Source organism: Camellia sinensis, chromosome 11, assembly GCF_055761805.1.
Source record: "Camellia sinensis isolate YWXY chromosome 11, ASM5576180v1, whole genome shotgun sequence".
Lineage (NCBI taxonomy): Eukaryota > Viridiplantae > Streptophyta > Magnoliopsida > Ericales > Theaceae > Camellia > Camellia sinensis.
The window spans coordinates 165735053-165807141 of NC_138971.1; the positions used below are offsets into that span (position 1 = coordinate 165735053).

The 72089-nt window shown below is 39.2% G+C and overlaps 3 protein-coding genes and 1 long non-coding RNA gene across 4 annotated transcripts; 1 reads left to right on the top strand and 3 right to left on the bottom strand.

The window, feature by feature from the left end:
- Positions 1–5071: 5071 nt before the first annotated feature.
- On the bottom strand, positions 5072–9013 carry LOC145802845 (uncharacterized). Its single transcript, XM_082895634.1, has 4 exons — positions 6984–9013; positions 6095–6901; positions 5182–5521; positions 5072–5078 (listed from the first exon to the last, which is right to left on the bottom strand). Exons 1-4 carry the CDS (start codon positions 7516–7518, stop codon positions 5072–5074), a joined length of 1689 nt encoding a protein of 562 aa, XP_082751760.1. The 5' UTR covers positions 7519–9013.
- A 20934-nt stretch (positions 9014–29947) lies between these two features.
- On the bottom strand, positions 29948–31727 carry LOC145802991 (formin-like protein 20). The gene is made up of 3 exons (XM_082896029.1): positions 31419–31727; positions 31117–31338; positions 29948–31037 (listed from the first exon to the last, which is right to left on the bottom strand). The coding sequence occupies exons 1-3, from the start codon at positions 31725–31727 to the stop codon at positions 30324–30326; spliced, it is 1245 nt and encodes a 414-aa protein (XP_082752155.1). The 3' UTR covers positions 29948–30323.
- Positions 31728–32054: 327 nt separating this feature from the next.
- LOC145802992 (uncharacterized) lies at positions 32055–34840 on the top strand. Its single transcript, XR_014344918.1, has 2 exons — positions 32055–32557; positions 34537–34840. It is a non-coding gene; the product is annotated as an uncharacterized LOC145802992 (long non-coding RNA).
- Positions 34841–65523: 30683 nt separating this feature from the next.
- LOC114273375 (ACT domain-containing protein ACR8) lies at positions 65524–68664 on the bottom strand. Its single transcript, XM_028215141.2, has 7 exons — positions 68225–68664; positions 67717–67762; positions 67510–67624; positions 67336–67403; positions 66677–67243; positions 66480–66584; positions 65524–66394 (listed from the first exon to the last, which is right to left on the bottom strand). Exons 1-7 carry the CDS (start codon positions 68290–68292, stop codon positions 66026–66028), a joined length of 1338 nt encoding a protein of 445 aa, XP_028070942.2. The 5' UTR covers positions 68293–68664; the 3' UTR covers positions 65524–66025.
- Between the last annotated feature and the right edge of the window lie 3425 nt (positions 68665–72089).

The following is a 72089-nucleotide window of genomic DNA, read 5'->3' on the forward strand; positions in this document are numbered from 1 at the left end:
GCAGCACCCCCTCCCCCAGCACAGCGACCACAGGCAGGAGAACCAAGGGTGGTCAATGTGATCCACTCAAGGGTCAACGAAAACGAGGTCAGAGGAGAAACCCAGAGGGTAAGACATTTACAGCATATCCACCAAATTGGGGACAAGAGACATCGGCCAGAAGAATGCCAAGGGCCAATGATAGCCTTTACCGAAGCCGACCTAGAACTGGTCCAACATCCGCATAATGATGCCTTGGTAGTATCCCTCCAGGTTGGGGAATGCCAAGTAAAACGCATCCTAATAGACCAAGGCAGCTCCTGTGACATCATGTACGTCAGATGTTACAGAGAGCTAGGCCTTCACCCCGATGACCTAGAGCAATCCAGCGGCCCGATGGTCGGCTTTAATGGAACGCCAACATGGCCATTGGGTGCAACAAGCTTAGAGGTACAAGCCGGCACTAAGAAGATCAGGACAGAATTCCTGGTCATTGACACACCCTCACCATACAACATCATCCTTGGAAGACCGTGGTTGCATGCAATGGGGGCAGTTCCCTCGACGTTGCATCAACTACTCCGGTTCCCAACGGAGCATGGGATTGAAGAAGTCAGAGGGGATCAACTACAAGCCAAAAATTGCTCCATGGCAGCAATAAAGTCCACCTGTAGTATACAGGAGCCAAAGAAAGCAGAAGTTGAAGATGGAGACATGGAAGTCCTGGAAGACGTCGGGAAAGAACCGACCGAGAAAAGCGAAGAAGCACTAAAGAAAATCTTCGTCCAGGAGGGCGACGAAGAACGATTTTTTCTTCTCGGCTCCGGCCTAGCCAAAGAAGAAGAAAAAGAACTAGAAGATTTTTTAAGGGCAAACATAGAGGCATTTGCCTGGACACCCTATGAAATGCCTGGCATTGACCCCGAGGTCACTTGCCACAGTTTGAATGTCGACAGATCGGCAAAACCAGTGATTCAACGAGCCAGAAGGCCGACGTTATTACACGTCGAAGCAGTGGAGGAAGAGGTAGACAAACTCCTTGAAGCCAGGGCAATCCGAGAAGTCCAGTACCCAACGTGGCTGTCCAACACAGTAGTAGTAAAAAAGAAAAATGGCAAGTTGAGGGTTTGTGTGGATTTTACCAGCCTCAACAAAGCTTGCCCCAAGGACAGTTTCCCTCTGCCCAAAATCGACCAACTGGTTGACGCCACTTCGGGACACGAAAGGATGAGTTTTTTAGACGCATACAGAGGGTACCACCAGATTGCTATGTACCCTCCAGATGAGGAGAAGACCGCGTTCATCACCCCGAAAGGCCTGTACTGTTATAAGGTAATGCCTTTTGGGCTGAAAAACGCAGGAGCAACCTATCAGAGGTTAGTAACAAAGATGTTTAAACATCTGATCGGCAAAACAGTAGAAGTTTACATTGATGACATGGTCGTAAAGACCAAGGAGTCAAAAGGTCATCTTGCCGACCTAAAAAAGGTCTTTGACATACTCAAAAGATATCGGCTCCGACTCAACGCCGCAAAGTGTGCCTTCGGAGTTGGGTCAGGTAAATTTCTAGGCTATCTGGTAACAAGAAAGGGCATAGAGGCCAGCCCAGACCAAATCAAAGCCATCCTGGAGCTACAGAGCCCAACATCGGCAAAGCAAGTCCAAATGCTCACTGGAAGGGCCGCAGCCCTGAACCGATTCATCAGCAGAAGCTCGGACAAGTGCAGACCCTTCTTTAACCTGGTAAAAAAAGCCACAGACTTCCTGTGGACCGAAGAATGTGAAGCAGCCTTAGCCGATCTGAAAAAGTACCTAACCACAACCCCGGTCCTTTCTAACCCTGTTCCAGGAGAAGAATTATTTTTGTACTTAGCAGTCTCTGAACACGCAGTCAGTGCAGTGCTAATCCGCGAGGAAAAAGGGGAGCAGAAAGCTGTCTATTATGTAAGCAAGACTTTGGCTAACGCAGAAACAAGGTACCTACCACTGGAAAAATTAATGCTAGCCTTGGTAATGGCCTCAAAGAAACTAAGCCATTACTTCCAGGCACACAAGATTGTGGTTCTAACAGAGCACCCATTGAAGTCCTTATTACATCAAGGAGACTTAACAGGAAGGATAGCAAAATGGGCAGTAACACTGGGACAGTTTGACCTAGAATTCAGGCCAAGAACAGCAATAAAGGGCCAAGTTTTGGCCGACTTCGTCGCAGAACTCACACCTGAAGCCATCGCACCTCAGGCTCCGTCGAGCCGAGATGAGCATCACCCCGACAAACAAAAAGAAACCCAGTCAAAGACAAAACAGCAAGAGAAAGAAAGGCTCAGACCATGCAGCATCTACATCGGCGATTCGTTCAGACTATATGTCGATGGAAGTTCAAACCGCCAGGGAGCAGGAGCAGGAGTACTGCTGATATCTCCAGATGGAGAGATTGTAGAACAATCCATCCGACTGGGGTTCAAAGCCTCCAATAACGAAGCAGAATACGAGGCATTAATTGCAGGACTAAAGCTAGCAGCAGCAGCAGAGGCAGACGAGGTAATTGTTTTTTGTGATTCGCAATTAATTGTTAACCAGTCAACAGGAGAATTTGCAGCCAGAGACGAAAGAATGTCGGCATATGCAAAGGAAGTCATCCGACTGGCGGCCCTATTTCAGAACTGCAGATTACTCCAAGTCAGCCGAGATGACAACACCCATGCCGACGCATTAGCCAACCTGGCCAGTTCAATTCAAACTGGAAAAACAAGGACAATTATGATCGACTACATGTCGGCCCCGAGTATAGATAAACAGAGCACCGAACAAGAAACAATGTGCGTGGGCCTTGGACCAAGCTGGATGGATGCAATCATTGCGTTCCTAAAAGAAGGGAAGCTGCCAGAAGACCACAAAGAAGCACATAAAATTAGGCTGAAATCCGCCAGATTCAGCCTAACAGCGGAAGGCCATCTTTACAGGAGGTCCTTCACTGGACCACTTTTAAGGTGCGTACACCCTTTGCAGGTTGAAGATTTTCTTTATGAGATCCATGAAGGAATTTGTGGAAGCCATGCCGGGGGCAGATCGTTAGCCCATAGGGCCATTACCCAGGGGTATTGGTGGCCCTATATGCAAAAGGATGCCGAAGCCTATGTAAAGAGATGTGAGCAATGTCAAAGGTTTGCACCTTTGATACATCAGCCAGCTGCCGACCTAAACCCAGTGTCCAGCCCCTGGCCGTTTGCCCAATGGGGCATGGATCTGGTGGGACAACTTCCCCAGGCAACTGGGCAAAGAAAATATTTACTGGTAGCAACGGACTACTTCACAAAATGGATAGAGGCAGAACCTCTTGCCAAAATCCGAGATGTGGATGTCAAGAATTTTATTTGGCGAAACATAATCACCAGATTTGGGATTCCAAGAGCAATAGTTGCCGACAACGGAACACAGTTCGACAGCAAACTTATCAAAAACTTCTGTGCGAAATTCAAGATCAAAAACTATTTCTCAACTCCAAGTTTTCCTCAAAGTAATGGGCAAGCAGAGGCGTCCAACAAAGTAATTCTGGATGGGATAAAGAAGAGGCTCCAAGCAGCAAAGGGAAAGTGGGTAGACGAGCTGCCCAACGTACTTTGGGCATATCGGACCACGCCGAGAAGATCAACGGGAGAATCCCCTTTTGCCATGGCCTATGGCACAGAAGCAGTCATCCCATTGGAGATCGGCATCCCAGGGATCAGAACCCAGGGAGTAGAGAATGGCACCAATGACATACTCTTAGCCCGAGACCTGGATCTACTGGAAGAACGAAGAGAGAAGGCTGCAATTCAGCTTGCAGTATACCAGCAACAGCTTGCCAGAGCTTACAACAAGAAGGTTAATCCAAGGGATTTTCAAGTTGGCGACTTAGTCCTAAGAAAAGTCGTCGGAAACAAGAAGGATCCCAGGGAAGGCAAGCTTGGCCCGAACTGGGAAGGACCCTACAGAGTTACTTCAGTATTGGGCAATGGAGCATATCGGCTTGAAGACAATGAGGGCAAAGCACTACCCAGACCTTGGAATACTTGTAACTTGAAATTCTTCTATCATTAGATAAACATCATTGTTTGGCCGATATTATCAATAAAGTCTTTTCAGAATTCTCTCAACACGTATGATTAATGGTTATTGAAGACATATCAAACTCAGGCAAACTAAGCCGATGTTATCCCTTGATCCACTTGTTGAAATTTGTAGCAATTTACAAGTTGGAATCAAGCTGATTCCTTATCTTCACTTGTTGAAATTTGTAGCAATTTACAAGTTGAAGTTAAGCCGATATAATTCCTTGATCCACTTGTTGAAATTTGTAGCAATTTACAAGTTGGAATCAAGCTGATTCCTTATCTTCACTTGTTGAAATTTGTAGCAATTTACAAGTTGAATTTAAGCCGATGTTATTCCTTGATCCACTTGTTAAAATTTGTAGCAATTTACAAGTTGGAATCAAGCTGATTCCTTATCTTCACTTGTTGAAATTTGTAGCAATTTACAAGTTGAAGCTAAGCCGATGTTATTCCTTGATCCACTTGTTAAAATTTGTAGCAATTTACAAGTTGGAATCAAGCTGATTCCTTATCTTCACTTGTTGAAATTTGTAGCAATTTACAAGTTGAAGCTAAGCCGATGTTATTCCTTGATCCACTTGTTGAAATTTGTAGCAATTTACAAGTTGGAATCAAGCTGATTCCCTACCTTCACTTGTTGAAATTTGTAGCAATTTACAAGTCGAAGATAGGCCGAGGTTATTGCGTAAGTTCTCATAGCAATATATGGGTTGTCTGAACCCTAGAGAAGATGCTTAACACTTGTTGAAAGTTGTAGCCATTTACAAGGTTATGTTAAGCCGACGTATGATCACCCGCTGAGGTATACAGGAAATTAACGGGTCGATGCAAAGGTCAGTATCTCGCCGAAGTAAAAGCCTTGCAGTTATACCCAGGGTATGTAGCCCCGAGAAGATTGCACAAAGAAAGCATGCAAAAATTTCTAAGTATAGAACTATGCAAAAGCAAGCAACAGAACATCACAAGATCAAAAATATCCATTGCAAGAACAGTTGCAATTACATACTGAAAAAGGCACATTGGCCATAAGAAGGAATGTACATTGTTCAGGAATTAAAAGAAAAAACAAAGACCAAAATCCAGAAAAGAAAGAAGGGAAAATCAAGACTCTGGAACATCAGCAGCAGCAGAAACTGGAACCTCGGATGATTCAGCTGGAATATCCTCGGCCACCTTCTCCGCTCGTATTTCGGCATCTATCTCTGCTAAAGTTGTGTCAAGACTTCTGTCAGTCAAAAGAAGGTCAGATGATGGACACCCCTGAACAGGTTCCCTGGGCACTTCCTCAGCCTCATCACCCACTTCATCTTGAGTTAAGTCTAAAATTTGCTCAGCAGGAAAGGACTTGGCCTCAGTAGCGCCCCTGGGTTTTCTCACCAAGGCTTCACCTTCATCTTTCTCTTCGTCTTCACCCTCAGCTTCTACCTCGGTCTCTGATTCATCCTCAGCTTGACTTGGAGGAAGAAATGGTAGAAGATTAGCATCAACTTGGCGCAATGGCGAGTCAGCAGGGAGATCAAGCTTCTTTATCAGAGACATCCAACCAAGGGAAAATCCCCTGTTGCATGCCTGCCTGACTTGAAGTTTGTATTCTTCTGCAACGTCGGCCATGCCTTGAGCATAGGCCTTTTCATCGGCCTCCTTGACTTCGGCCTCCTTGGTGGCCAGAGCTTGTTGAAGTTCTTTTTGCGCTTGGACCTTCTGAGCCTCGGCCTCCCTTTTCTCGGCTTCAGCTACTTTTTTAACGGCCTCAGCAGCTTCGGCCTTTTCAAGAGCTAAGGTTTGGTTCTTCGTTGCAGCCTCGGCTTGATCTTCTAGTTTTTTTATTTTTACTTCAAGGGCCCTTAATTCTCTCTTCATTGAAGTTGCTTCCCTCTTCATATCAACCAATCTTTGACGATTCTCAAAGGATTGCATTGAAAATGAATGGGCATGTTGGATAGCCTGAATGAAAACAAGAGTATCGGAAAGTGTTCTCAGAAAGAAACAGAAGGAAAAAACACAAAAACAAATAGAAATACTTACTTGGGCAGAGTGTTGGAGCATCAGAGCGTAATTTTCATACTCACTAAACTTGGCATTTCGCTCCAAATCATTCGGTAGAAGAAGAGCGGTACTAAGGGCGACAGCAACGTTGATATCATCAGTACTTTCACTAGCCATGATAGGCCTGTCCTCTAGAGATAGATCAGGGGCCCATGGGACGTCGGGCTTCTTTGAAGCCGAGGTCGTCGCAGACGATGACCTTGGCCTCTTTGTTTGTGTAGATCCTGAGGGTTGGCCCTCAGCAGACCTTTTGGTTGAAGTAGAGGTCGATTTTTTGCTTTCAGCTAGCTTCAAAATCGGCAAAGCATCCTCAGCATCGGCATCTGTAACCTTGGCCTTAGGCTGAGCCTTTTTTACCCTCTTCGGTTTGGGTGGAAGCATTGATTGCGTTGCTGCGGCTTCGGCGTCAGCTGGAATGTCGGCAAGAAGATCTTGGACGACAGGCCTCGGACGAACCATTTCGGCAGTCTTTACTAGCCTTCGTCGGCGTTTACGTTCAGGAATTGGTATTAAGAAGGGGGCCGAAGTTGATGGAAGATCGGCTGGGTCAGATGTGGACTCTTGATCTGTCCGAGATGTAGAAGCAGTTAAGGTTGTGGCTGTTGGTGGAGAGAGACTCTTCTTCCTTTTTCGAGGGACGTCGGGTAAAATGGATCTGTGTGTGGGGACAAAGTTTAATAATACTGGGGCTTTTCGTTTAAGGATTGGAAGACCAAGAAGTGTTCTCAGATCTGGTCCTGGGAAGAAGGATTGACGAAAATTTTTCGGTGGTTGATGAAGATCTGCAAAGAGTCAGACGTCAGAAACAACAAAAGTATTTAAGTGTTGAATGAAAACAACTAAGTGTTGACTCAGGGCTCTTACTCTTGCCCTCTGTAAGTGTTCGAGGAAGAGGGTAAAGGTGGACATCTTCATCTGGGCCAAATTCCCAATTTCCAGAGGCAATAAGATAGTCATCTCCAGCCCCCTTGTTGGAGTCTGGAAGGTCGGCTATAATCTTGTACTGAGTGGATCTCGGCTTAAGGTAATATACAAAACCCCTATCCTTCAGATCAAGAGGGCACATGGTATAACAATATTGAAGGTCGGCGAGGGTGATTCTGAGGTTTTCTTGCCTAGCTAAGGCTATAATACCATTAATTATCCTATAGGAATTGATAGTAAGTTGCATGGGGTTTAGCTTATAGAAATAGAGAACTTGACGAAAAAGGGGATCGAGTGGAAGCCGAAGTCCACATTCGATAAAAGCAACTACTGGAAAAGGCATTGTATGGTCTGTAGGCACGATAGTGTCATTATCCCCAGCCAGCTTAAGATGAACGTCGGCTGGGATAGAGAATTCTTGCCTAAAGTATTCAAGACTTGTTGGGGTATTTACCCTGTGCCTCCACATACCCATTGTGTCGGCCTAAATTAAGAGGAATATGTTTCAGAAGACGGGCGTTTTTCAGGTTTCCCTAAAGATTAAGGGTTTTACAGACAAATCCCAAACCTACGAACTATTAAGATAAAGATCGAGGGCACAGATCTGGGGCAGATACAAAAAAGAGAAAACAAAAACGAGGTTTCAGATTCAAGAACAGAGGTATAATTTTCAGAAACAATAGAGGTACAGGAAAAAATCAAGAACAGCGGCGAAAAGAATGATGGAAAAGCATAGAGGTTCAAAATATAGCCACAAAATTCAAGATACAAATAGATCCCAGACCTCGAGTAAGATCAACAATGGCAACAGACTGGCAATAGCGCATAAAGAGAATGAAAGAAATTAAAGGAAGGGGACTTACCAGGAGAAGTGAAGCCAAGGCAATACTCGTTGAATCCAGAAACCAGTTGCGACAGCAAAAAAAGGCTTTGCAAGAAATACGGGACTAAGAACAGTTCCAGAGAAGAAATTGAAGCAATGGCAGATTTGAAGAGGAAGAACGAGCTTTCGGAAGAGAAAGAGTAAAGAAGATGAAAAGAAAAAGTGAAGAAAAGATAGAGGCAAAAGAAGTTTTGTCAAAAATTTGAAACGGCGGCAAAAATAGGGCAATTATTGCGCCTAGGGTAACGCACGCGTCAGACGGCGCAGACGAACGAACAGACAGCTTCCAGGCGCGTCACTAACACGCTCAAACAAAGACGAAACACGTGGAAGGAACAGTTAGACATGAATGACAGCTCATGTGCATAGGGGAGTACGACCGAAGCCACGTTCTCCGAAGAGAACACGTCGGCTGAAAGAAGATAATCTTGGCAAAAGCAGTCTTCTTGAGCCATTATTCAGAAAGGAAGTGACAAAAAATTCGGAATAGGTTCCATCACCTCAGAATGCCGAGGTAATAGAACCTAGGGGGCAGTTGTGGGGACATATTTTTTGAATACCAACACGTGGCATGGTGACGCCGACGTGTCAGCCGAGGTGCCACGTGCCCTGGTAGTTAAGCCGAGGTAATCTCGGAGAAGCCGAGGTAATCTCGGAGAAGCCGAGGTCATCTCCGAAGATGTCGGAGTCCGAAGATAAGGGACAAGAGTCCTAAGGCAAAGAGGGGACTTAGTTAAGATAAGGATAAAGCTCTTAGGGAGTTTATCTCTATCTCTTAAAGAGTCCAGAGTAAGCACTAAGATTGGAGTTCATAGAAGTCATACTTCTAGTTGGACTTGGATTGAGTACATTATAAAAGAAAGGCACCCCCGTGGGTCTAAGGTATGTAATTCATACTTTGAGTATTCAGTTTAATACTTGATTATCCTTGAGAATCATACTGACTTGATCGTCGGAGTACCCCCGGGTGGAAGAACCACCGCCGGAGCTTTTCTTTTCTGTTACAGGTTGCTGGAGCCATCTATTCTGCCGGTGCTTAGCTGCTGATCACTAAACGGGCAGTGTGGTCAGATTTTTACCCACACAGTTAGTTATAGTAATAGAATACAATAAACAAAATATTTCTATTATTATTTAACAAGATGATTGTTGGTTTGGTGGAAAGAGGCAAGCACATGAGGTCTTGAGTTTCAACCGTACAAGTTGCTTTTTTCAGCGCGCTCATCCAACTCGAGATTAAGATTTCGTTCATTAAGGGAGTTAGGACTAATTTAATTTATTAAAAAATAAAATAAATTAAAAAATCAATTAGATTGAGTGTCACATTTAAACCATAATTGAGAAGGTAATTTGCATGCTTAGAGTTGGGCCGAGCTAGGCCTATTTGTTTTAAGAATTGGGCTGAGCGAGGTAACCTCGGTTCGAAGGGACACGCTTCAGGCCGAGCTAAGAGCTTCAATAGCTCGGTTGTGTGGTGTACCCCGCGTTAGGCCGAGGTCTGGAACAGATGAGCAAGATGTTTTCAGTAGCTCGAATAGGGATATGTTAGTAACATACCGGGCTTAAGGCTATCTCGGTCGAATAGTATCTTTAGTCCGTCCGGCGTAAAGCAGGTCCAGTATAGCTTGGTTGAGTGTGCTACCGAGCTGAGGCAGGAGGTTTGGATCCTCTCACTTGGTGAGAAGTGAGTACAGTGTTATCAGGATAAACACTCTTCGCTAGGAGTGTGATTCCTAAAAGGACTCTAATAAGGAGAGTTAGAATCTTGCTAGGATTGTGTCAAGCAGAATCTATAAAAGCTCATGACAGAACCTATGTACAGGTATCACAATTCCTACTTTAGAATACACAGAGCTTTTGTGTCTATTGTCTATTCGCTGGCTTGGTCATCGGAGAGGTTTCCGGCACATACCCGTCGACTAGCTCAAGTTTGTGTTTTCAGATAGTAAAGCGATGACGTTTGGAGGAGTGTAAACTTAATCAACAGGATTATATGAGAAGATTATTTCGTGCTCGTACAATTGGCGCCGTCTGTGGGAAGACACAAAGAACAAAACCTTTTGATCAAGTTTTCTTCTCTAGTTGGAACCAATGGCACACAATGAAGATTTGTCGCAATCTGCTATCGATGGGCAAATCCCGGAGGACGGAGGAAGGCGCGAAGGTTTACCTTCTATCCCACCCATGGCAGAATTAGAACCCCAGTGACGGAACTCCCGATGGGACACACGGGAGAGGCGGGGCACCAATCCCCGTCGCTCTCAAAGTCCTGAAAGACAGAGGCAGAGGTTGGATCCTCAAGTTCTAAAAGATCGCGTGAGGGAGCAAGACGAATTAATAAAGAGGATGGCGGCAGACATGAAGACAATAAAGCGCCAGATAAAGGAAAAATTGGTGGCAATGGAAGAGGGGCGCAAAGGCAACACGCCCTCTTACCACTCGGAAGATCGTGGCAGACACATCACGCCATCACAAGCAAAAAGTAGGAACCTTAGAACAGGCGACACTTAATCAAGGACTTTCAGGACTCGTTACTCCAGGTCTGAGAGAATGAGGATTGAAATGTCGTATACAGAGGGAAGCAGCTATCGGCCCTCGCGCACGCACCAAACGATATCTAGGCACACGGTGTTACCTAGGTCAACGGACCTGTGAACAGTGCTTGAGGAAAAGGCCCGGTGGAATGAGGACACCAAGGCTCGCGACCCTCACAGAGTTTCAGCCTTACAACGATTGGCCCCAAGGACACATGGGAGTGTCAAGGTAGAGATGTCAATACCGCACCTTACTTATGAACTAGCGGATAAAGTATTGGCAAGGTTACAAAGTTCGCCGTTCGTTCCGTCAATTGAGAACGCACCACTACCCTCAGGCTTCCACCAGTCCAAATTCACTACTTATGAGGGGAAGTCAGACCCCTATATGCATTTAAGCCACTTTTGCCAGGTTATGGCAGTATACCGGCGAAACGAGGCTCTAATGTGTATCATGTTTCCATCCAGCCTTGGCGACCTAGGTCTAACCTGGTTCAAAAGGCTGCCAGAAGGCAGCATAGCTTCATGGGCACAGTTGGCAGAAGCGTTCGTGACCAGATTTAAAACGAATACCAAGACACCAGTGGAGATTGACCAGCTACTCTCCATTGACATAGACGAAAATGAGATATTGAGGTATTACAATAGTCGATATTATGAAACATTCAACCAGATTGGGGATTGCCCTACAAATCTCGCCATCGCACAATACAAACGGGGTTTACCAGTCGGTAACAAATTGAGGAACTCAATGACAATGATGCCACCCCTCACGATAGAGGCCTTAATGGAGAGCGTGCATCAACATATCCGAGTAGAGGAAGATAGCGCCCGTGCTAAAGCAAAATCTGGTACAACAGCGATGCTAGATAAAAAGAATACAGCAAAAATCAACACGGTAGAATAACCAAGCCAGAATGGGCGAGGCAGGCGAGCCAACAGAGAGGACCCAGAAAAAAAAGAAGTTAAAAGTCCGCACTACCATTACCACAGTATTCAATAAACCTATCTACTGGATTCTTAGTGAGATACGTGAAGAACCCTTCGCTCGGCGACCAGCCAAGTTGGGAGAAGCACAAAAGGGTTATGATGAGAGGTCTCGTTGCACCTTCCATGATGAGAAGAGGCACCGCACTGAAAATTGCACACCATTGAGGCAACATCTGGAGGAGTTAGTGGCTGCTGGACACCTGGACCAATATATAGAAGGGGGAACATAGCCAGCCTCCTAGGACCCCAACAAACCAAATGGAATGTCGGTCAACGGTCCACCCCAAGGCATAATTAACGTTACACATGGGATCGTCGAACCTGAGCGGGTATGTGAGCTCAGGGGGATGATCAAAAAGGCTGAGCACTTGAGAGAGGTATTAAGTACATAACCTACCGTCAAAAAAAGTAGAATAGAGGCCACAAACGTCATATCCTTTTTAGACAGGGATCTAGCAAGGCTACATTACCCTTACAATGACGCCCTGGTGGTCATTTTGCGTATCAAGAATTTCGACATCAAGCAAATTCAGATTGACCAAGAAAGCTCACACAAGATAATGTACTACAAGTCCTTCAAACAACTGAAATTGGAGGACAAAGACTTGGCACCTGCGACATCTCCCCTTATCGGTTTCAACTCAATGCCAGAGCGGCCAGTGGGCAAGATAATCCTCCCAGTCAAGGTAGGAACCATGACAAAATAGGTGGAATTAAGTATTGAAGGTCCCTTCCACTTACAACATAATCTTGAGAAGGGCATGGCTGCATGCCATGCGCTCAGTGGTGTCAACCTACTATTAGGCATTACGATTCCCTAACGAAATCGACGTGATTGAAGAAGTCTTAGGAGACCAAATCATGTCGAAGCAGTGTTTCGTTACAGTAAACGGCAGCCGTGCTGCAAAAGGGTTCGTTCAGATGGTGGAAGAGCCAGAAAGCAATAAACTGTTTGCAGATGTCGACAAAGCAGCAGAGGAGATGGCAGTGGAAGACTTGGTTGAGGTAAGGATAAATGAAAAGAACCCAAAAAAGTTCTTTTTGCTCGGTTCGTCTTTGTCCAGCACTGAGAGAATAGAGATTATGGAATTCTTAACCTCTAACATCGAAATGTTTGCTTGGACACCATACAACAAACCTGGCATTAACCCAAATTTCATCTGGCATCAACTTAATGTCCACCAAACTGCCAGACCAATTATTTAGTGAACTCGCCGATCGGCACTCCACCACACAGAAATAGTGGCAGAAGAAGTAAGAAACCTGCTGGAAGCAGGAGCCATCAGAGAAGTACAATATCCTAGATGGATCTCAAACACTGTAGTAGTACCAAAGAAGAACGGCAAGTGGCGCGTTTGTGTAGACTGCAAAACGGTCAACAAAGCATGCCCAAAAGACAATTTTTCCCTACCACGAATAGACCAACTGGTGGACCTAACAGCAGGGCATAATCGACTTAGCTTCCTTGATACGAATCGAGGTTACCATCAGATCGCTATGTATGAATCGGACCAGGAGGTCACATTATTTACAACGTCCAGAGGATTGTACTATTACAAGGTCATGCCCTTTGGCCTAAAGAACGCAGGGGCTACATTCCAACGGATGATCACCAAAATGTTTGAACCATTATTAGGCAGAACAATGGAGGCTTACATAGATGACATGGTCTTCAAGAGCAAGGATGAGAATGACCATCTCAGGGACCTACATGAAATGTTTCAGATTTTGAAGTCTCACAAGTTACGTCTAAACGCATCTAAGTGTGCATTCGGTGTAGGATCAGGCAAATTCCTAGACTTTCTAGTGACCAACTGGGGTATAAAAGCAGATCCCTCTCAGATCAAAGCAATCCAAGACCTTGAGAGGCCCAACACAGTCAAAGAGGTACAGCATCTCACTGGCTTAGCAGTCGCACTCAATCGATTCATAAGTAGGTCGTCAGACAGATGTCGACCATTCTTCCAAGCACTGAAGGCCAAATTTGAGTGGAATGAAGAATATGATTGCGCCCTAGAAAACTTGAAAGACTACATGACCTCTCATCCGTTGTTAGTAACCCCGGTACCAGGAGAAGAGCTCTTTTTGTACTTAGCAGTTTCACAGCATGCAGTCAGCGCAGTGTTGGTTAGAGTAGAAGGAATCCAACACCTGCCTATCTTTTATGTTAGCAAGACCTTGCTGGGTGCTGAAACAAGGTACCTACTATTGGAAAAACTGGCGCTAGCTTTGATGATGGCCTGAAGAAAGTTGTCACACTATTTCCATGCCCCCCACACCATGATCGTCCTAACGGCTTTTCTATTAAAGGCCTTGTTTGAGAGGGCGGATTTTTCTGGACGAATCTTAAAATGGGCAGTAGAGTTGGGGCAGTTCGATATCAAGTTTCAACCCAGAACCGTAATAAAAGCCCAAGCTTTAACAGACTTTGTGGCTAAGTTCATACCAGGAAGTCATCACATCTGCCCGGTTAATTTGACCGACGCAACTGAAGTAAAGGAGAAAGTGTCGCGGGAACTGCGCAGCCCCAAATGAAGGATACCCAACTACATTACAAGCCATACAGAACTAAGGACAGGAAAGGAAGAAGCAAACCATGCTACTCCCAATGAGAACTCATCAAAAAGTAAAGACTTGAGGCAGTCAGACAGTAAACATCAAACCCCAACAGCAGGCATGGACTTGGAAGAAAACACCAGCTACACCCATGATCCCAAGACGTCATTCGATCCCTCTACTTGCTGGAAGCTATTCGTCAGAGAGATGTAGAAACTCTTCGTGGACGGAGCATCCAACAGGCTTGGCGCAGGACTTGGCATAGTCCTCATCTCACTAGATGGCCTAACAATTGAACAGGCAATCAACCTGGGCTTTCCAGCATCCAACAACGAGGCGGAGTATGAAGCACTGTTAGCAGGCTTAAAGTCAGCACTTTACATGAAGGCCACTGAGCTGATAGTTTACAGTGACTCCCAACTGGTAGTAAACTAGATTTCAGGCGACTACGAGGCAAAAGATGAAAGGATGGCTAAGTACCAAGAGTTAGTCAGAAAGAAGATCATGAAGTTCGAAGTAGTTCGGATAGAGCTAATCAGCCGAGAAAAAAATAGTAGAGCAGACAAAAATAGTAGAGCAGACGAGCTGGCAGGTTTTGTTTCAATGGCAGATACATCTATCCCACACCCATTATTGATCGACTTCCTACCTAGACCAAGTATTGAGGAACCCGAAGTAGTCGAGGCATGTTGTGCCGAGCTAGGCCCATCATGGATATATCACATTATAGTATTTTTAAAAGATGGCATATTGCTTGAAGAAAAGAAAGAGGCCAAAAAAATTAGAGCAAAATCACAGCGATTTTGGCTCTCTCCATCATTGGCGTTGTACAAAAAATCCTTCACAGGACCTTACCTGAAATGTCCATCCCAGTAAGGTCGAGGCATTTTTGTTCAAGATACATGAAGGCGTATGCGGAAGCCATCAATGGGGAAGATCATTGACTTACAGAACAATTTCACAAGGATATTGGTGGCCATACATGCAAGCAGATTTAGATAAATATATCAAGAGGTGCGAGAAATGTCAGAAGTTCGCACACCAAATACATCAACCAGCCAGAGAGCTTCTACCATTAACTAGCCCATGGCCCTTCTCAATGTGGGGCCTAGACATAGTGGGACCACTTCCAACTGTACTCCGTAACAGAAAGTTCTTTCTCGCAGCAATAGACTACTTCACAAAGTGGGTGGAGGTAGAAGCACTCGCATTAATAAAGGAGAAGGATGTTAAGAAGTTCGTCGGGCAGAATATCATAACTCGATTCGGCATACCCAAGGCTCTAATATCCGATAACGGCACTCAGTTCGATGGAAAAAATTTCAGGGGCTTTTGCGAGGAATACAAGATTGAATTCTACAACTCTACACCAGCATACCCTCAAGCGAATGGCTAGGCAGAAGCTTCAAACAAAGTCGTCTTAGATGGTTTGAAGAAAATGTTAGAGAGAGTAAAAGGTAAGGGGGCTGAGGAGCTTCTTCATGTTTTATGGGCTTACCGTACCACACCTCGGTGGTCAACTAGAGAAACGCCTTTTTCCTTGGCCTATGGCATGGAGACAATAATCCCACTAGAAGTAGACCTCCCCACTATTAGAAATGAAATTTTTGACCCAAACTTGAATGAAGAAACCATAACCTTAGAACTCGACCTTGCAGAAGAGAGAAGGGAAAGAGCACTAGTTCACATTGCCTCATACCAGCAAGAGTTATCCAAAAAATATAACAAAACAGTACATCCGAGGCAGTTCAAGATTGGAGATTGGGTACTGCGCAAAGTAATGGGCAATACTTTGGTACCTGAAGATGGGGACCTAATTGGAAATGACCATACAAAGTGGTTGGATTAGCAGGAAAAGGGGCATATCACTTGGAAGATGGAGACAACAAAGCTATTCCCAGGCCATGGAACACTGTCAATCTCAAATTATTTTATTTTTAGTTTTTCCTTAAAATACTTGTAATTTTTCTTTTTCAAATAAAACAAGTAGTTTCTTTTTTAGCATAATTCTTTCTACTGTAAAAGTTGTTCTTAGTCAGTACTAGCTAGGGGCAATAGAAAGAAGTTGGTAGGTATGACCAACATTTAGCTCTCTTCAGTCGAGATAAGGATCAAGGCTAAAGAAGGTTGGCAAGTATGATCGACATTTAGCTCTCTTCAGCCGAGATAAGGATCTAGGCTGAGGAAGGTTGGCAGGTATGACCAACATTTAGCTCTTTTCAGTCGAGATAAGGATCAAGGCCGAAGAAGGTTGGCAGGTATGACCAACATTTAGCTCTCTTCAGTCGAGATAAGGATCTAGGCCGAAGAAGGTTGACAGGTATGATCAACATTTAGCTCTCTTCAGAAGGTTGGCATGTATGACAAACATTTAGCTCTCTTCAGCCGAGATAAGGATCTAGGCTGAAGAAGGTGGCATGTATGACCAACATTTAGTTTTCTTCAGCCGAGATAAGGATCTAGGCTGAAGAAGGTTAGCAGGTATGACCAATATTGAGTTCTCTTCAGCCGAGATAAGGATCTTAGCTGATGAAGGTTGACAGGTATGACCAACATTTTTCTCAGCCGAGATAAGGATCTAGGCTGAAGAAAGTTGGCAGTTATGACTAACATTTAGCTCTCTTCAGCAGAGATAAGGATCTAGGCTGAAGAAAGTTGGCAGGTATGACCAACATTTAGCTCTCTTCAGCCGAGATAAGGATCTAGGCTGAAGAAAGTTGGTAGGTATGACCAACATTTAGCTCTCTTCAGCCGAGATGAGAATCTAGGCTAAAGAAAGCTAGCAGGTATGACCAACATTTAGTTCTCTTTAGCTGAGATAAGGATCTAGGCTGAAGAAAGTTGGTAGATATGACCAACACATAGTAAAGTTAACAGATTACATAGCTCTTGGACTAAGATGGCTATCTCGGCCAGAAAATATTAAGACATCGTAATCAAGCAGAGAGTTTAAGACTGATGCAATTAAAAGTTGAAGAGTAATTACAAGAGTGGAACCAAACAAAAAGATTGGAAAATTCCATATTTCATTCTATTCCATTCCATTTGAAAAAATGTGCATCACAAGAGGGGCTTTAGCTTGGTTACAAATTCTTTCAAAAGTAAACATCAAAAAGAAGAAAAACAAGATCAAGCAAATAGATCGTCCAAGTTTGCATCCAAGTCAACTCGAGCTTCACCACTCGGTAAACCGGTTCCAGCAAGTAGGTCGGTCACGGGCACATCTTTAACCATATCTGACACCGGTGGCTCCACCTGAGCTGTCTGACTGGTCTGGAGACCGCGATAATTGTTAACAGATAGGGCATTGTTTGGATTAGGTGATCCTGCTTCCTCCTCCCCCTCTTGGAGAAGCTTTTGTTGGATGGCGTTGGCATAGTCCGCCATATAACTTGGGATGAAGTGAGGGAGAGGGTTCTGGAAGACCTCGATTTCTAGGCCCTGACCGAGCTTCGCAACAACTGCCTTCCAGCCACATTTGAAAAAGATGTCTTTTGCAACTTCGCACTGCAAGACATACGTGGCCTCTCATTCTTTGTAGCTACGATCTTCAGCGTCCTGCATGTTCTTTTTCAGCTTGGCTATCTCCGCATCTTTTTTCCTTTCAAGCTTGGCTAGTTCACGCAAATAACGGTCTTTTCTTTCGGCCAGTGCCTTCTGTTTGTCTGCTTCCGCCGTATTGACCAGCTTGGTAAGTCGGGCGTTTTCAGATTCGAGCTCGGTCATTTTTTGCTTGACCTGGTTCAGCTCGGCCGTCTTAGTGTTGGCACCTGCCATGGCCAGCCGTGCTGTCTTGCGAAGCTCCAGCGCGCGCTCATGTGCAATATGGTTCTTTTGCATGGCTTGCAGAAAGAGAAATAGCAATTATGACTAAAACCGATCAAACAGATGTGTAAATTGGAAAACAAACAAAGGGAGAACTTACCAGCACCATTGACTTAGTTGCCTAGCGGATTTCCTTGAGCTCGGTTAAATGGTCATGGTGCTCCATGTTAGATGGCAGACACATGCTCTTGGCAAGGTTGAAAGCAAGCATATAATCCTTATCAGCCACCACTGAGTCTATGGTGGTAATAGCCCAGTTCTTGTAAGTTATTTTTGGTGCCCATTCTGAAAGGGCTAGCTCGGTCAGTATGCATGGGTTCAGGGCTCAGGGCTCGGCAGTGTTGTTTAAGGATGCACATGATCCTCCTCATCAATCAATCGCTGCTGCTTGGCCGAAGAAGTGCATGCACGTTTGCTCGGCCGAGATGACGAGGCTCGGGTTGTTGGGAGGGCCACCACAGCCTCGTGTGTTTGACCGGCTTGTGGTGTCTCGGTTTGAACCCCGCCAGTTGGAGTTTATGTTTACTCGGTAATCAGGGCTCAAACAGCTCGGCGCTTGGCCATTTTTTGTTCTTCGGTTAGGGGAATGAGGTTGATTTGTGGCAAGTTTGGGTCCGGTTCTGGTGATGGTTCCAGAAGAAAGTCAGTTACCTTGACCTTCCTCCTTCCACTGCATCGATAGGTCAGTTCGAAGTTAAGCAGCTCAGCCCAACCTCAATGACAGTAACGAAGTGCGGTACGAAGAGCGTCTTGGTTGGCGTATTGGTATTGTGGTTTTAGCTGGTTTAGGTCTGCATAATAAAAAAGGTTAATGGTCAACACGGTGTAAAATTATAGCCTAGAATAGCAAAGCAAAAAGAAAATCGAGGTATCCTTACCAGCAGTTCCCTTATTCCAATTTATGTTATAGCCCGGTATTTGGGCTTCTTAGTCTTCAAAATTACTAGAAACCCAGAAGAAATCATCGTCATTTACATCTTTATGCGGTATGTTTTTTATTTTTTTCTCTCGGCCTCTTCTTACCCTTAAATAATACACCCAACCGTCATCATTTTGGCCGAGCGAATACTGGTGAAAAAGCTCAGCCAATCCAAGGTTGAGGCCGAGTCGGTGGTTTAGCTCGGCGATGCCGTATATTATTCTGTAAGTGTTGGTGCTGAGTTGGGTTGGGCATTGTCTTGTCTGCCTGAGGAACTCGCATATCAGTGGCTGTACAGGGAAACGGAGACCGGCCTCTACTATTGATATTACGGTGAAGGGAACAAAGCCTGGTTTTCCCCAGGGCGTGGTATCTAGTTCGGGTAAAGAGAGGTGAATGTCGTCAGGAATTTGGTAGTCCTTTCAGAACTCGGCTATGGCCCCAGGGAAGTCGACTAGAAACCGATATTTACTCATGATTAACTTAGAAGTTGTAAGAAAAAGTTCACAAGTTACCTAGCTCGGCGCGACTGAGGCTTTGGTCGGCTCGGTTGAGAAAAGCCACCTAGGGGCAGGGTGCAAAGGTGTGTCTGGCCAACCTAGTCAAGTCTGCAAAGGGGAAATAAGAAGTGTTATGCCCAGACAACTGGACCGGGCTAAGTAAATAGTCAATTTACAGAAGAGTAGTAAAAGCCTAGCTCGACTATATTTGGTTGACGAGTAGCTCTTAGTTCGGTCGTAAAGAAGGGCCAACTCAAGGCCTCTAGCTCGGTTGGAGGTAAGTATACAAGGTTATAACCATTTTCTTAGTTCGGAAGTTCAAGCCTAAAAGTCGCCTACAACAAATATCTAGTTCGGTTACAGCACGACTCTGGATTAAACATCATGTTGTTTTTAAATCCAGTTGGTATGCTTTTGAGCTCGAGCATAAGGTTTTGGGTTTATAGTATTTGCTTAACACTCTAGTGTATATAAACACATGTATATGGAGATTAAATACCAAAAATGAAGAAAAAGATAAAAAGGAACATCAGAAAGAGGCATTAGCAACTTACGAGTGAGAAGGCGTGAAAACAATAACCAACCAGCAAGAAGGCCGACGAGGATGGATGTGTGGATATGGAGCTTCGAATGCAGAGATTCTCTGAAGAATGAAGATGAACAGTAGAAGGGTGACTGTTCGAAATAGAGGGATGGTATTTATGTGAAAGACAAAATGGCGGGCCTATTTTCAAATTTTTCTTGAGCAGTGTGATACGGCTGTTACAGTTTAAGAGGGCAATTAACGCACGCCACGTGTCCCAGTAAGGACACGATGTCAGACATGAGACGACAGGCTATTCAACCGACGTGAGTTTTTTAGGCCAAACTAAAAATAGCCCGGTTGAGTAAAGCATTTTTGGACTCAATCATATGCGTATTCTGGTTCAGTTAGTTTAAGGCATTTTAGCGCGGCTTGAAGATAAAAATCCCAATCATGCTTGGCAGTTGGAATTAAGGGGCAATTGAGAGGGTAATTTGAATGCTTAAAGTTGGGCCGAGCTAGGCCTATTTGTTTTAAGAATTGGGTGGAGTGAGGTAACCTCGGTTCGAGAGGACATGCTTCAGGCCGAGCTAAGAGCTTCAATAGCTCGGTTGTGTGGTGTGCCCCGCGTTAGGCCAAGATCTGGAACAGATGAGCAAGATGTTTTCAGTAGCTCGAACAGGGGTATGTTAGTAACATACCAGGCTTAAGGCTATCTCGGTCGAATAGTATCTTCAGTCCGTCCGACGTAGAGCAGGTCCAGTATAGCTCGGTTGAATGTGCTACCGAGCTGAGGCAGGAGGTTTTGATCCTCTCACTTGGTGGGAAGTGAGTACAGTGTTATCAGGATAGACACTCTTCGCTGGGAGTGTGATTCCTAGGAGGACTCTAATAAGGAGAGTTGGAATCCTACTAGGATTGTGTCAAGCAGAATCTATAAAAACTCATGACAGGACCTATGTACAGGTATCACAATTCTTACTCTAGAATACATAGAGCTTTTGTGTCTATTGTCTATTCGCTGACTTGGGTATCAGAAAGGTTTCCGACACACACCCACCGACTAGCTCACGTTTGTGTTTTCAGGTAGTAAAGCGACGACGTTTGAAGGAGTGTAAACTCGATCAACATGATTATACGATAAGATTATTTCGCACTAATAATCATTTTATATTTTCTTTCACAAAACTATAAAAGTTCTTCCCAAACGGAACTTTTTTAGTCAGTCTAAAATAACTAAAAAATCAAGCTAAAATAATTCTTTCCAAATGAAGGTTAAATTATCAAAGTACGAAAGGTGAGTTACACATTTTTGTGATACACATTATGTATTTTTGATACATTTTTTCATTCAAATATTTTTGAACCGCAAAATGTGTAATATTATTATAAAAATATGTAACTTTACTTCTGGATTTCAAGTTGTCAATATTAATTATAAAAATACCTAACATGTATCACAAAACTGTATAACATGCATAACCAAAGTCAATAAATCTAAAAACACACGGGAAAGGCACCAAACAAAATTATGAGAAAAGACTAACATGTAATTAGAGATAATCAAACCTTGACCACTTAATGGGTCCAAGAACTCTTGGCCAACAAACTATAAATACTGTTTTCGCAACACGATAAATAGTTAAAAAGTCATTATAAAAAAAATCAACTCTTCACCTATTATTTTATAAGTACTTTCGTAAAAAACTAAGGTCTTCTTTGGAGTATTCTAAAAAAGTTAAAAAATCACTATTCTATTTAAGTCACATCATCTTATTTAAGTCATATCACCTCTCTACCACATCACTTCAAACTCAATCCATATTTCATAAAAAGTCAAAAAATGTATTATTTTAGATCATCCCAAACCACCTTTAACTAAGGCTTGGTTTGACATCCTAAAAAAAAATCAAAAAGTTACTAAAAAAGTTAAAAAGTTCTTACTATTCACAAATTAAAAATATAAAAAAATTAATTTACACAGTATTTTAATACAAATCAACCAGTTGGCGTGATTGGTACGAACTGATGGAAGTAGGCTGTCAAAGGAAAAAAAAAAATTAGGTATATATATTCATTAAATTTGAGGGTAATGTCGGGCTAGTGGGGGCCCAATCACAGGTCTCGTTTTGATAATCTGAACCATTCAATGTGTAAAACTCGTCGAATACTATATGTTTGTAAAAAATCACGTTGATTGGATATTACTAATTATATGATCAAATCAGTTTTGTATAAAAAATGGATGGTGTTATAGTTAACGATTGACAAAAAACTAACACAATCAGATAGCCATCGATATCCGATCACCATGATTTTTTACAAGCATATAGTACTCGACAAGTTCTACACATTGAACGGTTCCGATTAGCAAAACGGAACCCGTGGTGGGCCCCCAAGGGCCGAACAATACCGTCCAATTCAAGTCCGAAAGAGAGGCAATCATTTCCTATCTCCTAATCCGCCCGCTACTCTGCCAGACTGTACGGATTACATCACTAACTTTTCCTATACACTTACTTATACAAATTTTTAATTCACATTTTTTCGTAAAAAGTCAAAAAGTTAACCCAAACATCTATATCTTTTTCCTCAATTTTTTAGTCTAAAAATACAAAAATGCACTTATTTAGACACCCAAAAAAACCCCTAAAATACCTCTTTCTCAAACCAACCCTTACTAAATTAATAGGGAAATGTTTGGAGTCACCTAAATGGTGGGCCAATTTTTGTTCTAAAAAGTGAAAGGTCCACGGCCCAAAGTACTACTGATACACTAATCAATAGAGTACTTGACCCAAAAGTTCTGCTAAAAAGTTTGTGATAATTAAAATGGATCAGACTTTCAAGAATTTGATCAACATTACTTCCGGGATCAGCAACTCCTTGACAGTACTTAGCACGTACGAAACCAACACTAAGCCCACCAAAGCCCAAACTAGTTTGCATAAATCCACATGTAATCAGCCCAACGGGCAGCCTTACCTTCAAGCCTAGTCCGATTAATTCGAAACGTAGCTAAATCGATGGCGATTCTATTTGAACCCAAAATATGTCCCGATACATTCAATTTAAATTTATAAATTTTAATTCTTATTATATTATAATATGAATTTATTAATAAGGACAATACATATTAAACCTAAAATATTTTTTTTCCTCATAGTATACCTTAATCAGTTATTTCTATTTAAATATCTGTATCTCCTTCTTCAAGAGATCAAAGTTATTTCTTCTTCTTCTTCTTCTTCTTCTTCTTCTTCCTCCTCCTCCTCCTCCTCCTCCCCCCTCCAAAACTCTAATCCACCCTACCAAGACTCACTATCATAATTAACATCATTTTTTTTTATTATTATTTTGAAACCTTAAATCCTAAAAGAAAATTTGAACAAAATCAAATAATGGATGAGAGTAATAATCAAAATAGTTTTTTAAAGCAACCAATCAAAAAGAAGGTAAATATTCATATAAATAGGTATCACAATTTTTGTAGAGCACCATCAATTATTTTCTATATCATTTTTTTGACAAAAATTAAAGGGTCCAGTAGTTAGATTAACAATAATATATTATTGGAGTTGTTCTTATTTTATCATTTAAATAGTACATTATTTGAGAACTACTATTTCTTGTTAATGTCTGATACTTATTTGTTTATAAGTTTGATTTTAACTTTTTCACGAACATTCTTGTGGACAATTTATAATTTTTTGTGTATTGAAAAGTTTTATAATGCTTATGTAAAAGTTTAGTTTTTTCTGTATTTATAATGCTTATGTGCTTATAAGTTTGATTTTTTTATTTTATTTTTCTATATTTGAGAATTATTTTCTGTATTGAATTTTTTTAAAAATAATTTAATTTTTTTAGTTTATTTATTATTTATTATTTGGGTTTAAGTTGAGGATAATTTGAGAAAAATAATACGGTATAATGAGAGTAAGATAAAATTTTAAATAATTAAATAAAGTGTACTTAGAAATTAGAAATACTATAATTTTTGGGGTGTAAATAGAATCCCCCCAATCCATGAGAACAAATTCTGACTATTTGGCCCACAATGCAAATCCAAAAAAAATGAACGTTTTATTTGTTTTGGTGAAAAATATAAAAAATATTATTCTGTATAAAATAAATTTCTTTGTTTGGTTATGATTTTGAAACTGATGTGTCAATGGTAATAGTAGAGTGGTGGTGGTGGTAATAATGTGCTAACATTAGTAAGATTTTTAAAAATAAAAAAACATTTTCCAATCAAAAAAAATTTATTTTTTACCACAACAAATGCTCAAAAATACAAAAAATAAAAAATAAATAAAAATAAAAACATTTCCCAACTAAGCAAATGAAAGAAAAATTAAGAAGCCATAATTTGTATAACCCACATTTTCCAAGCAAGACAAGTGTCACATATAGCAAAAATAATAAGTATTGAAAAACAAAGAATACATCAATTTGCATAGTCTCACTAGATAATTAAGCATCATATTCCTTTTGGCAACATTCCATTGAAAAAGGAAAATTATTCAATGCTCTCTAGCATTACGTGTTTATAATTCGGAATTAATCATTATACACCATACGTTTTCATAATTCTCAATCATTCAATACAAAATCATAAATTTTATCTTCTCCACCAATCACAACACCTTAAAACACTAATAATCGTACTTTAGAAACACCCAATAGCCACTCTCGTAAAAGATACCCATCCCAAATGCCCATTTTAGTTTGTCTCATCCCGTAAATTCAACGGTTACGTGGACAACCAACTTTTAAAATTGCAAAAAAAAGGACACTAACAAGATTCCATATTACAATAGGAAAATTCCAACAATTAACATCCAATTTTTTGTTGTATTTGGATGGATTCTTAATTTGTTGTATTCTTTGGTCAAACTCTCGTGGCTTCATTATCTCATGCTTAATACCAAAAAAAAAAAAAAAAAAAAAAAAAAAATGTAGTTTTGTACTCATAAGCATCCTTAAAAAAGTGTAAAAATCTTCAAATGTATCAATCAGATTCACATGGAAAGGGAAATTCTAAATAAATACATGAAAAAACTCTCAAACAGGTAGAGAAATTTAAGTGACTGGCCTCCTAAGGAAGTGAAAAAATTCGGACTAATAAAATAGTCGTTAGTTTGCAACAAATTTAAATCTATAACATATATATACATTCAAACTCAAACACTTTTCTGGATATTTTTGGGGGCAATTACAATTTAGTGGGTTTTTAAAAAAATATTTACAGATACATGAAAAAGTTTAGAATTTTAATTATTAGTGTTTATAAAATTTACCATTTATGTACAATTTTTTTTTTCTTTCTAAATCTACACTAAATTGTATTTCCCTTTTTTTTTTTTTTCTGGGTAATGACTAACTTATGTAGTTGCCCCCTTTTGAAGAAACAACAAATGGCATTAGGTTAATGTGAAAAACAACATTGCCTATTTGAACTGCATCTTTGTTTTTCTCTCAATGATTCCTCTTATTATCTTTGTTTCCCTTTTGGTATTGCAAGGGTTGACATTAATCTTTTGCATAGTAATCATCCAATTATTTCTAATAAATAATTTAAAACATCGATAATGATATTTTTAAAATAAAAATATATGACGTTATTTTATATAATTTTTTTAGGGGATGCACCAATAAATCCCAAATTAATAACTTTTGCACTGTTTAGTCTTAAAAGTTTTTTTATAGACTGAAAGCACTACAAGAATTTACACAATTGGCGACCACTTTTGCCGACCAAAAAAATTTTTGTCGCAAAAAAATGATATTTGGCGACCAAATATTAATTAGTCGCGAATGATCATTATTTTTGGCGACCAAATATTATTGGTCGCAGAAGGTTATATTTTGGCGACCAAAAAATGAGTTGGTCGCAGAAAGTGATATACTTTTGCCGACCAACTACAAATTTGGTCGCGGAATGTCACATATTTTTTGGCGACCAAAAATTTGGTCGCCAAAAACTTATTTTCAGCAACAAAAAAAAATTAGTCGCCAAATTAGTACTTTTAGCGACTAATATTTTAGTCGCCGTTGATTGAGATTTGGCGACTAAAAAATTTTGTCGGCGAAGGTACATTTTCTGCGACTAATATGATATTTTGGTCGCCAAAAGTTTGGGAGGGAAATTTGATTTTCAGTGGGGCGGGATTTGAATTTTCGTTCTCTCAATCGGTGCCCACTCTCTCTACCAAGCCTCACTGCCAAGTCTCAGCCTTTCTTTCTCTCTTTCTATCTATCTAGGAATCCTCCTCCACATCTTCTCTTTCTCTCTCAAAAAACCCCCATATTCAGTTTTGTATGGCAGTTCGCTTGCTAGCATACGAGGTAGCTGACCTCTGCCTAGGCAAGCTGCCTCTCAAATCTCTCTCAATCTCCGCCACCGTGGCCGACACCTTGTCCGCCCTCAAATCCTCCTCCGACACCTGCCTCAGCGTATGGACCTGTGACCACTCCAAATCCGCCGCCGAGGAGTGTCGCTGTGTCGGAAAAGTCTGCATGGTCGATGTTATTTGCTACCTCTGCAAAGACGAAAACCTCTCTTCTCCTTCCTCTGCTCTCAAATCCCCTGTTTCTGTCTTGCTCCCCAAACTTCCTGGTCTCGTCAGAAACGTCGAACCCTCTTCCAGGTAACCCATTAACATTTCAATTTTAATCTGTTTTTGTTTGTATTTGCTTTGGTAGATTGCTTGATGATAGGTTTTTCAATGTGTAGAGGGTTTTCTCTAATGTCCTCTACATGTTCGATAAATTGCCTCAAAGAATTGACTCCACAATTCCACCCAAGAGTCTATACATGTTTTAGGGCTTCCAATTTTTGTAAATCATGTTAATTATACATACACTTCCCAATTTTTGTAAGTCATGTTAATTATACATACACTTCCCTTTTTTCTGTCTCAATTTGGCCTTTTCTGAAATTTTGGACTTGTTTACAAGTTGATTTTTATGTGTTTGGGTAAGCAGGTTCGTTCTTGGGGATGCATACATTGCATTTGAGTGTTTCAAAACTATCAATTAATTTTTTTTTAGTTGTTCTGTTACATTTGGGGCCATAGTGGCTGCTCTGGAGCTAAGTAAGAACAAAAAGATTAGATCAATATATTGTACGTTAACATCCAAGTCAATTAGCTTTTTTAAATTTTAAATTCTAATTGCTTCCTTTGTCGTGCTTTTGTCTTGTTTATTATAGACATATTTGTGACACGAGGATATATCTTGCAATCACTGCTGGTTTTATGCAAGCCATATTTAAAAAAGTTTAAAGAAAAAAAAGAAGTTAACATGGTAAAAATTATGCTATTTGCAATTAGATTAAGTTATATCCCTTTGTTATTCTCCCTTCCCAACTAACATGTAACCCCCACAAACTTTTTTTGACGTATACCATGCGACAAAAAAGAAAAAAGATGAAGAAAAGATTAAGCTATATTTATGTATATATATTCATAGGTAAACAATTCAATTAAAGGTTCTAGAAATGGGGTTCAACATCTACATAGTAGGGGTATTAAAGAAAAGCTAGCTATATCACATCAACAAAAGAATTTTTATTTTTTTATGAAATCAATAGAAGCGACTAAACAGTCACAAAACTTCTCATGTAACCAAAATACTAACCATGTTGGAATGCCACTACACATGTAACACCAATTAGGAAGCATCTCACCCGCTTTCCCAAGGTGTCCAAAGTCAAGATGGAATCTAAGGTTGCAGTCCATACAAACACCTTCATGTGAACCCCAACTTTCTTGATATTGTCCCATGCAATGACTTGTCGGTGGTACCCGTTGAATCCCATTTTAGCGATTTAACAGATAATCTCTCACCATTAGCTTTCCACACCATCCTATTCTCCTTTGGCCATGCACCATTCTCCTCATAAAGAATGTGAATGAGTCACCCACTGCCTCCAAATTCTAATAATGTAAATACTATGATGTATTAGTGATCCTTATGTAGTTTGAGACCCAAGGCATCCTTATCCACTGCAATCTGAAACTAGTCGGGAAAAGCCCCACCGATAAGGGAACATCCCCACATTAGGTCATGCCAGAATTTAACTTTCCTACCATCTCCAGGGATGATTTCCCACGTCTTCTAGAATACATATAATGTATATGGCTTTTCAAATAACAAAATGTGTATATGGCGTATATGGAGTGCTACTGCATTTATTCAATATGCATTTCAGTTGCTTATGGAAGCCTGGAGTTCTCATCCAGTAGTGTTATATGCAGTAAGACATGAAAATTCTAATGCCTCTTTCCTAAGTGACCTTCATGTCACTTGATGCATCATATGTTGGATTTTGTTTATTGCAGGGATAATTTCCTGTCAAAGGGGTTCAAACTGGTTCTGTAAGCTACTGGAAGAAGAAGTAGAAGAGGTGCTATATGTTGGAGAGGTAAGTTAATAAATTATTTTTGTATTTTACATTAATGCTCTTAATTGGTCATAATGCTTATTCATAAGTGTTATATGTATAAATGATATTCTGAATACATAAATTACTTATCCAAAAAAAAATTATGAATATAAATGGAATTAGATGATTTTGTCCAATCCGATGCTAGAGAAATGTGGAGTTCTTTGAGCATATGAAGAAGGCCCCCCTCCCCTTCCCCTTATGTCCTTACTTTCCATCTTTTAACAGTACTGTCTATTTACCTATTTAATTACCCAAACCCTTCATTATTTAATATAACAAATCTTGTTTCCTTTAGGGTTGAAGTTGTACTATGGGGCAAGAGTTTTGTATTAGGAAGGTTATGTTTGCAAGGAATGAAATAAGATGTGAGGTGTTTTTTTTATAATATCTAAATTCTTTGTGAAAAAATAGAGTAGATTAAGTTTAGTGGTGAAAAGAGTAGCATCTTTACTTATGTCTTCAAAGGTATGCTAACTATGGTTTTTGCCCATTTGAGCCATTGTCTATGATAATAGCGTGCTTTCCTCCTGCTTAGTTCCTTTAAGTCTATTTAATTTGCTTGTTTTGTTGTTCGTCCAACTTTTTGCTTTGATTGGGAGAGATCAGGAAGAAGGAATAGGTGATTGTCATGTTAAAATACTTTTTGTGCTGTATGCTGCAAAACATTTCCATTAGTATGCATCTCTGAAATTTATTTTGCTGGGTTTCATGATAAGGAAATGTGAATGAACTTTTGTAGACAGTTAAACAGTATATATTAATGATCCTCTTTTGATTTTCTATTAACTTTGGATTTTGGCAACAACTTTCAGATTATATATATTGTGGGAGTTGTACTATGTTTGATTATGGTAGGATATAACATTGAATTATTTTTGACAATCAGATTGAGTGATGTGGCTGATCCCATGGCTATGAAATTAGCAATACCATTGTGCTAGCAATCACACTTCTTTTTCCCAATCAAATGCGTTATAGTAAACAAGAAAAAAACATGTGGATCCATGCGATTGACAATCCCCCTGCCCTCTGGATCCCCGCTCTATAACGTGTATCAAACATGGTCTAACAGTGTGCATCTAGGAGAATTACATCAGGTAGTTGCTTTTGATGTTAAACCTGATTTTGGAATTTATGATGAGTAGATTTATTATTTATGCATTGTAAAATTGTTTTTGCAAATCCATATTTATTTTGAAAATTATTCATAGTTGTCAAATTGAGAATCATATTGTGAATCAAATCGAATGGAGAATCATTAGAATTAAGTACAAACTTGTTATAAAATAGTTCTTAATGATAACTCCATCTAAAAAGCTAAGGAAGCAGCCCTTTAAGCCGGTAACAAAATGACAGTCAACTTTTACGAGTTGATCTCTATCTACTCAATCTTGAAATCAAGTTCAAGTTCGACCAATTTATGCACAAGAATCAAGCTCAAAAGGGCTCCTAATGGGCTTATATGAATTTTTTCACATGCAACAAAGCTTGATCTACAGCCCTAGCCCCAACCAAGCCAAGAATTGACCGGCTCTCCCTAAGTGAAAATGTTGTCTCTATTGATTGAATTTCTGATGATTTAACAATAGCTGAAGTATTATATAGATATAAAGGTATGTGCTTGGTTGATGTGGAATATCATTAGTAGCATGTGAAGATAAACAATTAGTGTTCTTGACATTGGGCCTTGGAACTGTTTTGCAATGAGTGCAAGACAGGTGTTTACTCACCTACCTTCTATAGAAATACCCCATCTCCTCATTCTGTAGGGCTTATCGTGCACTTCGTCTTGGGCTCTCAAACTAAGCTTATGTGGATTAAATACTCTAAAATAGTGCAGCAGACTGGGTTGTTTGAGGTTGACCACCAATTTTATATTTGGACTTTGGCATGCATTTCAGGTATGGATTTGAATCAAGATGTCCCATAATTTGAGGCAATGTTTGGTAAAGACATTCATATTTTCTCTTATTTATATTCTAAGGTAGAACAAAGTTTCTACATAAGCAGGAAGTCTAACACAGCAGTTCATTGATATGGTTGTAACATAGAAATAGAGAAGAAATACTTCAGCATGCTTGGCAATTATTGTCACTCAAGCATCAAACCTGAATAAGTGTCCACTAATATGAGCACTCAACTTCTGCTGTGAATCCTGCCTTTCTAAGTTCTTCTGCATACCAGATTCTTCTGTTTCTTGTCCATTCTCCATCTCTTCTAGCCTGCCACTCATATATGCAGTTACCACCTCTGGTGTGGGTGGAAGTGACTCATCAGATTTTTGTCTACTAATATGAGCACTCAACTTCTGCTGTGAATCCTGCCTTTCTAAGTTCTTCTGCATAGCAGAGTCTTCTCTTTCTTGTCTATTCTCCATCTCTTCTAACTTGCCATTCATATCTGCAGTTACTACCTTGCTCTCTAAACTACTGGGCACATCAGCAATCATGATTATGGAACCTGACTCATCCCTATCGTCAAATGCAATGACTTCAGCTGAAATAGATTTAGAATAAAAACCCCCATCCTGTTTGTGATTTCCATCATCCGATGCACAGTCTTCAAATGCATGAGGCTCCAAAGCCTCAGTCCAAACTACTTTATTATTCTCCTCAAGAACTACTTTATTATTCTCCTCAAGAACTATATGAGTATCCAAGTTCCCCTTTCTGTCCTGCCCATCTACTACATTACTGAAGATCTCCTCGACCTCAAAAAATTCTTCAGGGGAAGCACTTTCTTCTTCATCCTCATCTTCACTTTCTGTGGTGATGATAGGTAGAACTGCATCAGCATCCGAAAAGATAACCTGATACAAATATGAGTATGCATTCAACCCATACAGCTTCAGATAAAGGACATGCCACCTAAGTAAAACAAGATCATACCTCTGCTTTGAACTCCTTTGGAAACTGGTCCTTTGCACCCCACAAAACATCAACTTCATCACGATTCAACATCAAAACATTTGAACGGACAAATGCAGTGTGGAACATAACTCTGAACATCATTTCCTCCCTTACTAGGTCATTGTCCAAGTGGATGCACTCAAGAACAACATCCCCTTGAACACGACAATGAATATCTATTTTCACTAGTTCACACTCTTCCTGCAGGTAGAAGTCATAAGTACACTACAAATCCTTGTCGCATAATCCTTTAGCTTTGAAATGTGTGAATTTGGCATTACCTGTTGGTAATGGCGAGCGCGTTTCTTTGTCTTGGAAGTCGAAAACAGAAGCTTTGAACTTTTAGTGGCTGTGGTAGAAGAAGAGTCCTGACCATAAATGTGAACAACCGGTCGGCAACCCCTTCCTCCGTCAAACAAGGGAATAACTCTAAGAATAATACAATCCAAATCTAAGGGAGTATCTGATGGTGGCCAATCTGAACCCAAATCCCGTCTGGAAATGTACTGAAGATATCTCAGCTGAGAAGGTTGTGGATTTAAAGGAGACAAAAGATGAAGAAGTTGCCTAGGAGCTTGCTTGTATACCATTTCAAGAGTCTTCTGCTCACCACTATACTGTTTTCAGTACAACAGAAGACCAGCAAGAATAAATGCAAGCACAGGCCATCCTCCCCTTTCGCAGTGCATCAACAGTACATTTTGTTGACCCTCCAATGATAACCAGCTCTCACTGGACCGAAGGAAGTGGTACATAAGTGTGGGCAGGATTCACAGCAGAAGTTGAGGCTATTGGAAGGAGTAAACCAGGTTGACTTTTTGACTAACCTATTCGCGAGTGGGTTATTATGTTCAGGTGGGCACATTTTTTAGAGAAAATTAGACATTCATGTTTGAGAAAATTATGATCAAGAATGTCTTCCAGCCTGTTATAACATGAACAACAGATCAAGAGAAAACAATATACCGAGCATGTATTATGTGTACCTATGTGCATATATACATCTATGATTAAATGCATAGTGTATGCAAAGCTACTTAACTAATGCATTTTCTTCTTTCTTCCTCTTATTCTTCTTTTTCTTTTTTTTTAATTATTTATTTTTTATAATCTTTTCCTGTCATCAAAATGAACTAGTGCATATTTAGTATGTTAATTTTGTAGGCAAGTAGTGAAACTGATAGTCATCTCTCAACCACTCTCTCTCTGCTATCCATTCAGTAGTGATATTTAGTATCTTTTTTTTTTTTAAATTTTAATTTAATTTTTTTTATAGCTTTTTAACAAATGAAAGAGGCAGAGAATACAAGACAACGTGAGGAGATGCAGCGGCAGCTTTTTGGACTTCAGAGCATGTTGGCGCAAGTTTTGGAAAATCGCAATCCACCAAATTCTCGACAATAGATAGTCATGGTAATTGGTAAGTGTGTTAAACCATATTTGATTATATTTATGTTCAAAGTAAAGGCAAATAAACGTTTGATGAGAATATCATAGAGAAATGATTGTCTTTAAACTAATTTTTGTTTAACTATATAAAAGATGGAATTTACAGTTTAGTTTATGTTGACCAGTATAGAAACTTTAAACATTGTAATGTTCCACTGATCCAAGGATGACTAGTTAAACAAGAATTTGTGACTGTTCCATGGAAACCAAAATGTGATAGAGAAGGCAAAAACAAGCCGGTTGGGGCAAAAAGTTGGAAACAGCCTGGAAACAACCCGAGATCGTAGCGGTCACCTCGGCCTAGATCAAACAAACTTGTGAAAGCAAGCAACGCTTCGATAGGACGCATTATTAGTTATGTAGGACATAAAAGTGTGACAAAGTAGGCAAAACCGGGGCGTTTGGGGTCCAAAACTGCTCTGAATTAGCTCCTCTCTATTTCTTTTTTTTCCTTCTTTTCTCTTCCTTTGGTGGTCTGCATGGTGAAGTATTGCATCAGTCATGAAGGTGGACTGATCTGGAGCAATTCTGGTGGTCTGCATCAGATCTGTCTAGATGCTTGTGGTGGTGTGGTCCAGATCAATTCTGGTGGTGTGCGCAGATCTGTGGTGGTCTGCTCCAGATCTGTGATGCTTGTGGTGGTCTGCAGCAGATCAATTCTGGTGGTGTGCTCCAGATCTGTTTTGCTTTTTTCTGATCTGTCAATCATCCTCATCTGTCTGGATGGTCATCCTGATCAGTCTGGATGCTTGTTTTTGGAGTAAACTGGTGGTCTATATTGTGAAATTAGAAATTTTCACAATTTTTGTAAGAAAAAATGTCGAATTTCACAATTTCTCAAATTGAGAAACTAAAAAAATTACAATGTTTAAGAAACTGCAAAAGTGCACACTTTCTGTATAGAAATTGAGAAACTTCTTGATTTTTAAATATTGGGAAATTTCTAAATTTCAAATGCTACACATTAGAAACAACTAAAATAAAAAAAAAAAGTGCACAAATCATCATCATGAATTGTGGGCCTTATTCAAGATAATATAGTACTGAGAACACCATACATTCTGTTGTATGAAAATGTTAGTGTTTGTATTTATTTTGATGGAATATGATCTTCAGGTGGTGATGTCAAATGACATCGTTACAGAAGAAAGAATACAAATTAATAGTCAACTATATATGGTGGTGACTATCAACACCAATTCATAGTTTGTATTTATAGGTGACAGTCAACTATAAATACAAACTATTAATCATCGATGTATCAAATTTATTAGAGAGCTGCTATATATTATTTTTTGTTTTAAACATTTTTTTATATCACTAATCAATACATGCATGACAAATATAAAGTAATATATTAGTATTTGGTTTTTCTAATACTTATCTCTAAATAAAAACGATTTGAAATAAAACTATCTAATAGTCACAAACTTAACTTTTTTCCAGGTATAAAAAGTTCCGTTTTACAAGTAGACTACCTACCTCCCCTTTGAGGAGTGAATTGGTTGGGTTAATCAATCGAACAGCCTCTGGGTAGTCAAGTGCCACACCCCTTATCCGATCTTCCGGCATTGGCATCTGCTCCGATATTGCCATGTAATGAAACCTGTTCATCATCCATTCATTCATTATTTATCAATCTAGATATATAGGTTGCCAAAATAGGAGTTTAATTTAATTCACATGAAAGGTTCATTGAGGAAGATAGGAGTTATTGACAATATGGATCAATTTCAGTTGCCGTGTTTGGTTTCTGCTGTGTGGCACTATATTAGATCTGGAATTGTGGCTCATCCAATTTATTCTATAGACATAAGAATGCTATTGTTTTATTTACAATTTGATAATGGTAGTCATTTTAATTTGCTAATGTGACCTTTGCTTTTCATGGACATTTTTCATTATTTGTCCAATTTTAACTGACATTATTTCTCTTTTTCTTTGGTACAGATGGATGAACTCGTGCACAAAGCTAAATTGTACAGGACAAATTGACACTTTTTGTATTTTTGGAAGGATTATATATTTTTGTATAGATGTATATGGAAAATATTAGGGTAGACTAGTAGTTATATTTTTGCATACACTGCTAGTTATATTTTTGGATGGGTGTGTATAGAAAATATTTGGTAGACTACTAGTTATATTTTTGGGTTGATGTACATGGATAAAAATTTAAAACATAATAACAAGTACTTGTTATGTGTTTAATTTTTATGCTAGATGAAATATGTAGTTTCGAATTATTTGCGGATGTAAACTTATAATAGTTGCTGACTTTAATTAAACAGGTTCAGAAATGGTTGATATATATATTTTGTTGAATGTTGATGATTCAATTTATTTGTTGGTTTGAATGATTTCTTCTTTTTACAGATTATATTGAATAAATTGGATGAATTATTATAAATTACAGGTTTATTTTGTTGAGTATTGGCGACCAAAATTTGGTTTTGTTTTTATAGTTTTGGCGACCAATTGATTGGTCGCGAAATGTCACAATTGGCGACCAAAAAAATTTTGGTCGCAAAATGTCACAATTGGCGACCATAATTTTTGGTCGCGAAATGTCCCAATTGGCGACCAAACAAATTTTGGTCGCAGAATGTCACAATTGGCGACTAATTGATTAGTCGCGAAATGTCACAATTGGCAACCAAAAAAATATTGGTCGCAGAATGTCACAATTGGCGACCAATTTTTTTGGTCGCGAAATGTCACAATTGGCGACCAAAAAAATATTGGTCGCAGAATGTCACAATTGGCGACCAATTTTTTTGGTCGCGAAATGTCACAATTGGCGACCAAACAAATTTTGGTCGTGGAATGTCCCAATTGGCGACCAAATTTTTTGGTCGCGAAATGTCACGATTGGCGACCAAGATTTTTGGTCGTTGAATGTAATAATTGGCGACCAAACTTTTTGGTCGGGAAAATATCATTTTTCGCGACCAAAGTGTTTTGGCGACAAAATAAATTAGTCGCGGTAATTAAACATTTAGCGACTAAAAATTTAGTCGCGAAATCCAACTTTTGCCGACCAACCACAATTTTGGTCGCGAATTACTTTTGCCGACCATCAATTGGCGACCAAAGTAGCGACCAAAAAAATTGGTCGCGGATAACTTTTGCCGACCAAAAATTGACTTTTAGCGACCAATTTTTTTGTTGCCAAAAGTGTTAATTCTTGTAGTGAAGGTCCCATTACAATGTTAATAACATCAGATACAATGTTAATAACATCAGAGTCATGTTACAAACATTGGATTTCAAACATCTAATGTTCATCAAATTTCAATAATGTTTGAAAATATAGGATGAAAAACATCTAATGTTCATCAGATTTCAATAAATTTTGAAATTATAGAATGAAACATCAGATCATTTACATCATTCACATCATGTTGATGTAAAAATGGGACTAAATGGAGCATAAGAAAACTTTTAGGACTAAATGGTTCAACGTTTTAAAAACTAGGACTTATGGGTAAATTTTTCATTTTTTTATATATGTATATTTTATATATATACTATTATTTATTATTTAGTTACTGATGTTGTTTAAAACAAACGACGTTAGAATTAATGAGAAAAGCTCCATTTATATTATCAAACTATAGCATTGTTTTCTCCACCACTTTTTTTGTTATACTCTTCATCATTTTCTTTGCTCCCTTTCTTGTGGCAATGGGCTAATCTGGTTTTCAAAAAAAAAAAAAAAAATCCACCTATTTTGTGCTGGATATGGATAGAAGGCAATTAATTAAATCAATTTGGGTAGACAGTTTTCGAAAACTATTATGAGAATAAATACAAGATTTTGTGTAATGCCAAAACATCTAATGAAACAAACAAAGGGATCGCTTCTTTAATTTGATGGTGGTGGATGTTTCTGCAAATAGGGCTGACGCAATATCTCGAATTTAATTTAACAATTATGTTAGTATCATAAAATATATATATATATATATATATATATCATAAAAAGTCTTTATAAAAAAATTTCACTCTTGAATTAGTTTGTAGTATTTTATTGTATGTTATGCCATTACCCTTAGATTAGTTTTATGAAACTTTTCGTAATATTTATTTCATGATACGTAATATTACTCTAAATTTAATAGAGAAATAAATGCTATGTAATCAATAAAATTATTTTAAAAAATCCAAAAACTCAATGTAAATTTAAATTTGGTATAGTGTGAGTCATATCTAAAATAAACGTGATTTACACATTTCAAAATTGGCCACTTTTTGTTATTATTTAAAAAAATAAAAATAAAACTGCCAATACAAAGTAGTTGTTCCGCGTGTTTTCATGATCCTTTCTGATTAGTAACTTTGATGAAGAATTTATCTTGACAAATGCAAAAGAATATAGTTAGAGTGAAATGAGAAAAGTAATCAATAAAAGCATTAGTAGACTTGAAGTAACGTTGATCTAATGAGTACTAAAAAAGTGTAGTTGGATTCATAGAATAACAAACTTTAGACTCAATATATAAAAGATCATGAAAAATATTAACTAAACAAGAAAAGAAAAGTAGGAGAAACAGTGGTTATTCTATTCCTCTTTTGGTCACTAAAATGAGCTGTATTATATATCTTGGACAAACAATGAGAAGAAGAATCAAGGTGTGAACTTAAACGAATAGAGCCCATTTTAACTTTGCCAACCTTCGAAGTATATGTCTAGTGGCAAAGCATAAGAGCTAAAGCCTATTGCTTCTTTAATACTAGGAGAATTTTAGAAAAAGGGTAAATCTAGAAAACTAATTTTAAATTTAAGTAGGTGCTGATTCGAGCACAATTATCATTTGTATCCAGGTACAAATCTCACATGTTTTTGTCAACTAGTTAAAAAAAATATACAAATATAAAGAAAATTATATTAAACTAGACAATCAATTATGTCGAAAGGTCTAAGAGTGTGTATCACAAGCTTGACTTCAACAATTAGTACATCAATGCAAGGAAAAGCTCTATAATGAGAAAAATATAAACAACTGACAAAATTTGATTTCTTTGATCTCTCAAAAAAAAAAAAAAAAATGTGTACAAGAATTATTAATTAAACTAACCTAGGTGGTTGAGTATTGTTAATAAAATTTTTGTTAGGCTTAGATCGTCAGAGTCTTAACTAAAATCTCACCAAACAACACCATGATCAAGCAATCGTATTAAGATTCTATACTTTGAAAGTTTCAAGGACTACCTTAAAGTAAAAATAATGACAAAACAAATAAGAAAAAAAAAAAGAAAGAGCAAAGAAGATGATGAAGTAAAATGATTGAAGTCAAATTATAAATAAAGTACATTAAAACTACTCATATCTAAGTTTGAACTACTCTTATATAGATTAGATCTACTCCTAGGACAGAAAAGAAATAGAAATCAAGTCATGTATTGATTTGTTGGCCCTTTTACAATAGAGTCATCAATGGCAATTCATACAAAGAAATGTAAGAAAAAATCTCTACTAACTATCATCTAACCACCCATATAATTTTCATCTTCTTGCATTCCCACTTGTCCTCCATCCCTTAAATCTTCAAAACTTGCCTTAACTTCTATTAGCTTCCAAAATTTTCTTGCATAATTATAATAATAATAATAATAAGTAATAGAAAGTTTAAACCTAATCATATTCGACAAAAAATTTATTTATCGTGCAAACAATGCCTTCCAACTCTTTAAAAACTAAGAGTATTCAAATTCTTGAAGAGTTGTATGAATATAAATATATATATATATATATATATATAGAAACTATGAGAATTATAATCGATTGGCTACATATATAGTTTTTTGTTGTTGTGGCCACATTGAAATATTCCCCCATTACTGTTATATAAGAAATAGAAATAAGATTCAGAAATTTTTTTTGTAAACCATTTTATCAAAATTAATGTTTGATGTGAATCACACAATCATTGTGGTTATTGGATGACAAAAATCATACTGTCAATTGACTTTAGAAAATGATTTTTTTTAAAAAAAAATTCACAATATCAAAAAATTCAAATTCATCAAATGTGAGTTGTTCATAATTTTTAGCCATGCTTGGTTTAAAATTATACCCCCTAATTGAATTTTCACCATCATTTTGTGATGGTTATTCATCAAATTTAGCCATGTTTGGCTTAAAACTATGCCTCCAATTGGATTTTCACCATCATTTTGTGATGGTTGTTCAACATTCTTTGTCATATTTGACTTAAAACCATACTATCCAATTCGATTGTTAATATTAAAATTCTCAATATCCTTTGGCAAAAGAAGTAAGTCTTCTTTTTCAATTAATGGTTTGAAAAATTGCCCCCAAAGTATGCTATTTCTAGAACTTAATTTTTCCTTGGTCATGACTTTTGTGAATAGAAAGTATTGCTTGAAAATGCCTTTTAGGAACTTATAAAATTTGTGTTTTTTAAGATTCTCTTATTTTTTACTCCAATGTTGAATTTCTCCAGCAACAACTTGATAAACTTGATAACTAAGTTGATGAATTTTTCCTTCAAAGTAATTTAAATATTTTTACATCAAATAATATGATGGTGATGAAATTATTTGAAAATTTTGCCAATCAAGAGAATTAATCGTTTTTTGTAGGTTCAAAATTTCACTCTTGTACCAATAAATTTCACCCTCACAATGTCGAATCATTATTTCCATTTCATTTGTCATGTCATTATGTTGGCAATAGGTGGTAGAACCATTGCCATAATATTGACAATCATTATACATGAAAGATGAGCTATTCCAATTAGAATTCATGCCTTTTGGAATATTGCCACTCCATTGGCAGTTTGCGTCCATGAATGCACAAGATATAAACATGTCACTAAATGACATAATTTCTTAATATTTTGTTTGTATCATTTTTTCCCCCTCCAAGTTAGGACGATGTTCCACTGGGCGTACCCTAAATTATTAGTAAAATTTTTGTTAAGCTTAGATCAACAGAGCCTTAACCAAAATCTTATCAAACAACACAATGATCAAGCATTTCTGTTGAGGTTCTATGCCTTGAAAATTTTAAGGACTTCCTTGAAGTAAAAATAATGACAAAACAAATAAGAAAAAAGCAAAAGAGAGAAGAGGAAGATGATGAAGTAAAATGATTGAATAAATAATCAAATTACAAATAAAATACATTAAAACTACTTCTATCTAAGTTTGAACTACTCCTATGTAGATTAGATCTACTCTTAGAATAGGGGAAAAAAATAAATAAAAAAAAAATCAAGTCATGTATTGATTTGTTGGTCCCTTTACAATAAAGTCATCCATGGCAATTTAGGGTTGGTTTGACAACTTTCAAAAAAGTTAAAAAGTTATCAAAAAAATTGAAAAGTTATCACTATTCACCAAAAAAATATAAAAAAATTAATATACAAATATTAAAATACAAATCAACTTTTTGGCCCATTAACGTGCTGACGTCAAAGCAACTGCAGTAAAAAAAATTACATGTGTACATTCACTAAGTTGGATGGTAAAGTTGGGTCCGTGGGGGCTCACCATGAGTCCCGTTTTGATAATCCGAACTGTCAATACGTAGAACTCGTCTAGTATTATATGCCTGTAAAAAATCACATCTATCGGATATCGCTAACTACACGATCAAATCAGTTTTGTATAAAAAATGGATGGTGTTATAGTTAACAGTTGGCAAAAAAAATTAACACAATCAGATAGCTATCGATATCCAATCAATGTGATTTTTAACAAATATATAGTACTCGATGAGTTATACACATTATACGGTTCCGATTAGAAAAATGGGACCCATGGTGGGCACCCATGGGCCGAGCAACACCGCCCAATCAAAACCCGAAAAGGAGGCAACCTTTTTCCATCTACTCACCCAGTCGATTGCACTGTCAATCCGTACGGCCTACTACACTATCTTCTCCTATACACTTATTTATACAATTTTTTAATACACATTTTTTCATAAAAAATCAAAAAGTTAACCCAAACATTCATATTTTTTTCCTCAACTTTTTAGTCTAAAAAAACAAAAAAGTACACTTATTTAGGACACCCCAAACAACCCCTTATACAAAGAAATATACGAAAAAACTTTTATTAACTATCATCTAATCACCCATATAATTTCTATCTCCTTGCATTGCCACTTATCTTCATCCCTTTAATCTTCAAAACTTAACTTATGGTCTCTTAACTTTTAAGATTTTTTTACATAATAATAAAAAGTAACAAAAAATTTCAACCTTATCATATTCGACAGAAAATTTATTTATGATACCAACAGGTAAAAGTCTTCACTTGTAGTACATGAATTAGAAAATAATCTCTTTTCCATTATTTTTTCATTTGTCATTTATCTGAGATTCAGCCTTAATGCTAAGCCAACTAGGCAACAACACTTGAGCATTGTACACACTAGAAAAAGAAATGCCTCAAAGCATAAAGAACATAAGACACAAACCCAACTCTCTCAGTTGCAAGTTGTGCTTTCCTAACTATGCTTTTCTCTCTCTCTCTAACTTACTCGTCGGAGGATTCGCTGGGAGACTTCCCGTTCCCCGTTGGATTTCTATGTAGGTTCTCAAGTGGGCTTGGCCATTCAGATATCGGTTGGAGAAGCGTGAACCAGTCCGACCCATTCTCTCTAAAACCCATTGTATCGCAACTGTATTATCAATAATAATAAGTAATAGAAAGTTTAAACCTACTCATATTTGACAAAAAATTTATTTATCGTGCAAACAATGCCCTTCCAACTCTTTAAAAATGAGAGTACTCAAATTCTTGAAGAGTTGTATGAATATATATATATATATATATATAGAAACTATGAGAATTCTAATTGATTGGCTACATATATAGTTTTTTGTTGTTGTGGCCACATTGAAGCACTCCCCCATTACTGTTATATAAGAAATAGAAATAAAATTTAGAATTTTTTTTTGTAAACCATTTTATCAAAATTAATTTTCGATGTGAATCACACAATCATTGTGGTTGTTGGATGACAGAAATCATAATGTCAATTGACTTTAGAAAATGATTTTTTTTTAACAAAATTAACAATATCAAAAAATTCAAATTCATCAAATGTGAGTTGTTCATAATTTTTAGCCATGTTTGGCTTAAAATCATACCCCCTAATTGAATTTTTACCATCATTTTGTAATGGTTATTCATCAAATTTAGCCATGTTTGGCTTAAAACTATGCCTCCAATTGGATTTTCACCATCATTTTGTGATGGTTGTTCAACATTCTTTGTCATATTTGACTTAAAACCATACTAGCCAATTGGATTGTTAATATTAAAATGCTCAATATCCTTTGGCAAAAGAAGTTGGTCTTCTTTTTCAATTAATGATTTGAAAAATCGCCCCCAAAGTATGCTATTTTTAGAACTTAATTTTTCCTTGGTCATGACTTTTTTGAATAGAAAGTTTTGCTTGAAAATGCCTTTTAGCAACTTATAAAATTTGTGTTTTTTAAGATTCTCTTATTTTTTACTCCAATGTTGAATTTTTCCATCAACTTGATAAACTTGACAACTAAGTTGATGAATTTTTCCATCAAAGTAATTTAAATATTTTTACATCAAATAATATAATGGTGATGAAATTATTTGAAAATTTTGCCAATCAAGAGAATTAATTGTTTTTTGTAGGGTCAAAATTTCACTCTTGTCCAATAAATTTCACCCTCACAATGTCGAATCATTATTTCCATTTCATTTGTCATGTCATTATGTTGGCAATAGGTGATAGAACCATTGCCATAATATTGACAATCATTATACATGAAAGATGAGCTATTCCAATAAGAATTCATACCCATTGGAATATTGCCACTCTATTGGCAGTTTGCGTCCATGAATGCACAAGATCTAAACATGCCACTGAATGACATAATTTCTTAATATTTTGTTTGTATCTTTTTTTCCCCCTCCAAGTTAGAGCGATGTTCCACTGGGCGTACCCTAAATTATTAGTAAAATTTTTGTTAAGCTTAGATCAACAGAGCCTTAACCAAAATCTTACCAAACAACACAATGATCAAGTAATTTTGTTGAGGTTCTATGCCTTGAAAATTTTAAGGACTTCCTTGAAGTAAAAATAATGACAAAACAAATAAGAAAAAAGAAAAAGAGAGAAGAGGAAGATGATGAAGTAAAATGATTGAATAAATAATCAAATTACAAATAAAGTATATTAAAACTACTTCTATCTAAGTTTGAACTACTCCTATGTAGATTAGATCTACTCTTAGGATAGGAAAAAATAAATAAATAAAAAAAAATCAAGTCATGTATTGATTTGTTGGTTCCCTTTACAATAAAGTCATCCATGGCAATTTAGGGTTGGTTTGACAACTTTAAAAAAAGTTAAAAAGTTATCAAAAACGTTAAAAGTTATCACTATTCACCAAAAAAAATATAAAAAAATTAATATACAAATATTAAAATACAAATCAACTTTTTTGCCCATCAACGTACTGACGTCAAAGCAACTGCAGTGAATGGGAAAAAAAAATTACATGTGTACATTCACTAAGTTGGATGGTAAAGTTGGGCTCGTGGGGGCCCACCATGGGTTCCATTTTGATAATCCGAACTGTCAATATGTAGAACTCGTTTAGTACTATATGCCTGTAAAAAATCACATTTATCGGACATCGCTAACTACACGATCAAATCAGTTTTGTATAAAAACTGGATCGTGCTATAGTTAACAGTTGACAAAAAAAATTAACACAATCAGATAGCTATCAATATCCAATCAACGTGATTTTTTACAAATATATAGTACTCGATGAGTTTTACACATTGACGGTTCCGATTAGAAAAATAGAACCCGTGGTGGGCCTCCATGAGCCGAACAACACTGTCCAATCAAAGTCCGAAAAGGAGGCAATCTTTTCCTATCTACTCACCCAGTCGACTGCACTGTCAATCCGTATGGCCTACTACACTATCTTCTCCTATAAACTTATTTATACAATTTTTTAATACACATGTTTTCATAAAAAGTCAAAAAGTTAATCTAAATATCTATATTTTTTTTCTCAACTTTTTAGTCTAAGAAGACAAAAAGTATACTTATTTAGGACACTCCAAACAACCCTTTATACAAAGAAATATAGGAAAAAACTTCTATTAACTATCATCTAATCACCCATATAGGCCCTGTTTGGTAGGGTTTATTTCCAGCTTATTTCAATTTTTAGCTTAATTTAAGTTATTTTGATGTGTTTGGTTCAGCTTAACAATATAGCTTATACTTTTTTGTAAGTAAAAAATTAACTTATTCTTTGAGTAGGGGAGGAGAAACTTAATTTATAAGTCAAAAATCAGCTTATGTTTACAGCTATAAATTATAAACTGTTAGGCTATGAGTTATAATCACGTTTCCACAGCTCTACCATACAGGGCCATAATTTCTATCTTCTTGCATTGCCACTTGTCTTCATCCCTTTAATTTTCAAAACTTAACTTAACTTTTCTTAACTTTCAAGATTTTTCTACATAATAATAATAATAATAAGTAATAAAAAATTTAAACATTATCATATTCGAGAGAAAATTTATTTATGATACCAACAGGTAAAAGTCTCACTTGTAGTACATGAAATAGAAAATACTCTCATGTCCATTATTTTTTCATTTGTCATTTATCTGAAATTCAGCCTTAATGCTAAGCCAACTAGGCAACTACACTTGAGCATCGTGCACACTGGAAAAAGAAATACCTCAAAGCATAAACAACATAAGACACAACCCCAACTCTCTCAGTTGCAAGTTGTGCTTTCCTAACTATGCTTCTCTCTCTCTCTCTCTCTCTCTCTCTCTCTCTTTTTTTTTTTTTTTGGCGGCTCAAGGGAAGTGCACTGGAGAAGTGTAAAAGAATAATGAGCTGGCTAAGCTAAGTTAACAAACTAATATTGACTTCTCAAGATTCTTTTTTTCTGAAATCAACTTGTGGGATGGGAGATTCATGTGCAATGTTTTGGAACTGATGCTTTGGATTTAAAGTATTAGGATTACAAAGAATCAAACTAAAAAAAAATGAAGGATTTGGGCTCTTTAGCTTGAATCAAAATTAAATTAATCAAGCAGCTTGGCTTAGCTTGACTTGTCTGAATAGATTGAGTTCAATCAATTAAATTCGACTCAAAAACAAAAATTAAGAGAAAATACCTATTTGTTTTTTCTTAGAAAAATGTTCTATCTCTCCAATTTTTCTCTCCCAAATTGCCTTTCAATGATACAGCAAACAATTTGAAGATAGTTGATTGGTTAGTATTATTTAGCACATCATTAAAAGGAGTTTAGAGGGAGAAAACTGGAAAATGTAGCATTGCTCTTCTTCTTATTTCCTTAGCCCAATCAAAAACATTTGTCAACAAAAAAATAAAAAAATAAAAATAGAAGTGTTCTTTGGATTTGGTATAGATGACCTTTATGTAATGTGGAATGATATATTTTTGAAGTGGGAGGGAGAAACAAAATAGAATGAAAAGAAGAGGCAATGAGAGGAGAAGAGAAAACGCACTGGTAAGAACGTTGAATATGCTATAGTGTGTCCTTGCCACGTGAGTACTGTACAAAGGCCAAGCCAGCTCAGCTGCTTAGCAGAGTGTATCACCCCTTAATATTAAGAATATCAAAATTTTTATTAAATAAATAATTAAATTTTCACTTAGATAAACTCGACACTCATATGAGATATTTAATTATTTATTTAATAAAAAATTTAAAACTTACTCAGAGTGGGACGGATTCTGAAACCCACCTTACCGGCCGCATTTGCCGTTAGTCACGGTTTCACAATTCCCCCTTCCACCACGCTTCCCGAGCAAGGATCCTCTAAAGTTTTTTTTTCTAAAGTTTTCTAGAATAGTGCATTGTGTGGTTGAGATTTAATGATAAGTCACATCAATTTTTCAGTATTAAATCTCAACCACACAATACACCACTTTAGGAAACTTTAGAAAAAAAATACTCTAAAGGATCCTTGGTGACGCTCCCCATGCATAACGATCCTTTTGTTTCCCGATTAAATTTGGTCAAATTATTACAATATTATTATTCAGTTAATTAATTTCTGATATATAAAATAAATAAATAAAAGTGGACAACCATCACTTCCACTAGAAAGACCACCAATGGAAGGATTACCAATATATTAAACTAAGCAAATGAATTTTTTTTTTAAATGATATATGAGAGGGAGATTAATGATATGGACTTTGTGCCAGACAGATTTGGGCCGGGCAGAGTTGTGCCGGACAGATTTGGGCCGGACAGAGTTGTGCCGGACAGATTTGGGCCGGGCAGAGTTGTGCCGGACAGATTTGGGCCGGACAGAGTTGTGCCGGACAGATTTGGGCCGGGCAGAGTTGTGCCGGACAGATTTGGACCGGGCAGAGTTTGGACTGAGTGTGTGCCACCCCGGATCGAACAGAAACTGCTCGGCCAGGAAGTGACCGGTCGGACCAGGATGCTCGGTCCGAGGATGGTTGAAGCCAGACAGACCGAGTGACCGGCGCCCGGAAAGACGTGGTCAGTCGAGGTAGTTGATTGACCGGCAGGAAGGCCGACCAAAGGAGGTACCCGGGCTAGGCTTTGCCAGGATGCCGCCTAGCCCGGTCCTCCATGTGTTTGTCCGGTTAGGTGCATGGGTATGAAGCATGGCATAGCAGTGGTAGAGCAGCTCGGCTGCCGAGCTCCAGCTGTGAAGTCAGGCAGTTGAGATTAGGTGATGTTCAGCAAGGTCTATGCTGACAGATGGGATAGCAGAGCCACGTGTCAGGAGATGACTGGGAGTGGGTAAGGGGCTCAGAAGGTATATAGGCATGTCTGCGCCCCCCATACGCGATAGACGAACACTCTGTAAGAAAATCCTTACACTCAAACACTCTCTCCCTTCTCTCTATTCCCTCTAAGGTGTGTACTAACTTGACCGTCGGAGGGTTTTTCCGGCCACACACCGCCGGGTAGCTCATCCTTATTGACTCGCAGGTGATCGGACGTCGACGGAGCTCGGAAGAAAGGAATACGGGCACGCCGGAATATTTGCTCCCCGTACAATTGGCGCCGTCTGTGGGAAGCTTGACAGACAAAACCTTGTCTTCCAGGTTCATCTGATCGCCGTCCATGGCGAACAACGACGAGTTTCCGTTGTCCGCCATCGACGGAGCCACCCCGGAGTATACCCGAAGGAGAGAGGGACCTCCTGCTGTCCACCCAATGGCTGACTTGGGAACGCCCACTGGCGGACAGTCGGGAGACGCGCGGGATAAGCGCGGAAGAAGTCATGGTCATTCACGGAGTCCAGACGGTCACCGGCGGAGGAGAGACTCACACGCCAGACGTCTGGAAAATAAGTTGAGGGACCAAGACGCTGTCATCCGGCGAATGGCGGCGGAGATGGAGGATCTGAAGCGGCATGTCAAAGGGAAAGGTGAAGCTAGAGTGGGTGACCACAGTGAGCGCACCCCATCCCGCCGTTCAGGCGGTCAGAGTCAGCGACGCATTCCATCCATTTCTATTACCAGAAGTTACCAGGTTGGTGATTCCGACGTGCATGCAGAGAAGTCTAGCGCGCAAGACAGCACCTACCGGCCCTCACGTCCGGTGACGACTTCGAGGTACTCTTACTCCGCTCATTCAGAGGATTTGCGGGCGGTCTTAAAGGAGCGGGTTCGTCGGCGCAAAGCTCAGAGGATACCGGCGTTCCAGCGGCTATCCTACGGGGTTCACGCCAGCGAGGAGGTCGGAATGCCTCCACCCCGCCATGCAGCGCCACTCCTAGTGGATTCAGATTTGGCTAGGTTGAGTGCCACCCCTTTCTCCCTGGAAATAGAAACTACACCGCTTCCGGCAGGCTTCCACCAGCCAAAGTTCGCGCTTTACGACGGGAAAACCGATCCTTACCTGCATGTGAGCCACTTCCGACAGGTTATGGCCGGACATAGGCGAAATGACGGACTTATGTGCCTGATCTTCCCGTCAAGTTTAGGCGAGCTGGGCTTGAAGTGGTTCGAGAGGTTGCCGGAAGGGAGCATACAACGATGGTATCAGTTGGCCGAAGCCTTTGTGACGCGCTTCAAAACCAACATAAAAACACCAAAGGAAGTCGATCATTTACTTAGTGTCAAGATGGAATCGAGCGACACACTGAAGGCATACAACTCGAGGTATTGGGAAACCTTCAACGAGATCTTAGATTGCCCGGTCAACCTTGCAATCACGCAATACAAGCGCGGTCTCCCGCTCGGACATAGGCTGAGGGATTCGCTTACAATGAACCAGCAGACATCCATGTGGCACCTAATGCAGCGCATCAATGAGCACATCCGAGTAGAGGATGATGCGGCGACGTCCACCGCGGAGACAACCTCGAAGGAAACGAGCAAATGGGCGACTGGGTTTTAAGGAAGGTCATGGGCAACGCACTAGTGCCGGGTGAAGGCAAGCTAGGGGCAAACTAGGAGGAGCCTTACAAGATAACCGGGCAAGGGGGCATACAACTTAGAAGATTTGGATGGCAAAGGCGTACCCCGGCCATGGAATGCGGCCTTATGTAATTTTTTGAGGGACTTGTTTCCCCAACACTTCTAAATGCAAATACTCTTTTTGTCAATGTAATAGAAGTGAATTACTTTTGCTGAAGAGCTTTGTTGTGTCCGAAATAATAGTGGATAAGGGGCCTACTCTTCTGTTCCAGCCGAGATGATTTACTCCGGCTGACGGGTTGATGATTTGCTCAACTGCGAGGTTCCAGCCGAGATGATTTACTCCGGCTGAAGAGTTGATGATTTGTTCAACTGCGAGGTTCCAGCCGAGATGTTTTACTCCGGCTGAAGAGTTGATGATTTGCTCAACTGCGAGGTTCCAGCCGAGATGTTTTACTCCGGCTGATGAGTTGATGATTTGCTCAACTCCGAGGGTCCAGTCGAGCTGTTCTTGTCCGCCAGGAAAGAAGTCGCGGAGCGGACCTTGCTCCCCCTCTTTGGAGTTCCTTGGCCGAGCTGATCTTGTCCGCCAAGAAAGAAGTCGCGGAGCGGACCTTGCTCGCTGACCTTGGAAGTTCCTTGCCGAGCTGTTGTTGCTCGCCAAGAAAGAAGTGGCGGAGCAGACCTTGCTCCCCTTCTTTGGAGTTCCTTGGCCGAGCTGATCTTGTCCGCCAAGAAGGAAGTCGCGAAGCGGACCTTGCTGCCCTTCTTTGGAGTTCCTTGGCTGAGCTGATCTTGTCCGCCAAGAAGGAAGTCGCGGAGCGGACCTAGCTCGCCTTCTTTGGAGTTCTTTGGCCGAGCTGATCTTGTCCACCAAGAAGGAAGTCGCGGAGCGGACCTAGCTCGCCGACCTTGGAAGTTCCTTGACCGAGCTGTTGTTGCTCACCAAGAAGCAAGTCGCGGAGCGGACCTTGCTCGCTGACCTTGGAAGTTCCTTGCCGAGCTGTTTTTGCTCGCCAAGAAGGAAGTCGCGGAGCGGACCTTGCTCGCCTTCCTCGGAGTTCCTTGACCGAGCTGATGTTGCTCGCCAAGAAGCAAGTCGCGGAGCGAACCTTGCTCGCTGACCTTGGAAGTTCCTTGCCGAGCTGTTTTTGCTCGCCAAGAAGGAAGTCGCGGAGCGGACCTTGCTCGCCTTCCTCGGAGTTCCTTGACCGAGCTGATGTTGCTCGCCAAGAAGCAAGTCGCGGAGCGGACCTTGCTCGCCGACCTTGGAAGTTCCTTGACCGAGCTGATGTTGCTCGCCAAGAAGCACGTCGCGGAGCGGACCTTGCTCGCCGACCTTGGAAGTTCTTTGCCGAGCTGTTGTTGCTCGCCAAGAAGCAAGTCGCGGAGCGGACCTTGCTCGCTGACCTTGGAAGTTCCTTGACCGAGCTGATGTTGCTCGCCAAGAAGGAAGTCGTGGAGCGGACCTTGCTCGCTTTCTTAGTGCGGTCACCATCTTGCATATTGAGGACCGAGGAAGTATTACCCCGATCAGGATAGGTAATCCCAGTCACGCTTCAGCGGACGGAATTAAGGGGCAATTGAGAGGGAGATTAATGATATGGACTTTGTGCCAGACAGATTTGGGCCGGACAGAGTTGTGCCGGACAGATTTGGGCCGGACAGAGTTGTGCCGGACAGATTTGGGCCGGGCAGAGTTGTGCCGGACAGATTTGGGCCGGACAGAGTTGTGCCGGACAGATTTGGGCCGGGCAGAGTTGTGCCGGACAGATTTGGACCGGGCAGAGTTTGGACTGAGTGTGTGCCACCCCGGATCGAACAGAAACTGCTCGGCCAGGAAGTGACCGGTCGGACCAGGATGCTCGGTCCGAGGATGGTTGAAGCCAGACAGACCGAGTGACCGGCGCCCGGAAAGACGTGGTCAGTCGAGGTAGTTGATTGACCGGCAGGAAGGCCGACCAAAGGAGGTACCCGGGCTAGGCTTTGCCGGGATGCCGCCTAGCCCGGTCCTCCATGTGTTTGTCCGGTTAGGTGCATGGGTATGAAGCATGGCATAGCAGTGGTAGAGCAGCTCGGCTGCCGAGCTCCAGCTGTGAAGTCAGGCAGTTGAGATTAGGTGATGTTCAGCAAGGTCTATGCTGACAGATGGGATAGCAGAGCCACGTGTCAGGAGATGACTGGGAGTGGGTAAGGGGCTCAGAAGGTATATAGGCATGTCTGCGCCCCCCATACGCGATAGACGAACACTCTGTAAGAAAATCCTTACACTCAAACACTCTCTCCCTTCTCTCTATTCCCTCTAAGGTGTGTGCTAACTTGACCGTCGGAGGGTTTTTCCGGCCACACACCGCCGGGTAGCTCATCCTTATTGACTCGCAGGTGATCGGACGTCGACGGAGCTCGGAAGAAAGGAATACGGGCACGCCGGAATATTTGCTCCCCGTACAATATACGTGCAAATTTATTTTTTTAAACTCACTTTATACATCTAATGATTTGCCAATAAGATAATTAATTGATAATTAAATAATATTTAATTATCAATCAAAGCGAATACAACTTTTGGACATGAATAATAATGCTCATTTTTTTTTATAACTTTTCGACATAAATAGTAATGCTCATTTATTTATTTTGGGTCATATTACTGGCACTACTAACAAACCCTGTTACCAAAACCCAAACCACACGACTACCCGCATCAAAAGATAAAATAAAAATTTGTGGTGATTATTATTGATACCTTAGTTTTACCCAGTGAAAAAATTTAAGTGTGACACAAATTCAACTCTGATATGTTAATTTGGTAAGGTATACACTTACATTGAGTTTGTTCTATACACGATTTATTTTGGATAAATTTTGAATACAAATCACTCTGTTTGGTTTTTAGTTTCAGAATTTATTTTTCAAAATATTCTACCCTTTTATTTTTCTTTTTTCTTTTTTTGTTTTCATTGAATTTTTTTTAATATTTTAAGCAATTTTTAAAATTTTTAGACACACCTAACATAAATACACTTAAAAAGTATAATATTTGTGGAAAAAAATTTTTTAAAAAAATCACTAAACACCAAAAATGTAAAAAAAAAAAATGAAAATTTGGTACATTTTTCATTTTTTTGTACATTTATTAATTTTTTAAAAATATTTTTTTACAAATATTTTATTATTTAGATACATCTAAGCAATGTGCATCTAAAAAAATAAAAAATTTGCTTAAAATTTTAAAAATATTCACTAAAAATAAAAAAATACAAAAAATAAAAAACTCAATTTTCAAAAAATTAAAACCAAACACACTGAATTCTATTAAGAGCTAGATTCTATTAAATAATATTTTAAGACCCTTTTTAAAAAAGATTATTAATTTATTTATATGAGATGAGAGAGTGTTTTTTGATAATCAAAAGAGTGGAGGGAGATGAATCCAAAGCAAACCACAGATGGAGAATAATGTCGGGAGTGTAGGAACTTTATTTGTCGTGGATAAAGTCATTGGTATTGACAATTAAGCCGTCTGGCCTCTCTTTCTCTCTACTTTTGACCACTTCTTTTATATTTTAATTTTTCTTACAAATTATTTTAAAATTTTAATACTAAAAAATATAGTATACACATTTCATGAGGCTATATATAGGGCTGAGCAAGAAATCCGTAAAATCCGTAATTCGATCCAGTCCAGTCCAATCCGATAGGTTTGGATTCGTTTTTTGAATCCGTGGTTCGGTTCCGGATTGAAGAATTAAAAATCCGTAGTCCACGGATTGGTTCCGGATTGAATCTCACGGTTCCGGATTGGAACCGATCCGGACCGTATACAAATAGTCTATATTTTTATTATACATCCTCTCCCATAGTATCTTCTCTTATTCTATATAAATTTTAAACTCAAACCTAAACCTCGTATAATATCTTCTTTTATTACTTTTGTTTTTTAGTTTTTAGTTTTAATTTGTAATTGTCTAAATATTTATGGTGAAACTAGTTTTTTTATGATTGTTTAAATTCTAGAACATTATGTCGCTATTATAGAAAAATATGTTGCTATTGTAGAACTAATGTAGCGCTATGTTTATATTTTTATAAAATTAAAGTGTTATATATATATATATATTTTTGTTATTTAATTATGTGAATCCGTGGTCCTAAACCGATCCAATCCGTGTTGAAATGGATTGGTTCGGATTGGTTCCAAGATTTAAACGGATCGGATTGGTTCCGATTTTTCAGGAACCGTAAATAACGGATTGGTCCTGGTTTTATCCTAATCCGTTCCAATCCGGACCATGCTCACCCCTAGCTATATATATCTATCCAATAATTTATCCACCATTCACTTGCAGGCTTCAATTTTTTTCTAAGACATTTATTATTAGGCCTATATTTTGTGTAGTTTGCATGGTATCTTTTGGATTATACCTTGGATATTCATTATTAGACACTTACGCCATGTTTGTTTGGGCGGACTGAATTAGCATTCCCATGACTAATAGTCCTAAGACTACGAATCCGTTGGATTATGTATCCTAACTTAACTAATAGTCAAGTTTAAAATAATTAATCCGTACTTCAATTGTTTAACCAAATATTAGATTAATAATTTTATTGGACTATTAGTCCAATCCCAATCTCATGTCCACCCAAACAAACATGACCTTAGATCTATATGTTTCAGCTAGAAATCAAGTGTGTCTGCTGAACAATCCGACAAATCCGAAGTGCAAATAAAATAAAATGGAATTTCACTGACCAACAATTGAGCTTGAAATTTGAAATAATAGGGGAGAAATTAAAAAACATAAATTAGGCAAATTTAAAGATTAATGTAAGATTTCAAATAATTACCCTTGTGTGTGGGTAATTTTCTGACCACACTGCCCGCCTAGTAATCAGCTGGTGAGCACTGACAGAATAGATGGCTTCAGCAAACCTGTAACAGAAAGAAAAGGCTCCGGCGGTGATTCTTCCACCCGGGGGTACTCCGATGATCAAGTCAATATATCTCTCAAAGATAATCAAGTGCTAAACTTATTGCTCAAAACATAAATTGCGTACCTTAGACCCACGGGGGTGCCTTTCTTTTATAGCCAACTCAATCCTAGTCTCACTAGAAGCCTGACTTCTATGGACTCCAATTCAATACTTACTTTGGACTCTTCAAAAAGATAAAGATAAACTCCCTAAGAGTTTTATCCTTATCTTGGCTAAGTCTTCTCTTTACTCTAGTACTCTTGTCCCTTATAAGCTTATCTTGGATTCCGATATCTTCGGAGATAACATCGGCCTCGCCAAGATAACCTCGGCATAACTTCCTCAACACGTGGCACCTCGGCTGACACGTCGGCGTCACCATGCCGCGTGTTGGTACTCAAAAAATATATCCCCACAACTGCCCCCTAGGTTCTATTGCCTCGACATTCTGAGGTGATGGAACCTATATCGATATTTCTTTCTGCATATTGGCTCAAAAACTGTTTAGCCGAGATCATTCATTTCAGGCCGACGTGTTCTCTTCGGAGAACAAGAACTCAAACAAATTCCCCCACGCGCATGAGCTGTCATGCATCTCTTCTCAACCGTTCCCCTTACGTGTTCTATCTTTATTTGCCCATGTCTGTGACGTGCTTGTAAACCGTCTTTCATCCGTCTGTGCCGTCTGACGCACACGTTCCTCTAGGCGCAATAAATGCCCTATTTTGCCGCCGTTTCAAGTTTTTGATAAAACTTTACTCTCTTTCTTCGTTTCTTTACTTTTGTACTTGATTTTCTGGCTTTCTCTCTCTCTTAAACTTTCCCTAAATCCGCCATTACTCTAGCTTCAAACTCTGCAACCGTTTTCATTCTTCCATTTCAGCGAAGCTTTCGCCGTTCCGTCGTGTCTGTGACCGTTGCCTTACCTCGGTGACTTTCATTCCGGCTTCATTTGTTCTGGTAAGCCTCTGTTCCTCTCATTCCTAATTTCTTCTATGTGCTTTCGTTTACTTACTGCCATTATTGCTCTGTTCAAACCTTTGATTTGCTGAACTAGTCATCTGGATGCGTCTATTCCATGATTTCACTCGTATTTTGAACACTTGCATTGTTTCAACACTTTTCTTGCCACTGTTCTTGACCTTTTACTTCTGTATTTCTTTCGTTTCTGAGAACCATACCTGTTCTTGTTTCTAAAATTTCGCCTTTGTTTTCTGTTTTTCAAATTTCTGCCTTTAATTTTTGCTTTCAATCTTTGCCTTAATAGATTTAGGTTTGGGTTTTGTCCATAGAACCTTCAATTTTTAGGAAAACCTGAAACAATCCTTACCAGTATATACCTAGGGTTTCGCCAAGGTCCCGATAACCCCTTAAGAGCACCTTCTTTCTGAAACCTAGCCTTCTGTCTTTAGGCCGACGTTATGGGTATGTGGAGACATAGGGTTGATACCCCGACCAAACTTGAGTATTTTAGGCAGGAGTTCTCCGTCCCTGCCGATGTCCACCTGAGACTGGCTGGGGATGATGACTCCATCATGCCTACCGAAAACACCATGCCTCTTCCTATTGTAGCCTTTACTGAGTGTGGACTTCGGCTTCCACTTAACATTCTTTTTTGCGAGATTCTGCATTATTATAAGTTGAACCCTATGCAACTTGCCATAAACTCTTATCGAGTGATTTTTGGTATCATCGCCTTAGCCAGACAAGAAAACGTTAGAATCACCCTAGCCGACATACAGTATTGTTACACCATGTGCACCCTTAGCTTGAAGGAAAAAGGTTACGTCTACTACCTCAAGCCGAGGTCCACTGAATTCAAAATTGTAGCCGACCTCCCAGACTCCAACAAGGGGGCTGGAGATGACTACTTCATTGTCTCTGGAAATTGGGAATTTGCCCCAGACGAAGATGTCCATCTCTACCCTCTTCCTCGAACGGTTAAAGAGGGCAAAGGTAAGAGCCCAGTGTTATTTACTTAGTTGTTTCTTTTCAAGTTTTCAATATTTTATCTGTTTCTAATGTCTGTTTCTTCTTGCAGATGTTCGCAAGCCAGCGAAAGGCTTTCGCCAATCTTACGTTCCTAGCAAGGACCTGAAAAAGCTCCTGGACTTGCCTGTCCACAAAAGGAAAGCACCTCTTCTTCTAAACTTTATTCCTACGTACAAATCCACTCTGCCCGACGTCCCGAAGAAGAAAAAGAAGAGTCTTTCTCAACCTTCTGCCACAACTCTTCCCACTACTTCTACATCACGAGCAGACCAAGGATTCACTTCTGACCCAGCTGATCTGCCATCTACTTCAGCCCCATACTTAATCCCAATACCAGAAAGAAAACGTCGGCGACGACTTGTCAAGAATGCTGAGATGGGTCGCCCGAAGCCTGTTGCTGTTGATCTTTTAGCCAACCTACCTGCCGACGTTGATGCTGTTCCAGCTCAATCCATGCCCCCACCAAAGCCAAAAAGAATAAAAAAGGCTCAGCCCAAGGCTAAAGCCACTGTAGTTGAGACTGAAGATACTCTGCCAATTTCACAATTGGCTGGGAGTAAGAAGACTTCTTCTGCTCCTGCAAAAAGGTCTGCTGAAACCCAACCCTCTGAGTCCACACAGTCAAAGAAGCCGAGGTCATCGTCTGCGACGACCTCGGGTTCCAGAATACCAAAAGTCCCCTAGACACCTGAGATTACTCTAGAAGATAAGCCTGTCCTTGTCAGCGACAGCGCCGATGATATAAACGTCGGCGTGGCACTCAGTACTGCTCTACTCCTCTTAGGCGATCTTGAGCGAAATGCCAAGATGAGTGAATATGAGAACTACGCCTTAATGCTCCAGCACTCCGTTCAAGTAAGTGTTCCTGCTTTTTGACTCTCTTTCTATTTCATGCCTAAAATATTTTCTAACACTTCTGTTTTCTCTCAGGCCATCCAGTATGCTCACTCGTTTTTAGTGCAATCTTTTAAGAACCGGGAAATGATGACCGAGATGAAGAAGGAGTTTTCTGCCTTGCAGAAGGCCAACAAAGGTCTTCAACTAAAAATGAAGAAGCTGGAAGACCAGGCCGAGGCTGCAACTAAGGCCCAACAGATAGCCGAGGAAAAAGCTGAATCAGCCGAGGCCATAAGGAAGGTCGCCGAAGCAGAGAAGATAGAGGCCGAGGATAGAAAGGCCCAAGCCGAAAAGGAACTGCAGGAGGCCCTGGCCACCAAGGATGTTGAAATTAAGGAGGCCGACGAAAAGGCATACGCCCAGGGTATGGCTGACGTTACTGAAGAATACAAACTTCAGGTCAGGCAGGCATGCAACAGGGGCTTCTCCCTTGGTTGGATGTCCCTGATAAAGAGACTTGATCTTCCTGCCGATTCACCCTTCCGCAATGCCAATGCTATCCCTCTTCCCTTCTCATCACCTCTACCTCCAAGTCAACCTGAGGATGCTTCTGAATCTGAGGATGAAGATGAAGGTGAGGACGAGGATGAGGCTGAAGTTTTTGTAAGGAAATCCAGGGAGGCTGTTGGGGCTAAGTCTCCTTCTCTGAATGAGCATGTCTTGGACCTGACTCAAGATGAAGATGGTGATGCAATTGCCAAGGAAGCTACCCCGGAGCAGGGTTCGTCCGACGTTCCTCAGGTCAACAAGAGTATTGACGAAACCCGTGCCGAGATTGATGCCGAAATTGCTACAGATAAGGAAGCCGAGGTATCTCTTCAGGAGACTTCTGAGGTTCAGATCCAACCAGATGCTGATGTTGAAAAATCTTAACTTTCATGTCATTTCTTTTACACCCTTGTACTTTGTTTTGTTTTCTGGACAATGTAAGCTTCCTCTTATGGCCGATGTGCCTTTCTTTGTTACTTCGAAACAATTTACTTCTGGTAGGCCGTAGTGCCTTCTTTTGTATACAACTGCAACTGTTTTTCTATGGATGCTTCAATCTTTTAATTTCTCTTGATTTGCTTCTGCATGGTTCTATACTTAGAATATTTTGTATGCCTTTCATATCTTGCCACCATTGTGCAATCTTCTCGGGGTCACATATCTCGGGTATAATAACTACAAGCTTTACTTCGGCAAGATACTGACCTGCAAACTTTTCATAAATTTCAACAAGTGTAAAATATATACTATTCAATGTCAACTTTGCGAATGTTTCTCAATGTTTCAATCAAGTGTTTGGACAGTGATCTTAGTCTAAACTACTTGCAAATTTCAACAAGTGTTATCACATACTGTAAACTTTTCTCAAGTTATAACAAGTATTTAAGCAATGATCTACTTGTAAATTGCTACAAATTTCAACAAGTAGTTAAACAATATACTTAGCTTTTTAATCAACCTGTAAATCGTTGCAAATTTCAACATATGATCACATGTCGGCTTAACATTATTTTGTAAATTGCTACAAATTTCAACAAGTGTTAAGCATCTTTTTTGGTTTGGACCAACCTGTAGATTGCTACAAGTGTGCAAACAATAACCTCGGCTTCACTTCGATTTGTAAATTGCTACAAATTTCAATAAGTGAAGAGAAACAATAATCTCGGCTTAACTTCAACTTGTAAATTGCTACAAATTTCAACAAGTGAAGATAAGGAACCAGCCTAACTTCAATTTGTAAATTGCTACAAATTTCAACAAGTGAAGATAAGGAACCAGCTTAACTTCAACTTGTAAATTGCTACAAATTTCAACAAGTGAAGGTAAGGAATAATCTCGGCTTATCTCCAACTTGTAAATTGCTACAAATTTCAACAAGTGAAGATAAGGAACCAGCTTAACTTCAACTTATAAATTGCTACAAATTTCAACAAGTGAAGGTAAGGAATAATCTCGGCTTATCTCCAACTTGTAAATTGCTACAAATTTCAACAAGTGAAGATAAGGAACCAGCTTAACTTCAATGTGTAAATTGCTACAAATTTCAACAAATGAAGGTAAGGAATAATCTCGGCTTATCTCCAACTTGTAAATTACTACAAATTTCAACAAGTGAAGATAAGGAACCAGCTTAACTTCAACTTGTAAATTGCTACAAATTTCAACAAGTGAAGATAAGGAATCAGCTTAATTCTAACTTGTAAATTGCTACAAATTTCAATAAGTAAATTAAGTGTCTCTGTCTTCTCTCTGCCCCCAATGTGAACCTGAGTTCTACTTGGGTTCTCATTATTCATGTCTTCAATAACACCAATATGTAACTTTATCAAATATATGTGTTTTAAGAAAAGGGAAAAGATTTTATTGACGACATCGGCCAAAAATACTGCACATCTAATGATAGAAGAATTTCAAATTACAAGTGTTCCAAGGTCTTGGCAGTGCTTTGCCCTCGTTATCTTCAAGCCGATAAGCTCCATTGCCTAATACTGAAGTAATTCTGTAGGGTCCTTCCCAGTTTGGGCCAAGCTTGCCCTCTCTGGGATCTTTCTTGTTGCCGACGACTTTTCTCAGGACTAGGTCGCCGACTTGAAAATCTCTTGGATTGACCTTCTTGTTGTAAGCTCTGGCAAGTTGTTGTTGTTATACTGCGAGCTGAATTGCAGCTTTCTCTCTTCGTTCTTCCAAAAGATCCAGATCTCGGGCTAAGAGTATATCATTGGTGCCATTCTCTACTCCCTGGGTCCTGATCCCTGGGATGTCGATCTCCAATGGGATGACTGCTTCTGTGCCATAAGCCATGGCAAAGGGGGATTCCCCTGTTGATCTTCTCGGCGTAGTCCGATATGCCCAAAGCACGTTGGGCAATTCGTCTACCCACTTTCCTTTTGCTGTCTGCAGCCTCTTCTTTATCCCATCTAAGATTACTTTGTTGGATGCTTTTGCTTGCCCATTACTTTGGGGAAAACTTGGTGTTGAAAAGTAATTCTTGATCTTGAATTTCGCACAAAAGTTCTTAATGAGTTTGCTGTCAAACTGTGTTCCGTTGTCGGCAACTATTGCTCTTGGAATGCCAAATCTGGTGATGATGTTTTTCCATATAAAGTTTTTGACGTCCATATCTCTGATTTTGGCAAGAGGTTCTGCCTCTATCCACTTCGTAAAGTAATCTGTTGCTACCAACAAGTATTTTCTCTGCCCAGTTGCCTGGGGAAGTTGCCCAACAAGATCCATGCCCTATTGGGCAAACGGCCAAGGGCTGGATACTAGGTTCAGGTTAGTAGCTGGTTAATGTATCAAAGGTGCAAACCTTTGGCATTGTTCACACTTCTTTACGTATGCTTCAGCATCCTTTTGCATGTAGGGCCACCAATATCCCTGGGTAATGGCCCTGTGGGCTAATGATTTGCCCCCAGCGTGGCTTCCACAAATCCCTTCATGAATCTCGTATAGAAAATCTTCAACCTGCAAAGGGTGTACGCATCTTAAAAGGGGTCCAGTGAAGGACTTTCTGTAGAGATGGCCCTCTGCTGTCAGACTGAATCTGGCCGACTTCAATATGATTTTATGTGCTTCCTTATGGTCTTCTGGCAGCTTTTCCTCTTTTAGGAATGCAACGATTGCATCCATCCAGCTTGGTCCCAAGTCCACGCACATTGCTTCTTGCTCTGTGCTCTGTGGTTCTACGCTCGGGCCCGACATATAGTCGATCATAATTGTCCTTGTTTTTCCAGTCTGTATTGAACTTGCCAGGTTAGCCAACGTGTCGGCGTGGGCGTTGTCATCTCGGCTAACTTGGAGTAGTCGGCAGTTCTGAAATAGGGCTGCCAATCTGATGACCTCTTTTGCATATGCCGACATCCTTTCGTCCCTGGCTGCAAATTCTCCTGTTGACTGGTTAACAATAAGTTGTGAATCACAAAAAACAATTACCTCATCTGCTTCTGCTGCTGCTGCTGCTGCCAGTTTTAGCCCTGCAATTAATGCTTCGTATTCCGCTTCATTGTTTGAGGCCTTGAACCCTAAACGGATGGACTCTTATATTATTTCTCCATCTGGAGATATCAGCAGTACTCCTGCCCCTGCTCTTTGTCAGTTTGTGCTTCCATCGACAAATAGTCTGAAGGAGTCGCCGATGTAGATGCTGCAGGGTCTGAGTTTTTCCTTCCTTTGCTCTTTTGCCTTTGGCTGGGATTCTCCTTGCTTGCTGGGACAATGCTTATCCTGGCTCAACGGAGCTCGACGTTCGATGGTTTCAGGCATGAATTCTGCCCCGAAGTCAGCCAAAACTTGGCCCTTTATTGCGGTTCTGGGTCTGAACTCCAGGTCATACTGGTCCAAGGCAACTGCCCATTTTGCTATTCTTCCTGTTAAGTCTCCTTGTTGCAGTAAGGACTTCAGTGGGTGCTCTGTTAGGACCACAATCTTGTGCGCCTGAAAGTAATGGTTCAACTTCTTTGAAGCCATTACTAAGGCTAGCATTAATTTCTCCATTGGTAGATACCTTGTTTCTACATCGGCCAAGGTTTTGCTTACATAATAAACAGCCTTTTGCTCCCCTTTTTCTTCTCGGATTAATACTGCACTGACTGCGTGTTCTGAAACTGCCAAGTACAAAAACAGTTTTTCCCCTGGTTCTGGATTGGAAAGGATCGGAGTTGTGGTCAAGTACTTCTTCAGGTCGGTCAAAGCGGCTTCGCATTCTTCTGTCCATAGAAAGTCTGTGGCTCTTTTCACCAAGTTGAAGAAGGGTCTGCACTTATCTGAGCTTCTGCTGATGAATCTGTTTAGGGCTGCGGCCCTTCCAGTAAGCATCTGAACCTGTTTTGCTGACGTCGGGCTCTACAGCTCTAGGATGGCCTTGATTTGGTCTGGGCTGGCCTCAATGCCCTTTCTTGTTACCAGATACCCTAAAAACTTACCTGATCCAACTCCAAACGCGCACTTTGATGCGTTGAGTCGGATCCGGTATGTTTTGAGTATATCAAAGACCTCTTTTAGGTTGGCAAGATAACCCATAGATTCCTTGGTCTTCACGACCATGTCATCGATGTAGACTTCTACCGTTTCGCCAATCAGGTGCTTGAACATCTTTGTTACTAACCTTTGATAAGTTGCTCCTGCGTTTTTCAACCCAAAAGGCATTACCTTGTAACAGTACAGGCCTTGAGGGGTGATGAATGCAGTCTTCTCCTCGTCTGGAGGCTACATGGCAATCTGGTGGTACCCTCTGTATGCATCCAGAAAACTCATCCTTTCATGCCCTGAAGTAGCGTCTACGAGCTGGTCAATCTTGGGCAGAGGAAAGCTGTCTTCGGGGCAGGCTTTGTTGAGGCTGGTAAAGTCTACACAAACCCTCCATTTGCCGTTCTTCTTCTTCACCCCTACTGTGTTGGACAGCCATGTTGGGTAGTGAACTTATCGGATGGCCCTAGCCTCTAGAAGTCTATCTACTTCTTCTTCTACTGCTTCGACGTGCATCAACGTCGGTCTTCTGGCTCGTTGAATTACAGGTTTTGCCGACCTGTCGACATTCAGTCTGTGGCAAGTGACCTCGGGGCAATGCCAGGCATTTCGTAAGGTGTCCAGGCGAACACCTCAATGTTGGCTCTCAAAAAATCTTCCAGTTCTCTTTCCTCTTCTTCGGCTAAGCCTGAGCCAAGAAGAAAGAAGCGTTCTTCGTCGCCCTCCTGGACAAAGATTTTCTTTAGTGTCTCTTTACTCTTTTCGGTTGGCTCCTTGCCGACATCTTCTTAGACCTCCATGTCCTCGTCTTCAATCTCTGCTTCTTTTGGCTCTCGAATGCTGCAAGTAGACTTCATTGCTTCCATGGAGCAACTTTTTGCCTGCAGTTGATCTCCTCTGACTTCTTCAATCCCATGTTCTGTTGGGAACCGCAATAGTTGATGCAACGTTGAGGGAACTGCCCTCATTGCATGCAACCATGGCCTTTCCAAGATGATGTTATATGGCGAGGGTGTGTCAATTACCATAAATTCTGTCTTGATCTTTTTAGTACCAGCTTGTACTTCCACGCTTGCTGCGCCCAGTGGCCACGTTGGCGTTCCATTGAAGCCGACCATCGGGTTGCTGGATTGTTCCAGGTCGCCAAGATGAAGGCCCAGCTCCTTGTAACATCTGACATACATGATGTTGCAAGAGCTGCCTTGATCAATCAGGATGCGCTTCACTTGGCATTCCCCAACCTGGAGGGATATTACCAAGGCATCGTTGTGCGGATACTGGACCATCTCTAGGTCAGCTTCAGTGAAGGCTATCACCGGTCCTCGGTACTCCTCATGCCGACTTCTTTTGTGTCCGACCTGGTTCACGTGCTGCAGGTGTTTTACTCTTTGGGTTTCTCCCCGAATGTCGTTTTCGTTCACCTTTGAGTGGATTACATTAACCACCTGTGGTCCTCCTGCCTGTGGTTGCTGTGCTGGGGGAGGCGGTGCTGCTAGTGCTTGAGGCAATCTTGCCTACTCTTCTCTTGTCCTGGCCTCATCGACCAGGTCCCTCAGATGGCCTTGTCTTACCAAGTCTTCTAAGTGTGCTTTTAAGGCTCTGCAACCCTGAGTTGGGTGTCCTTCTTCATTGTGGTAAGCACAGCGCCTACCAATGTTTCTTCCCATAAATTCCCCTGGTGCTCTTGCTGGTGCCCTGAAATAGGGTTGGTTTCGTATTTGATCCAGGACTTTATGGATTGGGATTTGGAACACCGTCGTCACTGCCTATTTACCTCTTAATTCAGTTTCTTGTTTGGTCGGCCCGTTGTTACCTCGGCCTCGCTTCGGCGAGCCGTTTCCCTTCTCCTGCTTTATCTCTTTGTTTCCCGACATATGTTCCTCGGCTCTGGCGTACTTCTTGATTTTCGCCATGAGTTCTTCCATGCTTTTTGGCAATGTTTTTACCAAAGACTTCCGTAGTGGGCAGTCATCTTTCAGGCCGTTCTTGAAAGATTCAGCCACCTCTTGGTTGCATTCGGGTATTCGATTGAACACCTCGTAGTACCTCTTCGCGTAGGCCCTCAGGCCTTCATCCTTGGTGATTCTTAAAGCCATCAGAGCGTCGACCTTCAAGGGCTGTAGTTTGTTCGTCACAAACCTGGCCACAAACATCTCGGCCAGGCCTTCCCACGTCTTTACGCTTCCCTTCGGTAGTTTATGGAACCAATCGGATGCAATCTCCCCGAAGGATGAGGGGAATACTTTGCAGAGCAACGGCTCGTTCCCACTATATAATGTCATTGAATTCAGGTATAGTTCGACATGAAAGTTGGGATCTGACTTACCATCATAAATTTGGAACCTCGGTATACTGAATCTCTTTGGTGCGTCAAATTTGTCCAGTTCCACCGAGAATGGTGTTCTCGGCTTAACTGGGGAAGTCACCTCGGCTTTAACATTCTGCTGCCTCCTTTTGAGGTAATCCCTCAAGTCTTCTTTATTCCTACCTGGAGCTCGGCTATCTCTAGACTTCAATCTTTTTGGCACACTACTTTCGGTCTCGTGGTGGGCCCGTTTCGATCTTTCTCCATGGGTTGTGTCAAAGCAGAGTGCTTGCCCTTGAACATGCCAATGTTCTCTGGGCCCTGGATCCTTCATGTGATGTGTCCTTCGGGACTCTTCTTGCCTCGGCTCCTCTCGTCTGACTTCCCTGGAAGGTCGGTGAGAGTGCCTTCCACTCCTGGTGTGCTGAGGGGCTTCGGGGATTGCTTTCCTTCCTCCCTTCTGGGTATTAATTGCTGGCATCGGCGTATCTTGCAACGGGTATGGTGGCTGCATAACATTGTTCTGCATCATGAAGTTGACGACCGACAGAAGGTCTGCCAGCTTGTTTGCCAAGTCTTTTACTTCCTCATCCCTTCGTAGGCACCTATCCCTCCATACCTGAAGGTTATCTTCGTTATAATACTTGCTTTGGTCTGTCCTCTTCAAAGCATCGTTCTCCTGGCCGACGTCTTTCTCTCTGTGGCCCTGGCCACGAGTTTCTGTATTGTGGTTGTCTCCTTTAACGTCAAGATTAATTGGTCTGCCATTCCCAGTAGGAGTGTCGCCCCCAATGTTTTCCCTCTGTCCGTCACTGGCCATCTATTCTTCTAAGTTCCCACATACGGCGCCAAATTGTGTGGGTAATTTTCTGACCACACTGCCCGCCTAGTAATCAGTTGGAGAGCACTGACAGAATAGATGGCTTCAGCAAACCTGTAACAGAAAGAAAAGGCTCCGGCAGTGGTTCTTTCACCCGGGGGCACTCCGACGATCAAGTCAGTATATCTCTAAAAAATAATCAACTTATTGCTCAAAACATAAATTGCGTACCTTAGACCCACGGGGGTGCCTCTCTTTTATAGCCAACTCAATCCTAGTCTCACTAGAAGCCTGACTTCTATGGACTCCAATTCAATACTTACTTTGGACTCTTCAAAGAGATAAAGATAAAGATAAACTCCCTAAGAGCTTTATCCTTATCTTGGCTAAGTCTTCTCTTTACTCTAGGACTCTTGTCCTTTATCCGCTTATCTCGGATTCCGATATCTTCGGAGATAACATCGGCCTCGCCAAGATAACCTCGGCATAACTTCCTCGACACGTGGCACCTCGGCTGACACGTTGGCGTCACCATGCCACGTGTTGGTACTCAGAAAATATATCCCCACACCTTGTGTTTTTTTGTTTCCAGAGAAAAGAGCTTTACATATTCTTTCATTCTGATAAACTGAATGATAATCGTAATTGATCAGCTACTCAATGTTATACTAGGGAACCACTTATCAAAATGAAATTTATTATATTTTCTTTAAATTCTTGATAGGGTAGACACATTTTTTTTTTTTTTTTTTAAGTAGTTTTGAAATCTTTGTCAAACTATCAAGAATTTCTTCTACCAATATCTATTCATAATTCATAAAACTACATTTCAGCCAAATTAGACCCCCCCAAAAAATTAACATATACCCCATTAATTTTTTGTTACCGTTATGTATCATAGAAAAAAATAAAACAAGTGACATATAAGACTTGTTTGGTGTAACTTATAATTTATGTTTTTTTCTTATTTATTTAAAAGATTTATTCTAAATATTTGGTTCAATTTTTGTTTATAACTTATCAAACAAAAATTACATAAATTAAACAAACTAATTATTAAGAAACTAAGGAAGATATATTTTTAATTCTTTCTTTTGATCATCAATTTCAATTGGTAAAAACCACACAAAATAGGCCCATAGAATTGCTCAAAAGAAAGGTATATTTTAAATTTTTTCTTTTGATCATCCATTTCAACTGATAAAAACTACACAAAATAGGCCCATAGAATTAGGTTAAGTTTGGGAAGACTAAAAAAGTATACTTTTTGTCTTTTTGGACTAAAAAATTGAGGTTGAAAATATAGATGTTTGGGTTAACTTTTTGACTTTTTATTGAAAAATGTGTAATAAAAAATTGTAAAAATTGATTTGTAGGGAAAAATTTGAATTAAGAGTTGTGCAGCCGTAATTGTTGACTTTTGGTGAATAGTGTTAACTTTTTAACTTTTTGAGTAACTTTTTGACTTTTTGACTTTTTTTGAAGTCCCCAAACTTGACCTTACTCAAAAGAAAAACATTACAAACAAGAGAAGACTAGAATGAGAGTAATGGAAAAATTAAGTCAACCATAACTAATACTTAAAAATAAAGGGGTCATTGCATTATGTACAAATGTGTGATGTGTAAAAACCAATTTCTTCTCTATACCTACTCTTTTCCCAGCAAGAAACAACCCATCATATAAACCCCCACCACCACCAACACCTTCTACTTTTCCCTTGTTTCCCTCTCCTAATTCAAATTCCTCCCCTAAACACAATTTGAAATGGTGGGATGGAGTGGCCCCCCACATCTCCCATCTAATAATGTGTCTACCCTATTCAACCAACCAAACCCCAACAATACCAAGCTACTATCACCAAACACCTCCTAATAAATTTTCTTGATATGCACACAATTACCAAACTCCAAAGCGAAGTATATGCCACAAGGGTGGAAACAAGGGTGGAAACATATCCCCCCAAACAAATTGTTGCCTATGAGACGGTATCTGGTGTTACAAAAACATCACGGTTATACTAAAATTCTTGACCCACATGATATTCTTTCAAGAATATGATTTAATCAATCCCAAATTGTATAGATTCCTTCTCACTAGGCTCCCAAGTGACAACAACATAGCCCCACCGCCGCCGGCCCCAACTGTGGGCTCATCCCTTTCCCCCTTTTGATGATATATCAATGGCAATTCCTTTACTTTTAATTTACTCATTCCAATTTTCTGTCTAACCGATTCGATGATCTTTGGGTCTGCGGGGCTCCCACTTGCATCCGTTACAGAAAAGACATTTAGAGCGGTTCCGGATGTTGTGGATATCTCCGCCCTTGTCACGTTAAGACCATTTTCACGGAAGGTTCGTGTTACGTCCGCCAAGAGGCCGCTCCTATCGGCCGTGCACAGCTCTAGCCTCACACCCTGTGATCACAAACTTCTAAATCTTAATACAAAGCATGAAAAATTGAATTGTTTTATTGATAAAGTTAAAGCAAAACGACAATACCTCTGACGCTCTCCTTTCTATGGAAGCCTGTAGGCACAGAATCACCCTTTGCTTTTCAGCTTCTGAACTAATTGGTGTACCATCTGTGTGCCTGATGAAAAATTCCTGAAAAACAAATTAAAAAAAACCCACTTGAATAATCTGTCAAATTTTATTAATTACACAAATTGAAATTATATCAGTGAAAAGGACTATACCATGTACGCTTGGTCCCCAGAGGTGTTGATGGTGGCATGGAAGACAACATATTGCATATCTGTCAATGTGCAAACAACATCAAACAGAAGCTTCGTGCGGTCCTTGCACTGAACGTTTACAACAGAGTAACCCCATTCCAAGCAATTCTGGACCGTGACGAGAGGACAATCAGCATTAGTCCTCATAGTAGGCTTGCGCTCATAATCGCGATCCACAAACATCATTTGGTGAAGTCTTCGTTCGGTGTGTGTGACCTCCATGGAAACCGATGTCTTGGCGCTTCGTATATCATTATCCCCTTTAAGCACATTCTTCAACCGCGATTCGATTATATCGATCTTCTGGGAGTCTTCAATTGGGGAACCCGAATCGCAATCCTTCACATAAATGAGGGAAGCTATTCTTCCATTATGTGTCCACACTTTTGCTTCAACCACATTGCATTGCAAATCAGATAGTACTGCGAAAACCTCCGATAACAGGCCAAGCCTATCTGTTCCGGTTAGTTCTAGCGCTGTCAAACCATCAAAGCATTTCGAGCTCGCGTAATCGAATGTACCAAGTGACTGCAACACGATATCGTTAACAAGTTCAGCACAAACTCAAAATCAATTCACTTCAATTCAATTGAATCGTATAATTTATTTGAATTAATTACCTGTTCAATGTAGTTGATAACGCTCTCGTCGGTTAATTTGTTTCCATTTAGATCAGTCACATGAAAAACTGTAAATGCAGAGAATCATTCAATGTGAATAAATTTGCTAACGTGTGCATAAAAGGGAGGAGAATTTTAGCAGAAAACGCCATGAACATAAACTGTGGTGCTTACCGTCCATGAACCACCTTCCATCGCAAGATATGTACGCTTTCTTAATTGAAAGGTTCAGATCTGAGAGAATTTGAACCACATCTAGAAGAAGTCCATGTTTTCTAGCACTATCAACCTACAAAATTTCAAGAGAATAAAATTAGCGACGATTTTGATTTCAGAGAGCTGATCTGAGTGATAGATTGGAATAGTTTCAGAGAAACTTACCGTGACACGAGTAGCGTTGGCACACGCGGCATTGTCGATCATGACTCTGCCAAAGAAAGAGACGAAGACAAGTCAGAAAGGCATTTGTTGAGTGAGAATGCGAGAAATTGTCGTTAATGGAAGAAAACAGAGGTCTTTCAAAGTCATTTATAGTGTTCTAGAAACAGGAAGAAATTATGGAAGAAAGAGACCAGAGAACCATGAATGAGTCACAGAAACGTGAAATTTACGAAACCAAAGAAAAACAAAATCTCCACTAAAATGGAGAATCTGTCAAATTCAAATTAAATCGAAATTTTTTAAGAAATAAATCTTTTGGAAACGAAAAAGGAACGCAATAAAATTTCAATAATTTTCCGTTAATTTGATTGTAAAATTAATTGCAGACGAAAACAGTTAACAGAAACACTGAAACAGAGTCGATTGAAACCGCGAATTCTATGAGGAATTGCAGACGTCGTTGTATTTGCTTAAAAACGAGAGAGAGAGAGAGAGAGAGAGAACTGACTTGGGAGTGGTCATCCGAATAACAAGCTTTTCATATTCATCTAAATACGCAGGCCACTCCATCTGCATTTTTGCTTCTTCTTCTGCTAACCCTTCTTTTGGCTTTGATTTCTTCAGGAAGACTTGAATATAAACCCCCTAAAAATCTCTCTCTAGGAAGAGAGAGAGAGAGAGAGAGAGAGAGACGAGATGTACAAAGAAGTGGCGAAGCACACACAGAGGCTTTGTATGAAACGAGGACAATGCTAGTTAACGCGTTACCACTTACTTCATCGACCGAATCGCCATTAACAATCCTTACCAAACCTCCGTACAGAGACTCACAGACCTCTCTCTCTCTCTCCCTCCCTCCCTCCCCCTCTCTATAAATAGCCTCTCTCTCTCTAGAATCTCGTTTCAGGAAAAGCAAAGCCGCAAAGCACGCCTTGTTCTTGCCTCCTCTTATCTTTCGCTCTTCGCTCCTATTTTTATATTTTTTAAATAATTTAAAAAATGTTGGTGTATTTTTGGATTTTCGAAATCACGGCTGTACGCAAAGGGTGGGAGGTCACATGGCGTGACTAATGTCTAATGCCTGCCCGCACTGCCCTAAAACACGGTCCGAGTGCCCTGTTAAAAATTTGTTCAAATTTAATTTATTAATTAAAGGGTCAACTTTTTTTTTTTTTTCCATCTTTTAGATATGAGTTGATTTTTTAATTATTTTAAAAAGTATTGTTTGGAATAAATTTTTTTAATTTTTTTGAGAAGAAAAATAAAATAATTATGGATTGTATGTGACATTTTATTTTATTTAATTAAAATAATTTATTTTGTCCTATATAATTATTTTAGTCCAAAAATCTCCCCAAACGGACCGCCCTCAGTTGGTATCTTAATTTGAAATAACATTTAAACTTGATAAGTTTATTTTCAGATCAATTTTAATGATTTAAACCGTTAATTTTTTTTTTAATTTATTGTATAAAACATTTGTATAAAAAAATTAAAATGATTGAATATCAGAAACTATATTTTTGAATCATATTTATTTTAAAAAAATAAACCACAAATATAATTTTAAAAATAACTATCTATTTTTTGTATTATAAATTTGATTCAAACATACAACTATCAATATCCAGTCATCTTATTTTTTACATAAATATTTTACTAAGCTAGTCATAGAAAATGAACAGTTTAGATCAATAAAACAGGACTTACGGTGTAACTCTACGAATCCTTCATTTGTCTAATGTTGAGATCCTAATAGGAAAGAAACTCAATTCTTAATTAAATAAGACAATCTTAAATACATTTTAGAATATATTAAAATTTTCAAGTTAAGTTTGGATAATTAATTATTTATTTGACTCAATTCAATAAACCGTAAACTATATAAAAATACGAAACTCATTGAGTTTGGCTCCACAAACTTATTTTGTTTAGATGGCTTCATTTGGTAGCCTTTTATTTTAATCAAAAAGTTAAAAAATCAATATAAGTTATCATATCACTCTTTTTATTTATTTACACATTTTTTTATAAAAAATCAAAAAGTTACTAAAATATTTTATTCCCAAATAAAATCTGACACAAAATTTAAAACTCATTAAAAATTTTAAATCAAACTTAAACAGTTAATTTTACAACGAGTTTGGTTTGTTTATCGCCCTAGTCTCACTCTTTCTCTCTATTTATGCTGTGCGTGCATTTTTATACGTCCAGGTAGATTTATTCTAACGCCACGTGTCGTTTGATCCTTGAATGGAGGGTTTGTAGGTCCAGATGGGATGCCACGTCTACAAGAGAATGTACTTTGCGTGCGTTGGACTCAATATGAAAAATGCTTGGAGCACTAATTAGTGCTCCCACTAATTAGGTGGCAGTGGGTCCCGCCATTAATGATGTGATATTTTGGTCTTGAAATTGTATTTTTTTTATTTTTTTTACTTTTTTAATACATTAGTATTATTAGTGGTGATGTTTTTAATGGGATGAATCATTGTTGGACTCAATATATGGTGGGAGGGAATTTTAAGTGTGAGATATACTTGATCAACGGAAGAGAAGCTGTCCACGTGGCAGTGTAGGCCTTAGATGGCTTGTTGGTAAAGTTTAGATCTGTCAAGCAAAATTATGAACTTATGACATCCACACGTGATTGAATCACAATTGAGTAGATACCAAGTGTCGCATGTTTTACGTAACAAAATCTAACTTTGGAGGATACGGGTGCTGTGATTTAAGGCGTAACAGTTACTGTTGTTGTTGTTTTTTTTTTTTTTTTTTTTGGAGACCTTTATGATTTTTTTTGATAATTTGAATCCATATATTGTAAGATTCGTTAAGAATGTTATTTTTGTAAAAAATTAAATTAATTAGATATTCATAATCTCATTATTAAATCTCAATTATTTTTAAAAATTTATGAAAGTTATATTAACCGTTAATTTTTATAGAAATAAATGTGTTTTGGTTATAGAGTTACAGATATCCAATCAACTTAATTTTCTATATAAACGATCTACATGATGAATCTTACAATATGAACGATTTATATTGTCGAAAAACACTCAAAAAAACCTCCCTCAATAGACACAACAGTAACTGTTACGCCTTAAAGCATAACAGCACCTCATCTCCGAACTTTGGAGCCATTTGAGAACATAAAAAATAAACAAATAAATAAAAGTTAAATGTTAATTTTCAATTCATTTTGAATCATATCAAACGAACCATATCAAATTATAACATTTTGATATAACTACCACGACAAAGATAACCTCGGCATAACTACCACGACACGTGGCACCTCGGCTGACACGTCGACGTTACCATGCCACGTGTTGGTATCCAGAAAATATATCCCCACACATATTATATTGTATTTTATAAACAAAATAAATGAAATAACATTTGCACCATTCTAAACCGATTAAGCCTTCGTTTGTTTGTTTGTTTGTTTGTTTGTTTTTTTGACTATTTTAGTCACAAAAAGACAAAATAGACTTTTTAACCCAATAAGACAAAACATCACATCTAAACCATAATCATTTCATTTTTTTCCACAAAAGTCAAAAAAACTAGAAAGCTTATCACAAACGAAACTTTTTAGCCTAAAATAATCAAAAAGTCAAAAAATTAATCCACATCCCAAACGAACCATATCAAATTATAACGTTTTGCAATTGACAAAGGATTGTTTTGGAAAATTTGTTAAAAATTAATTTTTTTTGTTTTAAAAAAATGTGTAGAAAAATAGTGAAATGATTTGACCCAAAATAAGTTAAAAGTTAACTTTTAACTTTTAATCATCTTCTCAAAAGAGTTCAAAGTAACATGTTAAAACATTAATTTTTGTGGGTCTAGGGTCACCGCGATTGCACAACTTGTGAAACTCCAATTTTGATGATTTGAATATTTCAATTTTAAGAAACACTGAGTACAATATACTTATAAAAAATTAAATTAATTTGAATGAATACATATTTATTGATAAATCAAGTAAAAAATTAATTTGATAGGTACATAATCATTGTAAAAAATAAAGAAAAAAGACAATTTGATAAATGTATATTTATTTTTGTAATACAAATGTGATTTGATGAAAAAATTATTGATACCTGATCAATTTATTTTTTTATAGGTGTGTTTTACTCGATGTTTTACAAAAATTGAACAGATTGTATCATCAAAATATAACCCCAAGATGAGTATTACGAATTGTATAACAGTCACTGCTATGCGCAATGCATAATAGTGACCCCAAATCTAATTTTTTGTATTGTTATTTTGCCGTCAACTGCTAGAGATGCTCTTAAACATTAATTTACAATATCTAAAATTATATCAATTGGCATAAAAAAAATTATTGAATCTTTTTT

Bases quoted from the DNA above. Each gene is read 5' to 3' on its own strand.
- LOC145802845 (XM_082895634.1), bottom strand. From the start codon at position 7,518: ATGGGTATGTGGAGGCACAGGGTAAATACCCCAACAAGTCTTGAATAC. The intron at 6,902-6,983 runs GTAAGAGCCCTG...GACTCTTTGCAG, and splicing joins AACACTTACAGAGGGCAAGA to ATCTTCATCAACCACCGAAA. The intron at 5,522-6,094 runs GTATTTCTATTT...CTCCAAGTCAAG, and splicing joins CCAACACTCTGCCCAAGTAA to CTGAGGATGAATCAGAGACC.
- LOC145802991 (XM_082896029.1), bottom strand. From the start codon at position 31,727: ATGGTATACAAGCAAGCTCCTAGGCAACTTCTTCATCTTTTGTCTCCT. The intron at 31,339-31,418 runs GTAATGCCAAAT...TTCTACCTGCAG, and splicing joins GCGCTCGCCATTACCAACAG to GAAGAGTGTGAACTAGTGAA. The intron at 31,038-31,116 runs GTATGATCTTGT...TATTTGTATCAG, and splicing joins CAAAGGAGTTCAAAGCAGAG to GTTATCTTTTCGGATGCTGA.
- LOC114273375 (XM_028215141.2), bottom strand. From the start codon at position 68,292: ATGCAGATGGAGTGGCCTGCGTATTTAGATGAATATGAAAAGCTTGTT. The intron at 67,625-67,716 runs GTAAGTTTCTCT...GAAATTTTGTAG, and splicing joins CCAACGCTACTCGTGTCACG to GTTGATAGTGCTAGAAAACA. The intron at 66,585-66,676 runs GTATAGTCCTTT...TTTGTTTTTCAG, and splicing joins CTGGGGACCAAGCGTACATG to GAATTTTTCATCAGGCACAC.